This window comes from Sesamum indicum, linkage group LG1, assembly GCF_026168435.1.
Source record: "Sesamum indicum cultivar Baizhima isolate 11 linkage group LG1, ASM2616843v1, whole genome shotgun sequence".
Lineage (NCBI taxonomy): Eukaryota > Viridiplantae > Streptophyta > Magnoliopsida > Lamiales > Pedaliaceae > Sesamum > Sesamum indicum.
Genome location: NC_142657.1, coordinates 5,709,055 through 5,781,143, shown reverse-complemented (window position 1 = coordinate 5,781,143; position 72,089 = coordinate 5,709,055). Strand labels below are relative to the sequence as shown.

The 72,089-nt window shown below is 37.9% G+C and overlaps 2 protein-coding genes and 1 long non-coding RNA gene across 3 annotated transcripts; all 3 read right to left on the bottom strand.

Moving 5' to 3' along the window:
• Positions 1-26,454: 26,454 nt before the first annotated feature.
• LOC148789378 (uncharacterized) lies at positions 26,455-27,117 on the bottom strand. The gene has a single exon (XM_088882726.1). The coding sequence runs from the start codon at positions 27,115-27,117 to the stop codon at positions 26,455-26,457; it is 663 nt and encodes a 220-aa protein (XP_088738852.1).
• A 2,600-nt stretch (positions 27,118-29,717) lies between these two features.
• LOC148789377 (uncharacterized) lies at positions 29,718-30,071 on the bottom strand. The gene has a single exon (XM_088882724.1). It carries the CDS (start codon positions 30,069-30,071, stop codon positions 29,718-29,720), a length of 354 nt encoding a protein of 117 aa, XP_088738850.1.
• A 40,533-nt stretch (positions 30,072-70,604) lies between these two features.
• LOC148789376 (uncharacterized) lies at positions 70,605-72,004 on the bottom strand. Its single transcript, XR_016067798.1, has 2 exons — positions 71,595-72,004; positions 70,605-70,838 (listed from the first exon to the last, which is right to left on the bottom strand). It is a non-coding gene; the product is annotated as an uncharacterized LOC148789376 (long non-coding RNA).
• Positions 72,005-72,089: the final 85 nt, after the last annotated feature.

Genomic DNA, 72,089 nt, shown 5'->3' with positions numbered 1-72,089 from the left:
TGCAAAGCTACCCCATACTCTCAAGTACATGTAGGACGCAGGCTTGCCATGCCATATCTCATATGGCGTCTGGGGCACAATCTTAGATGGCGCAATGTTAAATAATTTGGCAGTCGTCTTAAGAGTGTGACCCTAGAAGGAATAGTTTAATTCCATAAAATTCATCATGGATCGAACCATGTCTAACAGGATTCGATTCCTCCTTTTGGCCACACCATTCAGTTGGGGCGTTCCAGGAGGAGTCCATTGAGAGAAAATTCCATTCTCCTTTAAATATCAAACCACATAAATACTCTCCGCCTTGATCCGACTAAAGGGCTTTAATTTTACGGCCAGTTTGATTCTCAACTTCAAGTCTGTACTCCTCAAACCTTCCAAAAGGCTCAAACTTGTACCTCATTAGGTAAACATAATCATACCGTGAATGATCATTGATAATGGTTTGAATTACGAGAATCGTCCTCTAACCGGAGTATGTAATAATCCATAGAAGTCTGTATGGATCAAATTCAAAAGACTGTTAGCAAGCGCACTTTGTCTAACAAAAGGCTTCTTGGTCATTTCCTTTTCAAATAGGATTCACAGGTCGATATGCTATCCAAATCATCTACCTCTAGACTCTTTGAGTCTACCAACTTTCTCATCATATCTTTTGAGATATGGCCTAGCCTTGCGTGCTATACCTGTGCGTTTTCATGATTATCTAATTTTTATTTGTGTTGGATAGTCATAATCCAATTAGACTATTGGAGAATATAAAGACCATTTACCGATGTACCAACCAGATGATAGTTATTATCAATCATCAAATAAAAACTATTTTTACTAATCGTAAATATATAACCGACATTGTCTAAAATAGGAATGGAAACAATATTCTTCATCATGCTCATTACATAATAACAGTCTTTTAATTCTATCTGAATATGATCACTAATTGCTAAGTCGAGAAATCCCACGACTTCCACAGTGACGGTCATCCCATCGCCTAGCCTTAGAACCATCTCATCCTTACTTAGCTTTCTTCTTCTTTCCAACATCTGTAAGTTATTACAGATGTGAGTTCCACAACCGGTATCCAATACCCAAGAAGTGGAATTAGTTATCATATTCACTTCAATTACAAACGTACCTGGGTTTGAGAAGAGTTGTGGGTACTCCCTTTTCCAATGCCCCTTTCCTTGGCAATGATTGAAGGCATCATTTGCCTTCGACTGCTAAGAACCGCCAACCTTCCCTTTCCTTTTGCCCATTCCTATGGGAGTAGTAGGTGCACTCAAAGCGCTAGCAGTAGCTGGGATGGCTTTTCCATTGCCCTTCTTCCTCTTCCAGTGTCCGGCCCTCTTGCCTTTCGCTTTGGAGGTTGAAGCCTCTCCTACCAATACCATCAACGTAGACTTGTGGGTTGTCATCTCGTATTGGACTAGCATATTCATTAACTCATGAATAGACATCTGAAGTCTGTTCATATTGTAGTTAATAATAAATAGGTCTTAAGATGGAGGAAGTGACTGAAAAATCACAACAATGTATGAGTCATTATCAAGCCCAACTTTAAGGTATTCGAGATTCTCCACTAGGAATAATATCTTAACCCCATGACTTTGTACAGACGATTCTTTGGCCATCTTAGTCCCGAAGAATGCTTTTGTGGTTGCATATCTAATATTCTTATCATGAACCGCATAAACTTCCTTCATGCGAAGCATTATCGAGGGAACATCATCTAGCCTATCATATTACTTTTGGATGTCATTGGACATCGAAGCGAATATGATACTGTGGACCTTTTGGTTGTCCTTAAACCACTTCTCAAATGTTCTATGTTATTCAAGCGAGAACCCTTTTGGCAAGGTCGTTGGGAGTGGCTTGTCCAAGAAATAGCCCTAGTTCTCGAAATGTAAGACAATTCTTAGATTTCACAGTCGATCATTGTAGTTCATGCCATTGAATTATTAGTCTCCATTATCATGGTTAAAGAATTCTTAGACATTTTCTAGATAATAGAAAATTAAACAGAAATCAGCAAATGATTGTAATATTATAATTAAGCTTAAAGACTTGGTCTTTAGTCTTTAACTCTCCCACCATTTATGCGAATGTCCATCACTCTCAAATGGGTTTTCGAGAATAGCCTTTCCTAGTGTGCTTGGGATCCACAATATCCCGCTTTTACGATTCACATAGCAAAAGCCTCATGGGAGGTATCCAATACCATTCTCATCCCATGAGATTTCCAGGATCTTTTGCCTCACCTCTTCATATGATTCCGAAGACTCCAAACGAATTACGCTACTCGGTGTTAAGCCCAACCCACCAACCAAATCATACCTCAATTGTTGCCCCCCATGACTCATGAGATAGGAAAACAACGAGCGTATTCCGTTGTTCATAACAATAATGTCGTTTGCCTACTATTGTAAATGTGCCATGACTTGTCAGACCACACTTGGATAGCGGTAGGTTCCTCATGATATTGCTATGGATGGAAGGCTTGGACAGATTGAAATGCCATTTCGATCCAAGTCCATTTATGGGTTTAATATTTATTTAATGTTGGGCTCAACCCAAATCAAATCACACCTCAACTGTTGCCCCCCACGACTCGTGAGACAGGAAAACATTGAGCGTGTTCCTTTGTGATAGAAACACCAAGGGCGTCCAACAAGCAAAAGAAATTCAAAATCCAAGTGACCGAGATTTAACCATTGAAAGTGGGTCAATAACAAGAGAAAGGTTGAAGAGAATGCAAGAAGTAATTCAAGCCCAATCCAACTTAGTCTTTGCTAATGGTATCAAGTCACAATCGGAGGCCCAACATGTGAGCTTAATTTCATTAATTCAAGCCCAAGGAAGCCCACAATTGAAGCCCAACTCGTCCAAGTGCAACCATGTTGTCAAAGGAGAGCTTTCAAATACATTCAAAGTGCATTTATACACCAATTTTCGGATTCACATGGTCATGCATGGGTTTTACTCGTTTTTGACCAAGAATGCTTAGTTTTTAGTTATTTTTTACCAAGTATTGAATGTACGTCCACCAAGGAGTCATTTGGGGATATGAAAGGTTAATTTGAAAGTGCTTTAGGCCTATAAAAGGCACATACCAACCATGCATGCGGGATACAATCAAATTATTCAAGAATTGGTCTAGTTTATAAAATGCTGAGTGTTCTCTTACTTTGGAGAGTTATACACTTGTTTTAGCTTTGGTGAAACCTTTGCTTTGTCAATCTAGTCTATTAGATTGGTGATTCAAATTCACAAAGCCTCCAATTCTTGCTCGACCCAAGTGTGTCGTTGTGTGGATTGGTTTACTCGTGTTCGTGGTTGGTTGAATGTTCTAAGTAGTAGGTCACGTTCATATAACGTCGTTGACTATTTACATTCCTCAAGTCACGGACCACTTTATCCATTTCTAGCCTACGCCGTAAAGATCGGACCACCCATGGTCGATACCATATCATGTGGTATCAGAGCCTAAGTTGATACGGTAGGCTTTCTTTATTTCGTTTGATTTACCTTGAATCTTTTATCTACCACCACAATCTTTCGTACCCCCCCCCCCCATTGTTATATAAAAACAAACCAAAAAAAAAAACAGCGAAAGGAAAAGCTCAAAAAAAAAGGAAGAGCAGCAAAAAAAAGAAGAAACAAAAAAAAAATGGGGTCATCACTTTACTTTGGTATTATCTTTGTAAGCCAATTGGTCTTGATTTCCCCAGTTATATCGAACTTCTTTAGACCATTCTCTAGCTTCGGGTGAGTGTGAAACATCCACATACACATACTTGATTGAGAAAAGAATTGGCATTTGTGTTTAAGTTACTAGATAAAGCATTGAGTTTCACAGGAGCTTAAATTAGAGAGTGTTGTGTGAAGTGAGACTATCATTGAGGGCCTAAAGTGTGAGCCTATTAAGTGAGGAGTGAAACACGAGGGGAAAAATAAAGAGAGAAAAAAAGAGTGTGTCAAGAATTTGGTGAGGTTCCTATAAAGAAAATATATTTTACTAAATGGCAGAAAATCGAGATAAAGGAGTTGCTCAAGCAAGTGATGACAACAACTCGGGACAAACGATGGAAGGTGGGGTCAATGCATTCCATATGCAAGCCTTAGTGAGCCACTTCGAGAAGTTGCTTGACCGTAAATTAGATGGACTTCATGAAAGATTGGATCAAGTAGAGAATCAAGTATCAGGTCCTAGAGCTACAAATCAAAGACATGCTCTAAATCCTTGTCCTCAACCCCCTATTTATAATGAGTATTTGGAGGATCCAAGCGATGGAGAAGAATATGAGGACATTCGGCCAAGAAAAGTGAATCGGCCAAGAGATAGACCAAGACGACCTAGAGAAGAAGACGGTCGTCTAGGAGGAGTTAAGGTCACCATTCCTTCATTTAAAGGAAAGAGTGATCCCGAAGTGTATTTGGAGTGGGAGATGCGTGTCGAGCAAATCTTTTCATGCCACAACTACTCAAAGAGTAAAAAGGTAAAATTCGCAGCCCTTGAGTTTACTCATTATTCTCTTGTTTGGTGGGATCAAATGCAAAAGGAACGGGTTAGGAATGGTGAACATCCCATCACAACATGGGAAGAGATGAAAGCAATCATGAGGAGAAGGTTTGTTCCATCCTATTATCGTCGTGAGCTTCACAACCATCTCCAACGTTTTACTGAAGGTTCTAACAGTGTTGATGAGTACTACAAAGAGATGGAGATTGCCATGATTCGAACTAACATTATAGAGGACAATGAAGCAACTATGGCTTGTGACATCTCCACAGGCCGCATTCTCCATCGGTATTCTCCTTCGTGGGCCTTCTTCTCCATGGGCTTGCTCAAAATGAAAAATCTCACCAAAAAAGTCCTATACTATTCTCATTTGCAATTGAATAAGAAACCCCGATCATAAGTCGGGGGGAGAGAGATAGCAAGCGTCATTATTCCAAGGCTAAAAACAAGGGGGCAAGAGAAAATAAAATTACATAGGCAAACGGGCCCACCCAACAAAAAATAAAAGACGTGTATGCGGTCTAGGGCACCGTGATCATCCATTCACATTCATACTAGCATATAATGATAATTAATCATACGACACAAGAAAATGAACATCCCAAAAGTATCGCGGTATCCAATATCACGATAAACAATTATATGTAGAAAATAATTAGTTTAAAATTTACAACTCATATGGATGATTAAACCTCGTGCATCCAATGCAAGCAATTAAATCAAATTAATTAAAGCAATTTAGTTCTAGAAAAAATTCAATTTTCTCCAAAATTAAATCAACAATAATTAATATTTTTCAGAAAATATGCAGAAATTGAAAAATCTAATTTTTTGAAAAGATGGCGAAAAACAGCCTAGCTATTGGCCGTCGGCAACAGCAGTAGCGCACCGGTCTCACAGTCGGCCGCTCGTGCGTGGTGACAAGCCCTCTTCCAGCATGCACGCGTGCTCGGTTGCATTGCTTGTTGGCAGCGGGCGCTCGCAGAAACTACCTACGCGCGCTCCGTTGCATTGCTTGAGGGCAGCGGGCACACACACAGACTACCTGCGCGTGCGTTGACTAGGCTTGGGCACAGGCTCTAGCCTACAGGCACTCAGCAGTGACTACTACAGTACCAATTTTTTTTCTTTTTTATTTTTTTTATTTCCACACATTAAATTGAAATTAAAACAAGTATTTTAATAAAAAATTCAATTTTCATAAAATACTTAAATCATCCAAAATTGTAAAAATTAAACAAATAATTTTCTCATATAAACCAAGAATAAGAAAAATTATTTCATGCTTCAAAAGCAATTAAGAACTTGTTGTCATGCTTATTCACGCAATACTATAGTCCCTACATCGATCCGGACTTTGATACCATTTGAAAGGCCCCACGAGGTTCGACTGGATTGGCCCGAGAACACGCAAATGGAATCTATTAAAATCAATTGCGTAAAATAAAATAAAATCGCAATTAAACCATGACTCATGAGATAGTGTAACCTTGGAGTTCCCGGGCATTCATTGTAGTTAATAAAATTAAACGACAATAAAAATTAACGGGGCTATTGGTATAATGAAAAAATGAGAGGAAAAAAAATTGTAAATCAAGAATAATCTTTTCTTGATTTATTTCGAACATCCTTCGTTTATTCGTTCACCCAAGGCCTCAACGTAGAGACCCTCTAAAGTCACGTCAAAACTACAGCGAAACTTGGGATTCCTCAATTCAATTTGCTAGAAAATAATTGAGGAGTAGAATACATCAAGTGTGTACAAGAGGGGGGTTCGACCGAGTGGGATGATTGGGAGGAGAGGAAATTATTTTATTATATTCATTCAGTAGTTATTCCAAATAACTAATACACAAATATATTTATACCTTGAATGGATGTATTAAAATATGTCTAGGTTTATTTAACCGTGCATAGGTAATAATCCGTTATTCCAAATAAAGGATATCTAACATAGCATTTTCCAAAAATGGCTTTGTTAGTCAATAATTTCATTTTCCAATCATTTCCACCAACATAATTATGGGCTTGGGTCGATTTTAATTAATTAAAGTATCAAGCCTGATTAATTAAATCTAATTTAATTAAAGTCCACTTAATTAAGTTCATTATATATTTAATCAAATTAAATATATGAACCCAATAAGCCTTCATAAAATAATAAGTCCAACTTATTAAATAATAACGGCAAGCCCAATATAAATTAATCCAATCAATTTATCATTAGGCTTATCCATCCAATGGATCCCTCTCATATATAACTAATCCAATTACATTAATTCCCAATTAATTCCTCATCCCTTCTGGGTGTTTTGTGTGTGACTCTTTAGGTTCATCTTTCAACTAGACTTAGGCTAGCGTCCAACACAATTATTAATTAAATCTAATTTTATTACTAATTCTTGATCAACCCCTGATCAAGAAAGTCCGTCACCATGGTTGGCCGTCTAGCAACAGTTTTTGGCACTAGAGACTAGGCGAAAATTCATGTGAAGTTTTAAGCTCCCGAGTCTATACAGGTACTCTGTCCTTAGTATAGGGCATGAAATTGGCGGTTGGTTCCCATATTGGACTAGGCGTCTATGCTTAATACTTGAGATCGTGTTGCGCCAAATTGCTGGATGTAGGAACCTCCTCTTCCTATTTGACCAATGACAGTGGCCACAACTTTATAGAGCCTAGATTCATCTCCAAGTGCATAGGAGATACCTCTATCACGTTTTGACAGGGGGCGGATCCTCTTCTTGAAATTTACCGTCCTCGCTACATACTTTGAATTGATTGCACTGCACAAAGCTTCTGATGATCATGTTTGACACACGATCACCTCTCGCATAAATCTAAAATACAGTCATCGTATGCATGTGACTACCATTTCCTCAAGTCTGAGGACGACTCCTATACTATTGGAGCTGGGGACTCAAATAATATCAACCAAGCCTCCAAGGCTTCCATATGATGATGCCCACGAGTCAGTTCAACCGATTCGACACCTAGACAATCGACCCATTAAGACGCATAGACGTCCCACGTCTGTCGACGATGAAACACGACACTCATCAAATTAATACAACTCTTAATCCAAGTCTCCATAGGACACTTCGACGCCCATTCTCGTGGTCCTTGACTTAGAACATTTCAGACCCAACCCTATACAGTTGGTTTCATACCGCCATCCAATGCACAGTCCAACAGTGGGTTTTATTGTAATGTTTGATAGAAACGCAAACATAAATGTAATGAGCACAAAAAATGAAATGTCAATAGCGAATACTTATTTTTCACTGATAATATTACACAAAATCGAGTTATTGTCAGAATAGTTTACAAGCATGCCAATCCAATTGGCTTTCAAATCACCTATTCTAACAGTAGAGAGCTCCCATCCTTCTAGCTCCTCCTTTGAAAGAGGGGACAAGAGTTGCTTGTCCCCAGAAGATAAGACCCCTTTCCTCAAATATGCCATTGTTGAAGTACGGGAAGGAGGGCCCCCCATAGAGCCTGTGCGAGGTTTCTTTGAAGAACTACCAGCTACAGTATCAGGAGAGAAGGAGAAAGAATGACGTTTACCTCTTGAATCATTAAAAGCAGGGGGCCCTTGAAAGATTTTGGAGTCAGGGGCCCCCTCACAAGTTGATTATGAAATTAATGACAACCAAGGTTGTATTCAACAATTACAATAACTAATTTACAGTTTTTCTTGTTTATAAGGGTAAAAATATAATGAAAAATACGGGTTTCTAATATTTGGTGAAGGAAAAATATACATGTAAGATGAAAAGCGAGAAAAAAATCAATGAATTCCATCTGTAGATGCTGGCTAGAAAGGATTGTATCACAAAATAATGCAAAAAATACTTCGAAAGTTAAGGCAACTATAACCCGTAATATTCTTGTATATGCCAAAATCTTACGAAAATCGACTTGCAATATTCGATATTTGAGATGACATTAAACAAAAGAAATCATCTCGGATAAAGACGATTCGACGTTTATTTCGTTCCACATGTTTAAAAGTACCGTAATTTCTAATATGCATGCAAAGCTTCTGCGTGTATCAAAATATTTATGCAAATTTCAGACTCCTAAGTTTTAAAATCAATTTTATTGCACAGAATGTATCCACGAGAAATCATAAATACCCAATAGGATTTGAATTTGGTTGTAAAATTGGCCAACTAATTAATAGTGGTGAACAATTGGTTCTAGGTGAATATATTCTCTTTTGCTCTATGGTTTAATTTCCCATTTGGTAGTAGTGATTAATTTATTAATTATTGTTTTTAAATAATTAAACTCTTTGTTACTCATTAAGAAGCATATTAGCAAAAGGTATTCGAGGTTCAATCCCAAAATACACTAAAGTAAAGGACTTCCTAAAGAAAATTGAAGACCAATATGTGCGTTCTATAAGGCTTTCGCAAGCACTCTAACAAAACGACTGTCTGATATGAAAAACAAGACTCTAAGAGTGTGCATCAACATATATGTAGATGAGGGACATTGCAGCACAGTAGAAGCCTTTAGAAGTTGACATTTCTGAGCCATTTCTTGTTCATCTCATACTCAACTCTCTGCCTATAGAGAGTATTGTCCTTTCAAGATCACTTATAATAGACAGAAGGAAAAATGGTCACTCAATAAATTGTTTACCATGCGTGTTCAAGAAGAAGAGAGATTGAAAAATGAGGATAAAGATGTTATGAATCTTGTGACCTAAAATAAGGATAAAGGAAAAAAGGGCAAGTCTGGTCGTACGAGAAGAAAGCAGGTAATATGGCAAATGAATCTTTTGGTAATAAGATCATTTGTTTCTTCTTTAGTAAAATGGGTCACAAAAAGATAGATTACCCGAAGTATAAGAAATGGATTGAGAAGAAAAGTAATTTAATTTCTTGGATATGTTATGAATCAAATTTTGTTAAAGTTCCTAATGATACGTGATTGATTAATTCTGGATCTACAATCCATATTGCTAATAGCATGCAGGGATTTCTCAGCCTAAGGAAACTAATGAAAAGTGAATAAAGTATCTACTTGGGCAACCAGATGCATTCACAAGTGGAGGTTATTGGAAGTTTTAGACTTGTTTTAAAAAATGGCTATGTTTTAGACCTTGAAACTACATTTTATGTTTCATCTTTCAGTAGAAATTTGGTTTCTATTGCAAAATTAGTTCCTTTAGGTTATGTTTTTAATTTTAGCAAATCAAGCTTTTCTGTTATGACAAACAATGTAATTATTGGAGGTGGTTATTTAGATAATGGTTTATATAAATCTGATCCTGATTCTAATTTTTATTCTACTCACTTAATTTTTATTCTATTTCATGATGTATGAATATCATGGCTAAATAACTAAGTTCATTAAGAAAACTTGTTCAACAAAAATTATTAGAATAGTTATATAAGTATACTTTAAGAGCAATACTACTAGATAAAAATGGCTCTGATACCACAATGTAGGAAAATTACATAGAATATTTCCTCCGGCTATGCTTGTCCAAGGTTTATTGTTGCTTGACTGCTCTTGAGATAGAGAATCTTTTACACCACTTGTTTGTTCTTCACCCATTTTTCAAGAGAGTCTTCTAACTTAAGAAAACCTTATGCTTGTACTTTATATGATGGATATATCCTTTATAATCTCACGCACACACATATATGTATATATACACATCTCTAAGCTACTGTCCTTTCATATTACTTTATCTTTATTACTTTGTCCCATCAAAAGGACCTTTAAGTTGCCCCACTATATGATAAATTAATTCTATCATTCATAACAAAAGTGTGTTGAGTCTTTGTTGATTAGTGGCTCTCTATTCGTTCTTTGTTTTGGGTGGTGTACTTATATTTTGCTTAGTTTCGTTGAGGGTCTTTATTAATTTCAGAAGTGGTTGAATAGAATACTTTTATAAAAATCTTAAAAAAATTATCATTATATATAAAAATTAATATATTGGATCAATATATATTTTGTCAGTTAACCTAATCCCTCATACTTAATAAATTAGCTGGGTGAAAGATTTTAGGAACATATAATAAATAGTTTTTTAAACTTTAAAATATATAATAAATATATTTTTAAAATAAATACATAAATATATTATGTTATAGTTTTACTTATATGTATAAATTATTCTATAAATATATATAGTATAATAAACTCAATTCTATTCACTTTTAAATATAAATAACTTAATTTAAAAACTACTGAATTTTTTCAATTTTATATTTATATTTTTAAAGTTATATCGATTAAAAATAAATTTAATTTTTATTGAATTGAACCGATTATTTAATTCAATATTCACTTTATATCAAAACTTCAATAAATTGAAATCTCGATTCAATTCAATTAAATTCAGTTAATATATTAATGGATTTCTCAATTTAATTCAGTTAATAATTGTTGATTTAGGAGTCCAAAATTACTCATTCCGGACAATACTGATACTTTATGCAACAAAAATAAGTGGTGAACTGAAGATTGATTTTTGTTAAGAATCGAAGAATTACACCCCGCACCCCCAATGGCGTCTGGACAACCTCGAAACGTGATGAGAGTTCAATCGATTGGAATTAACCCATGGCATCTTCTTCAAATCCAGTTCATCAGAAGGACAAGGGCAAAGCACCAATATCGCACTTTCAACCAACAGCCAGTTTGCTTAATGTAGCACTGATATTGACCAGTTAATTTATATGTTTCATGTCCTTCATTGTTGAACATTTTTATGGGAAATTGAAGGTGTGTTTGGCGGATTGAACATGACTTCCAAGGTTTACGTCTCGAGAGTAAGTTGCTTCTTTGTGGTTTGTCGACAACGGGTTGAATTTTGTATTTAGCCTTCGAAATGCTTTGTTTCGTAGCCGGGAAATAGTTGGGTTAAACTGGAAAATAGTTGTATTTAGCCTTCCAAGTTTTCAGGATTGATTGTTCTACTAAAGATTTTTGTGATATGAGTATATTGCATGATCCATATTTGATTAGTTTTGTGGCAATCAGCCATTTATCTGCAAATTGACTCTATCTTCTATTTTTGAGCTCAAAGTTATAAAAAAAATTGAGATGTAAATGTTTTACTCTCACAAGGCTTTAATGTAATTTGTGCTATAGGAAACAAGCCATACGAGTCTTTTCATCTGCGCCGATCCTTAAGACATATGGGTTCTCTACTCTTGAGACTACTAATGGAATATGCATTATCCTTGATGGCCTCATAAACAATCCACTCTCTCGAAAATTGGTTTTCATCTGATGTAAGTTCTCAAGCACGCTTCTCATGCCTTTTTAAGCATGCTTTTCTCATTCACTGATGGGATAAATAACTATCTTTCCTTTATTGTTATTTGAATCTAAGTCTAGATTGTTTTCTTTCAATTGGCTAAAGAGTGAAGCTATTTTCCTCTAAACCTTATCGCAATGTAATCATGCACAAGAGCTTTTATATGCTTAACAAGTGGGGAAAACCTATTCAACAGAAAATTTGCAGAAAAGTCCTATCATTATATTTGGAATTATTTTATCGTAGTTGGAAAGTTGTGTTTTAGATGGTGTGATAGATGTTTAGTATATATATTGTCGAATGTCATGAATATTTGTTTAGATTTGTGTTGGGAACTAGTTTAAATCGGCTAGTGGTGTCAGTCTAAGTTGTTAATGATTTGAAAATATAAATATAAATGTGTAAAGATATTTATAAAAACACAATATATGGAATGCATATATGTGCTGTACTACTGATTAGAAGTTTTTATAATATTTTTGAGGAAGAGGTTCTGAAAGGTGGAAAATGTTTGAAAAAATGTAGGAAATGTTTGGTTTTATTTTTATTATTTCCAAAACCAATTGAAAATGAAAGTGTCTAGCTTGCAATTCCATAGAAATTATCTTCGGAGATGTGCTCATATGTAATCCACCATAGAAATGATTTTTCTGTATATTATCCTATTATGTAAAGATTTTTACTCCATGAACATAATTGAACATTGTTTTGATCTTGGATTTTTGGTGAGAAAACTAATTATTTCCATTTACTTTCAAAACTAAGTTATGTCGTAACGGTTCTTTTTTCTCCTATAAGATGTCATCACGGTCCTGTTTTTCTAGTTTTCTCCAATTTTCATATGGGACAACCTCTAACTCCTATTTAGCATGCTATTACAAATGCAAAATAGAATTTGATTCAAAGTTTTTGCTAATATGTCAATTGTAACAACTTAGAGTCAGACATCTCTCTGTATGATTTTGCCATTTTACTAGGTTGCTCCTCAGTTTTAACATTTATGCTTATTGAGTGTATTTCAACCTTCTTAAGTTTATGAAATAATTGTATACCATTACTATGGATTTAGTGTAAAACGATTACTTGATGAAAAGGGTTTTGTTGGTTTTTCAAAATGAAGAAATTGGTTTGAGTTTTATGAGTGTAAATACGAAATGAAGAAAGTATTGTCTGAATGAGAAATCCTTTCATTAGGACATAAATTTGTGAGCTTTGAGCAGATATAATACAACATTATCAGGTTAGAAGTCTTTGCTGGATTTTTAATGCAAAGTAATAAAGTAGAAACTACTTTAAATCCTAATATTATAAATTTGAAGTTGCTTAAGTTGACGAACCTGGATGTGGCAAAAGGATTACGAATAGGTTGGCTGTTATGCACACAATAAGTTGTCTTAATATTTGAAGTAAGACAGCTATCATTCTTCATGATAAACTTAAGTTCTGGTTTGACTAGTTCCTTCTAATAATTGTTCATTAAAGGAGATGCTTACATGACTGATATTAAGGTTGATAGCATAACAAACAATTGGACACATAGTGTTTCGTTAGATTCAGTTTGGAGAATCTACTGCACTCAACAATCACCTCGCCAATAACTTGGTGTATCTTACCTTTCATTTAAATGCGGTACAGGTATAAGGAAGAATTTCAAATGCAAAGATGAATGTGAATTCAGGAAGTATTTTGCTACCAGTTATAGCCAGTGTAGGACTGCTGATATGTTAGATGCTAAAAGCTCAACATGGAATTAAAGGTTGAAGCCCATTCTCTCCATCTGTGAGTGTGTCGAGTCATACTTCTCATTATGTTGACATGCTGGAACACAATTCTAACTTCTTAACATTCTTATTTTGAATGGCATTTCTTTTAACGAGTTGAGCATTAGTTGAATAATATTTATACGATTAGTGGTATGTTTCTTTACTTGAACAGGTATGCAACCATTTAAATTGTGGCTTTTCATTATACTGGAAGGAGTATAACGAGAACTTCTTGCATAGGGAATCTCCCTCTAGTGAAGTTAAACTTCTTAAGAAGAGCAAGAAAGCTAAATCTTTACGTGATCCATTGCCCCAAAATCTGACAGTGAAATTAGTGACGCAGAGAATATAAATATGACCTAAATTGCCTCTGAGCTTCTTCAAAAGGAATCGTATTTTGCTGGACGCATTGTTGAAGATCACATGGCCAATGACATACCTCTAACTTGTGTGAAAAATACCATGCAATCAATGACAGGCTGATTTTCCAGACGAAATGTTAAAATTTCAGCTGTTAATAAGAAGAATGATGATTCCCAATGTCCTGATAATGGAGGAATCCTGTCTGCATGTCATTTTTACAATAGGAGCAGGAGCAAACCGACTGATAATCTGAAGGTGCACAGAAAAGACTCCACAAAAGCCAATTTTGGCAATAGTATCAGCTTGCCAGAGGAAATTCTAACTCATACTGAGGATAGAGGTACACCTTCAACGAGCAATTTGAAAATGAATGAAGAATAGCAAAGCATCAGCTAGAATATCAGGAGGTGAGTTCAGTTTAAATTCTGTTTTATCCATGGGTTCTGAAAAAGTAGATCTAGTGTCTGGATATTGTGAACCAGGGGGCAGAAGTAACTGTTATTCTGAGGTTAGCGGATTCTGGTTCTATGAAAGATGTGCTCGAGGAAATCTCTCAGACTTCAAGCCAAGATAAAGACCTGAGAGAGATTAAAATTGAAGGCAAGACACAGAAGGCAAAAAATAAAGCAACAACTTCACCTAGAATGTGTCACGTTCTTGCTGAAAATTAGGTGGGAAAATGAAGAAGAAAAACGAGAGAGAAGAGAATGCAGAAAACTTCATAAAATTTCATTAAAAATTGAAAATGCTTCTTCCCCAGTACATATACAACCAACGGATCCTTTCATTAATTGAAATTACAATTCTTAAAAAACTATTCCTAGAATTGGAAGGACCAAGCTCGCGCCTCCGTTCTCTGGTTGTTTCCTTCTACAGCAATTTGAGTTCCAGCAGCTCAGATGTTGTCACTCACGCTTCCACCAGCAGCTGCCACATGTTCCTCTTCAATTCCTCAGCAGCTTCCAGAACGGCATCGCATTCTGCCAAAATGTCTAATTCTCTAGCTCGCCCTAATTTCACATAAACGGCGTCGTCTTTGCTCTGAATTCCCAATTCCCCTTTTAATTCAGGTTGGCCCTTGATCGAATGGCTCTGTTTATTCCTCTTCATCCAACGGTCACTTAAAAAAGTCGCAAACATTCCGTTCTCTTTTTTTTCTTCCTTGCCCCCAAGGACCAAAATATGGAAAACGAGCTGCCATGGAGTAATAATCTTCCCAGGTGGCCTGTTCTGGAGAAGAATGTGACCAGTGGATAAGAACCTGAGGTACCCCAACATTATTCCTAGGAATGACCCTCCTTGCTAGGATAGCCAGTGGGTAAACCTTGTAAACTTCATCCTCCATTTCAGGTAGATTTACAGATGGGATGTATTTGGAGCCTATCTTCTTCTTCATAAGGGAAACATGGAAAACCGGATAAATTTTTGATTCAGGAGGTAGAGCAAGTTTGTAGGCAACCTTCCCCACTTTCTCAATCAATGGATAAGGCCCAAAGTATCTCACAGATAATTTCATGTTCTTCCTTAATGCTACTGAAGCTTGCCTCTAAGGTTGTAGCTTAAGGAAAACCTCATCACAGATGCTAAACTCTCTCTCTGTTCTCTTCTTATCCACATACATTTTCATCCTTTGCTGAGCCTGTTGAAGGTTCTCCTTCAACAATTGAAGGACTTTAACCCTGTTCCTCATCAGTTCTTCAACATCTGAGTTGTGACTTTGCAAATAAGGGCCAATTGGGAGTTGGTTTGGAGGATAGCCATATAGAGCCTCAAAAGGAGTAGCTTTAAGTCCAGAGTGAAAATTGGTGTTGTACCAGAATTCAGCAAGAGGTATCCACTGAGACCACCTTTTGGGATGTTGATTACACATGCACCTAAGATATGTTTCCAAGCATTAATTCACCCTCTTTGTTTGGCTATCTGTTTGAGGGTGATAAGCAGATGACATGTCCAAAGATACTCCAGTTAAACTGAATAATTCCTTCCAGAAGTGGCTTGTGAAAATTTTATCACTGTCAGTCACAATACTAACAGGCAATCCATGCAATTTATAAACATGTTCAAAGAATATCTTTGCAATACTAACTTCAGTGTAAGGGTGGTTGAGAGCAAAATAATGGGAGTATTTAGTCAATCTATCAACTATAACCAAGATGACTTCCTTCCCATTAGATTTAGGCAGCCCCTCTATGAAATCCATAGAAATGCAAGACCAAGCTTGCTCAGGTATTTGCAGTGGTTGTAATAATCCAGGATAGGCCTTGTTTTCACTTTTAGCTTATTGACATGTCTCACATTCCTTGACCCAAGTGTTGACTTCCTCCTTAACAGTTGGCCAAAAGAACAATAGTTGCAGCCTCTGCAATGTCCCTATGATCCTAGAATGTCCCCCTAGAGTAGAATCATGCATGGTTTTGATGATTCTCTCTCTCAATTCTCCTTGACTGCCAACACATATTTTGCTTTCTTTCTTCAGAATTCCAGAGTGATAACTGTATTCAGGGTGAGATTGGGCATCTAAAACCTTGAATGATGGAATTGGAAATAAACATCTCCTTCATAGCTCTCTTGTAATTCCTGTATCCACAAGGGTAGCTGAGTGAAAATGGCACAGCTTTTAGCTTCTACTGAATCATACTCCACCCTGGAAAGGGCATCAGCTACCCTATTCTCATTGCCCTTTTTGTATTGCACCTCATAACTTAGCCCTAATAACTTAGATACCCATCTCTGTTGGAGTACTGAATCTACCCTTTGATCAAGTATACGCTTTAGGGTCTTTTGATCAGTTTTAATGATGAAGTGATGCCCTTGAAGGTAATGCTTCCATTTAGTGACAACTAATAGCAAGGCTAGAAACTCCTTCTCATAGCTGGACAACCCAAGGTTCTTGGGTGCCAAGGCCTTACTCAAGTAAGCTATAGGCTTGCCTTCTTGCATGAGCACAACATCAATTCCCTTCCCACTTGCATCTGTCTCTACCACAAAAAGCTTAGTGAAGTTAGGTAAAGCAAGTACAGGAGCAGTGGACATTACCTCCTTCAAGTGCTTGAGTGCTTCTTCAGCTTCCTCATTCCATAGAAATCAATCCTTCTTTAGATGTGAGGTTAAGGGCTTGCTTAGAAGGCCATATCCCTTGATAAATTTTCTGTAATATCCTGTCAATCCCACGAAACCTCTGAAGGCCTTTAGAGTGGTTGGAGTAGGCCATTCCCTCATGCATTGTACCTTCTTTGGATCAGTAGCAACCCGCTTCTCTGAAATAATGTGCTCCAAGTATTCTATTTGCAGTTGTGCAGAAGAACATTTACTTTTCTTGGCATAAAGCTTATGTTCCCTCAATAACTCTTAAACCTTTCTCAAATGCAACAAGTGATCATTCCATTCTTTGTTGTGAAAAAGATATCATCAAATAAAACCAGTATAATCTTTTTGAGAAATGGTCCAAATACCTGATTCATCAATGCCTGGAAAGTGGCTGGAACATTACATAGTCCAAAGGGCATGACTAAGAACTCATAGTGACCACTGTGAGTAATGAAGTTGGTTTTAGAAATGTCCTCTTGTCTCATTCTAATCTGAAAGTATCCTAACCTCAGGTAAATTTTTGTGAAGTACCTTGCACCATGCAATTCATCCAATAATTCATCTATTACAGGTATGGGGAATTTATGCTTAATGGTAAGTTTGTTGAGGTATTTGTAGTCCACACACAACCTCCACCCTCAATCTTTTTTCTTAACAAGCAAAACAGGTGAAGCAAATGAGCTTTGGCTTGCCCTGATAATTCCACTCCTTATCATGTCTTGCACAATGTTCTCAATCTCTGTCTTCTGGCCATAAGCATATCTGTATGGTGGTTGTTATCTTGGGATAGCATCAGGCATAAGATCATTCTTATGCTCTATGGACCTCTCAGGTGGAAAGGATTGGGGTTCTTGAAACACATTTTCAAACCTCTGTAGTAACCCTATGATTAATGGATTCTCCATTTCTTGGTTACCATTGCTGTGAGCAAAAAACAGTTGGTTCACCAGATCATGAGTCCTTCTTCCTAATAATCCACTTAAGGGCTCTGCTAGTGAAGTTCGCAACTCAGCCTTCCCTGTCAGTGCCCTCAAAACAATCTCTTTTCCTCTGTGAGGCACAGTGATTGTTCCTTTATTGTAATCCAGCTTGTTTGGATTGTGAGATTTCAACCAGTCACATCCCAGCACAAAATCACAGCCTCCTAGCTTAAGAGTTTTGATGGGGTAAGAAAATTGGGACTCCTGCATCTCCCACTAAAGCATTGGACACAGTATTTTACTTATAAGTCTGTAACCATCAGCTACACTTACCCTCATGGGTGTTGTTTCTTTGGTTTCTAAGTTTAGGGCCTTCACTACCTTTTCATCCAGGAAGCTATGGGTGCTTCCGTTGTCTACTAGTATATGAATTTCCCTACCATTTATCTGCCCTTTAATCCTCAATGTTCCATTCCCTATGCTTTCACACATAGCATGCAGTGATATGGTCACATCTTCCTCTTCCATTTCTTCAGTTGGAGTGTCTAACTGCCCTGTGTCCTCTTCATAAGCTTTAACTTCTTCCTCATTCATCAGGACATAAGAATACCTCACCTTACATTTGTGTCCAGGTACAAAAACCTTATCACAGTTATAACATAGGTTTTTTTCTCTTCTTGCTCTCATTTCAGCTTCAGTGAACAGCCTCCTTGGTTGACTATTTTCATTTCTAGCCTTGTAAGCAGGTTTGTAAGAGGGCTTGTAAGAGGAGCCTTACTTGTAGGTCTATAAGCATTTCTGATGGGGGGTGCTCTTCAATGTTGTTGTGTCTTTTTAATGATGGCATCCACAACTATCTCCTGTTTTCTGGCAAACATTATGGCTTGATTGAAGGTTACAGTCCTCAATGTAGCCACATACCCCTTTATCTCTTCCTTCAGGCCACTGATGAATTTCTTCATGAAAAACTCCTCACTCAATTGCTTGTTAAAAATCAGCATCTGTGCCTCCAATTCCTCAAATTTCTCTAGATAGGCATTTACACTTGCATCCTGGTGAAGTTTATTGAATTCAGTCACTACCTTCTCATAAGCTAGATCTTCAGATCTCTCCAGAACATTTACAATAAGTTCTTGCCAAGTTGGTTCCCCTCTTTTCTCCACAAGGCCTTGATACCATAGTTCTGCTCTGCCTTGCATATGTATTGAGGCCAAAGCTGTCTTTTGCCCCTCAGGAATTGGTATCATTTGAAAATAATGAGTGCATCTTCTAATCCAGGCTTTGGCTTCTTCTCCATTGTAAAGTGGGAATTCCATTTTGTGAATAGAACTGTAACCTGCTTCAACTAAGTTGGTGTTTTCTCCACCTATAGTGTGTTGTGGAGCCACCCTAGAAGAGGATCCCCTATCCACAGTTGCAGTCAATCCTTCCCCAAGGATGGACTTGTTTTTGTTGTAGTTTTGAAGCTGCTAAACCACACTCTGAAGTTGTTGCTACACAATGAAAAGTGTGTGTTCAATTTTCACTACAGCTGCATTTAGTCCTTCTTGTGCCTCTGTTAGCTGTTCTAAACAGGCATTAGTGTGTTCCTCACCAACCTGCCTCTTTGCTTTTTCATCAATTAACATAATATCAGTTTTTTTTGAAAGCTTCCTGTAGTTCTTTCAACCTAGTGCGATCTGCCATTTTTTAAGTCCAAGGATCGAATGGCTCTGAGGCCAAATTGTCACGTTCTTGCAGAAAATTAGGTGGAAAAATGAAGAAGAAACACGAGAGAGAAGAGAGTGCAAAAAACTTCATAAAATTTCATTAAAAACTGAAAATGGTTCTTCCCCAGTGCATATACAACCAACAGATCCTTTCATTAATTGATATTACAATTCTCAAAAAACTATTCCTAGAATTGTAAGGACCAAGATCGAGCCTCCCTTCTTTGGTTGTTTCCTCCTGCAGCAATCTGAGTTCCAGCAGCTCAGATGTTGTCACCCACGCTTGCACCAGCAGCTGCCACGTGTCCCTCTTTCAATTCCTAAGCAGCTTCCAAAACGGCGTCGCATATGCCAAAATTCCCAATTCTCTAGCTCGCCCTAATTTCGCAGAAACGACGTCGTCTTTGCTCTCAATTCCCAATTCCCCTTTTAATTCAGGTCGCCCCTTGATTGAACGGCTCTGTTTATCCCTCTTTATCCAACGGTCACTTAAAGAAGTCGCATTTCCCATTAAAGTCGTGACAGAATGCTTGCTGCAGCAGAGAACCAGAAGGATAATTTAATCACTGAAAATAATCGTTTATCTGTAATGACAAACTCTTCAGGGATAAGGACTAGAAGAAAATTGGTATGGTAATCATTTCATCAATGCTGTCTATTTTGTAACATCCCCTTTAATTACAGTGCTGACAATGTTCGAATTATTTATTCTGATTAATGACTTTTAGTCTATTCAATGCTTGAGTTTCCACCTACATTGAAATGGACACAGAGCTAATCACTTTGTTCACCGACCGAGAGGGATGGGAGAAAAATATTATTTTAGGAACAATTTCAGATCATAGCTTTTTTATTACTAAATAGATTTGGCTAGTTTCATTAATTGTAATCCTTCTGTTATTGGATTTCCTCATAAAATAATAAAAGAGAAGGCAACTGATTTGATGGGTTTACAACGATTTGCGGCTAAGTAGCAGTCATATGGTATGCAAAGTGCATGAACGGATGCTTATCAGCTGTGAAAGGAACTCAGGATTGCCATTCCTTTGGAGTTGGAAGTTAGAATATTTCTATAATTATAACTAACCCATAGTATCGTATAATTATATTTAGGAGTAAATTGTATAACACTTTGTGTATTTTGATGAATAGAGTGAAATCTTTTTATATTATTTAAAATACAGAAAAAAAATTCTCTTTTTTAAAAATCAATAGAGAGTGTTTGATATATATTTTAATTAATTAAGAATAATTAAAGATAATTATAATAATTATTGTACTTAAATTAATGTATATATATCTTAGTTAATTTAAGAATAATTGTAGATAGTTATAATAATTATTATATTTAAATTAATTTATAACTTATAATTATTATAATTGCTGAATATTTATATTCATGTAGATATCTAAATTTAAAAAATAAAATTTAGTATATTGGCTTTGTAATGAAATTTATTTATTTTTTATGTTGTGATATTTAATATAAGCATATTTAAGAATAAAAAAATTATATTTTTAGAAGAGAGAAAGTGCAAAACAAATAAATAAATAAAAAGTCAATTTGACTATTGTAATTTTACATACAATATAGGAGAATGTTAGTTAGTTAAAGAGAAAAATACGCAAAAGATCAAATTCAAACGCACTTCAGGCATGTTCACTTTCAAATAAAAGGCGGGTCTTTTCTAGATTTATTAAAATATAGGAGATTTTTTTAACTTATATTTAAAATATAGGAGGTTTTTAGTTATTTGAAAAAAATATAGGGGGTCATCTTGCTCGAAATCAGCTACCTGGAATGAGCGACCTCACTACAGTTGACTAACCCCACAAAGACCAAGTATTTGGGATCTTGAGAATAAGACAAGTAAAATGAGCTTGTCAGGCACGTCCCTGACAACGACCTTCGGAAGCTCAAGTTAGGTTGATCGAGGAAAAAGTATGCGATTAGGCAGGTAGATCGAATGAATCCGGCATTAATTACCTCGAAATGTGGCGTTTGGGGGTATTTATAAAACATAGCAGGGTACTGTTAAGGGGGCCACGTGGCCTTATCCCGCTTGCTTGCGTCTACGATCGGACGGCTACCGTTGTTCGGGTCTTGAAGCGGGCAGCTGGGTCCGGATCGGGTCTATTCGGACCCGCCCAGTAAAAAAAAATGTGGATCCAGGACAAAAGACCGAAATACCCTTAATGAAGGGTGTTTTGGGCATTTTCTCTCTATACCTATCATTTTCTCTCTATACCTATCACTCAGGGGATGCATCCACGTGTTAAAATCTTACCGCTCTGTCAGAGGCGCGATTCCTAGAGCCCTTTCGCCTATATATAAGCTACCCATTCAAATGACAGGGCTTACCCCACACTCAAGCTTCTGCGATCAAATACCCAGAATTCGATTTCGATTTCGACCAGCAGCTTCTCGAGCCATCCTACTCTTAAGGTATGATGTCTTCCAGCTTTAGTTTCAATTCTAGCTCTGGTTCCGAGTCTGGCTCGAGGTCGCCTGTGACCTAGCCAAACTCGGCTGAGGTCCTTGTATCTTAAGAGTAGGATGAGTTTGTAATCCCCAAGAAGTCTCAAAAAACCCTAGATGAGCAAGCTGGCCTTTCTACTTTAGAAAAGTTTCAGGACAGGATGGCAAGAAATCCTTGGGAGGCAATAGTTAGCACTGTTAAGACGCCCGTACACAAGATTAGGGAGCATTATTTCATCCCTCAAGATTATGAAATTTTGATACCAAAATCTTTCGATCGCATGCATCGACCTCCATCAGGTTTTTGTGCGTTTTCCACTAAGCACTTTGACGCTGGTTTGAGGCTGCCCCTGTCCTCTTCTATAACTGCCATCCTGTATAGGTTAGGGCTTTTACCTATGCAGCTATCTCCCAACTCCATAAGCCACATTATTTCATTCATTATAGTCATGAAGTTTCTGCATTTAGAACCCAGTTTTGATAACTTTTGGTCTTTGTACTCCTTCACCACTTCCAAGCGATCAGGTGATAGGGGTTTTTCTACCTTCCTGCCAAACTTGAGCGTAGATACGTAGAGCCTTTGAAGTCCAATGTTGGTCCCCGGCGTGAGAAATATATTTTTATTCGACCTCCGCCTGGCGGGTTTGGCCTTTCAGAGTAGAATGGAATAAGTACAAACCCTCACCAAAAACCAGTTGAGGGAGCCTGGAAGGCGACCAAATAAACAGCCTTACGGCTTATAAATTCGACCCCAAGAAGCTTTTAACCGAGAAGGTTTTGCGGCTCGCATGTCTCTTTCCAGCACCCCTCTATATCACAGAGACCTTAGGTGATTTTCTTCTTTAAACATTGACGCATCTCTTTCATGGTCGAATAATTGACTAACAGTTGTTCTTGATTTGCAGACGAAGTAGTCATGAACTCGCGATTGGCCCTGCGACTGAAGACGATTCAAAACAAGACTAGGGGGCAACTGATCGCTCCTCCTGTCGACACTTCTGCCACAGCGACAATGTCTCCATCCCCCGTACGCGCCTTGGCCCCTACTGGTCCTTCTAAAGCCGAGCAGAGCCCCTTACCACACGAGCCAATCCACATCGATAGCGAGGGGACTCCTGTTAATGAATATAATTCTCAAGACTTGGACTTGCATCTGGACGACGACAAACGCGACGGTCAGGATGCTGCAGATCGGGGTCAAGGTGATTAAGGCGGTCAGGGCGGCGAGGGAACGAGCTCGAAGGGTTCGAAGAAGAGGAAAAGACACCATAAGCGCAAGGGTAAGAGCCCTGCTGAGCCTTCCACCTCGACGAAGTCCTCGCAGTCCGTCCTTCCAGGTCTAAATCGTAGGCCAAAGTCGCAGAGCAGGATGGCTAGGGAAGCTGCTGAGAAAACCGACCAAGAGTAGGAACGCTAGCGCTATCTGCGGCTAGAGAGGTTCTCGGCCTACTGGGAGCAAACTAGGAAGAACTGTGGGGTGATCGCCACCCCGCGTCCGAGCTGATAGGTGATCGGATGGTCCCCCGTTGGAACATTTCTACTAATAGCTTGGTTCTTCACACTGAACCTGGGCAAGACTCTTGGGACCAGTTCGATGCCTGCATCCCCCCTTGCGATCAGGCTTCCCTATTGGTGAATGCTCCCACTCGAATCGAGGAGCATGGAGCTCACACTATCATGCAGGTAATGACCTCGAGTATTTTTTATTCAGTACCTCAAACATTCCCTTCTAACATATTCACCTTGTCCTTTAGATGGCCACCTTCTTTAGGAGCCTGTCCATGAAATGTGCGAGCTACCGTCGGAACCAGATAGCAGCTGATGCAAAGGTTGGGGAGCTCATGGCTCAGCTCGCCGAGAGGGACAGGAGGGATCATGCCCATGAGGAGGAGATGCAAACCCTGATCGAAGAAGTCCAAAAATTAAAGGGTCAGCTCACTGCCATGGAGGACGCGTTCTCGGATGGCCGGAAGGAGGGGTTCGAGGCTGGGCTAGCCGAGGGCCAAAAGGAGGGTTTTTAGACCGGCCATACATAAGGGCTCGAAGAAGGCTGGGCCGGTCGCATCACCGTGGAGGAGCATCATCAAGCCCTCGCTAGCTCCCTGTGTTCCTGTACCGAGAGATTTTTTGAAGTCTGGCACGTTCAGAATAGTTGGCGAAGTCAAGGCTGCCGCCTTCTTCAATAAGGGCTACAAGACATGTGTGGCCCAACTCGAGATATTGGGTGGCTTCACAGATTCCTTCGATCGCAATCGCATGGATATCAGCTTGGATAGGAAGCTACAGCCATACCCTGACGAGCCTACTCCTGAAAATGATGAGTTCTCCACCTTGCTGGACGAGATAAAGCCGGATCCTTAGTGGCTAGCCTCCAGCATTTTTTTTCTTTTTTTCAGTGGGGTCAAAAATCGAACATTGTGATTACTTTGTACTAACCCCTAAATACAATAGTTCTGTAACCACACATTTTGTCAATGAGAACACTTTTCAGATCGTTTTATCTCTTCGCATACCTTTTAATTCTGACTACGTGTTGAACACTTGCTGAATGCTTATTCTTTTCGATTGTTGTTTTAGTGTGCGTCTTTTTCAGATCGCATTTAATGGATGCCTCTATTTCAGTTGGCATGTTGAATGCGTCTTTTTCAGATCGCATTTATTGGATGACCATTTTTTAGTTGGCATGTTGAATGTGTCTTTTTCAGATCGCATTTATTGGGTGCCTCTTTTTCAGTTGGCATTTTGAATGCGTCTTTTTCAGATTGCATTTATTGGACGCGTCTTTTTCAGATTGCATTTATTGGACGCGTCTTTTTCAGTTGGCGTGTCGGGTTTTTATGAGATCCAAGACAGTGAACGTAAAAAGTGCTCATGATTTTCGAATTGACGTAATTTATTAGGAGAAAATGGACTTTTTCAGTCTCCTACAAGGAGACGAGAGTTTGTACAAAATAGTTGACCTTTCCCAGGCACAAAAATAGAGACCATTGGCTCTGCCCACAGAGGAAATTCGACCTTCCTTACCTTTTCAGTTCGTTGGCCTTTCGCAGGCGCTTAAGATCTTCCAAAACTTGACGGCCTTTCGCAGGCTCCTTAAATATGCCATCCTCCAACAGTTGATGGCCTTTCGCAGGCTCCTTAAATATGCGATCCTCCAACAGTTGATAGCCTTACGCAGGCTCCTTAAATATGCAATCCTCCAACAATTGATGGCCTTTCGCAGGCTCCTTAAATATGCGATCTCCTTAGTCATGCATAAAACTTTTTCAAATTCTGGATGTTCCACGGGCGCGGTAAGTTCTGCCGGTGCATATCCTGCAATCTGTACTTACCTTGCTTTCTGATCTCGATGATTTTGTATGGGCCCTCCCAAGAAGGATCGAGCTTACCCACGTGCTTCGAAACCTCCACCTTTTTTAGTACCAAATCGCCCACCTACAGTTGCCTTGATCGGATTTTGCGATCATGGTTTTTCATCATCAATCCCTTATGATACAGGACTTGCGTATGCAGCGTCTCTCTTTTCATCTATCACCGTGAGGTCGAAGCCTCGCTCATTGTTGTTCGACTCAGCGTCATACATCGTGATCCGTTGGGACTCCTCGCCGATATCTGCAGGGATTATTGCTTTCGTGCCATATACCAAACAGAATGGAGTCTCACCTGTTACTGTTCGGGGTGTGGTTCGGTACGCCTACAGGACTCCCGGCAACTCTTCGACCCAAGATCCTTTGTTCCTCAGTCGCGTCTTTAAGTGCTGCAAGATTGTTCAATTCATCACCTCAGTTTGTCCGTTAACTTGAGGGTTCGCGACCCCTATGAAGTGTTGTGTGATCTTGAGCTCCTTGCACCATTCCGTGATCTTTTTCCCCTAAACTGAGTTCCATTGTCAGAAATTAAGATTCTAGGTTTGTCGAAACTGCATATGATGTTCTTCCAAATGAAAGTGATGACTTCCTTCTCTGAAATCCTGGCTACGACTTCTGTTTCGACCCATTTGGAGAAGTACTCCACTGCTACAATTATAAACTTCTTCTGAGATTGAGCAGGAGGGAACTGTCCCACAATGTCTATCCCCCATTGATCAAAAGGACACGCTATTTTGATCGGTTCGATAGGGGGTCGCTGGCTGATGAATCAAAGACGCGTATCTCTGGCAGCTCTCGCACCTCTTTACCAACTCCTTCGTGTCCTTAACCATGGTTGGCCAAAAGTACCCTTGGCGCATCACTTTCTGTGCCAGCGACCTAGCACCTGAGTGGTTCCCGCAACTTCTTTCGTGGATCTCTTGCATAACATAATCCGCCCTTTCCTTATCCAAGCACTTCAACATTGGGTCCTCAATCGTTTTCGTTTACACAATTGACCGAAAATCAGGGTGAAACGTGCTGCTAAAAGTATCACTCTTTTAGCCTTAATTGGATCCTCAGGCAAGACTCCTTTCTCAAGATATTTGATGATCTCATCTCTCCACGAATCAACCTCGACCACTGCCTGGATCTCCATGTTTTCCGCGATAACTGATCGATCCCGTACTAGAGCGGTCACCTTGCGATCTTTTATCCCCGACATCGCAGCTCCAAACTTAGACAGCACGTCTGCCTTATCGTTCTCTGCCTTGGGTACTTGCGAGACAGGACATTTATCATACTTACCCATCCATCTCTTGACGATCTCCCTGTATGATGTCATTGTTTTTTCCCTTCTCTCATACGTACCCTCTATCTGTAGCACGACCAGCTGAGAATCAGTGAAGACTTCCAAATCCCTAGCTCCTGCTTCGTACGTGAGCTCCAGTCCCAAAATTAGCGCTTCATACGCGGTTTCATTGTTAGTGATAGGGAAAGACAACCGAGCTGCATCCTCGATTTCAACTTCCTTGGGTCCTTGTATTAATATCCGGGCGTCCCCATTGTTAGCATTTGACGATCGATCTATGTGCAACATCCACTTGCAATTCTGCTCCCCTGGGTCGCTAGTCAAATCCATCACGAAATCAGCCAACACTTATGCTTTTTGGGCTGTTCGGGGTTGGTAATCAATGTCATATTGCCCTAACTCTACCACCCATTTGATTAATCTCCCCGAGGCCTCCGGTCGAGACATTACATGTTTCATCGGATGGTTTGTCAGCACAACTACTTTGTGTGATTAAAAATATGGTCGCAATTTGCGCGCTGTGACGACCAGTGCAAGTGACAATTTTTCCATCTCTGAGTATCTCGAGTCTGCCCCCTATAACATCTTGCTAACGTAATATATTGGGCTTTGGTTTTTTTCTTCCTCCCGCACCAACACCGAACTAACCGCTTTGTCTGAAACCGCCAGGTATAGAAATAGCACCTTTCCTTCCTTTGGATTCACGAGTAGAGGGGGCTTTACCAAGTAGTTCTTCAAATCTTGCAGGGCCCTTTCACACTCTTCAGTCCATTTGAAATTTTTTGTTTTTCGCAAGACATTAAAGAAAGGGAAGCTCTTATCTGCGGATCGAGAAATGAATCTATTCAAAGAAGCAATCTTACCCGTTAGCTTCTGCACCTCCTTGATCGTGGTTGGTGATCGCAAGTTCATCATGGCCTGGATCTTCTCCGGATTAGCTTCAATCCCGCGTTCGTTGACCATGTATCCTAGAAATTTGCCCCCGCTACTCCGAATGTGCATTTATCTGGGTTCAATTTCATCCCATACGATCTCATAATATCGAAAGCTCGTCCAAGATGTTCAAGGTGATCCTGCGATCTTCTACTCTTTATGAGCATATCGTCGACGTACACCTCCATGGTCTTGCCAATAAGCTCTTGAAACATCCTGTTCACCAACCGTTGGTAAGTGGCACCTGCATTCTTTAAACTAAAGGGCATAACATAGCAGTAAATTTGAGTAATAAAAGATGTCTTCTCACGATCTTCTTTGCCCATGTAAATTTGATGGTATCCATCATAGAAAAACATTTTAAAACCTACAGTTGAGTCGACCATGACATCAATCCTAGCTAAGGGGTAACGATCCTTAGGTCATGCCTTATTCAAATCAGTAAAGTCTGTGCACATCCTCCATTTTCCTGATGCCTTTGGGACAAGAACCACATTAGAAAGCCATTCGGTATATTGAACTTCAGAAACATATCCGGCCTTTAGTAACTTTGCCACCTCCTGCTCGATTATTCTGTTCTTATCACCTCTGAACGACCTCTTCTTCTGCTGCACCGGTCGCGCCATTGGATCGACGTTCAGTCTGTGCACGATCACCTCCGGGTTGATGCCTTTGAAATCTGAAGGGCTCCAGGCGAACATGTCCATGTTCTTCCTAAGAAAGTCCACCATCGTCGTTTCCATCTCTCCCATGTTCGCTCCGATCCTCGTGGTCCTTCCTTGCTCGCTTTCTACGAGCTGCACGGCCTTGTATTCATCACTGGGTTTCAAATGCTCAGCCTTGTACGGCCGCGGCTCGGCATCTTCTTTCACCTTCATCTTTTTATGCCCGGACTCCCCTTTTAGTGACAGGTTGTAGCACTTTCGAGCCTCTCTCTGATCGCAAGCCAATTCTCCTACTCCATTCTCCGTGGGGAACTTCATCTTCATATGATATGTGGAGATGACTGCCTCGAACACGTTCAAACCAGGCCTTCCCAAAATCACATTGTAAGCTAATGGAGTATCAACTACTAAAAACTTTACCATGAGAGTTTTTCTCTTAGGTTCCTTCCCCATGGATACAGGTAATTCGATCATTCCAAGCGATGCTACCTCACTTCCTCCAAATCCGACAAGAGGAGTCTTCACTAGCTCAAGGCAGGCGTTTTCTAATCCCATCTGGTCAATCACGCTCTTAAATATGATATCCGTTGAACATCCACTATCAACTAGTACTTTGTGCACAGTGAAATTTGATATGTGTAGTTTAACGACCATCGGGTCGTTCATTGCTTCATCAGCTGTTAGCCCATCAGAACTACCGAATGAGATGGCTTCCTCCTCTTCCACCTTTAACACAAATTCCCTTTCTCGACTCGATGCCAAGACTCTTGCACATCTCTTCCTGGTTCTCTGCGAGTCTCCTGCACTTGAACCCCCTGCAATCGTATATATAACCCCTTTGGTTGGCTCATTGCTTCGGTTCACCGAAGTTTTGTCTGCTTTGGCAGGATCGGGATTGCTATCTCTACTTCTTGACCTACTCCTCGATCTATCCTTGTGGGTTTTGCATCCGCTAGTGACTTGAATGCGAAAATATCCCTATCGTACCAACCTTTCTATCTCTTCTTTCAACTGGAAGCATTCTTCCGTGTTGTGCCCCCTTTCAAGATGGAACCTGCACTTATTAGAGAATTTCTTAGAGGAGGTGTACCTGGTATGCCTTGGCCATTTCAACACATCTGCATTCTCTACCATCATCAAGGCTCTCTCGCGCGTCATGAACAACGGAGTGTAGTTATGATATTTAGCTTGGTACTTTGGCTCCCTCGGCCCGTCATTCTTAGTTTTATTTCCCCCGCATCCTTTAACATCATGCGTCCTCTTATACATCTTTTCACACTCCCTCCGTTCCGAATCCTTCATGACGTTCATTTCTTCTTCGTCGATATACTTCTAAGCCAAAGCCATCAGCTGCTCCACATTAATTGGGGGATCGCGTGCGAGCGCCCAAGTGAACGAGCCTTTCTTCAATCCATGGATCAAAATGTTGACCATCATATAAATACGAAGATCCTGTACTTCCAACGTCTCATTATTAAACCTCCCCATAAAGCTCTTCAAGGTTTCTCCTTCTCCTTGACGTATATTAAAGAAGTGAGTAGCAGACCTCTTCTGTTTCTTCTTACTAGCAAAGTGGAAAGAGAATTTCTGAATAAGTTGCTCGTACGAAGCAATACTTCCATGAGGTAAGCTGGTGAACCACTCTTGTGCTTTTCCTGCAAGAGTAGTAGCAAACAATTTAGCCATAATGGGGCCTGACTACCCATACAAATTCATCACCATTTCAAACTTTGCAACATGTTCGTAAGGATCTTTGGTTCCATCGTATCTTCGTAAATCGGGCACTCTGAACCCTGGTTCCACTACCTCGACCAATATGTCATTACTGAAAGGAGAGTTTTTGTTGTGAGCCACGATTTCGACACGCTTCTTTAGTTCATCAATCTGTTTGCCCAGGAGATCTATCTGTTTTCCCACGCTTTCGACCTCCGCCCGGGATATTACTGCCTCCCTCCCTTTAGCCCGGGCATGACTGCTGGAACCAGCCTCCGACGTTGCTGGCCTCCTACTACGACGCTCCGGCTCGCTTGGCTCCCTAAACTCTCTCCTTAGTTCTCTGCTTTCGAATAATTGCCTCCTCGATGTTTCCCTTTGGACTGGGGTTGAAGTTCTCCTCTCATACTCTACAATGGCTTTCTTACTTGCTTCTTCGATCATTCGCTGTAACTCGTCTTTAGTCAAGTGCAACATCGATCCTCCTCTCCTCGGTGTTTCCTCATCTCCGTTATTTCTCCTCGAAAAACCCTCCATAGTGACAGGTGATTCTCAGATGTTTCCTATAGAAGGCGCCCACTGATCTTACTCGAAATCAACGACCTGGAATGAGCGACATCACTACTGTTGACTAACCCCACCAAGACGAAGTATTTGGGATCCTGATAAGACGGGTAAAATGAGCTCGTCGGGCACGTCCCGGACAACGACCCTCCGACGCTCAAGTTAGGTTGATCGAGGAAAAAGTATGCGATTAAGCAGGTAGATCGAATGAATCCAGCATTAATTACCTCGAAATGTGGTGTCTGGGGGTATTTATAAAACATAGCGGGGTACTGTTGAGGGGGCCACGCGGCCTTATCCCACTAGCTTGCGTCTACGATCGGACGGCTACCATTGTTTGGGTCTTGAAGCGGGCAGCTGGGTCCGGATCAGGTCTATTCGGACCCGCCCGGTAAAAAGAAACGTGGATCCAGGTCAAAAGACCGAAATACCCTTAATGAAGGGTGTTTTGGGTATTTTCTCTATATAACTATCAGGGGGATAAATGATGTTTAGCCAAATAAAATTGAAACCTCACTATGCTACTCCCATTATGGAACAACGTGTGCTTTTAATACATGGAATGAATATATATGATTTAGATATCGACATATATATGATACATATATATGATACTTGTAACTTATCACTATAAATAGGTCATTGTGAAAATGGAAATAATCATTTTTTTTTCCAAGAATGATTGCTCAAATAAGAGATTATAGGGAGGAAAGGAAGAAGATGCATAGCCAAGACTCATATTCGCAAAGATCATGATCTATGAAATTGCAAAACAGGCTTAGGATGTTTTGAAACAAGAGTATCAAGAAAATGTCGGGAGAAAATAAATGCAAGTTTTGAACCTGAAAAGGGAATTCGAGATGTGAAGGATGAACGAGTCAGAGCCACTAAAGGACACAAAGATAGGTTGTTAAAGCATAAGAAGCAAGAGTAGCAGAAAATCAGTAGCTACAAGACCAACTCTTCATGTTACAAGTCATGCAACAAATAATTTTACAGGGACTTGGCGATAGTGGTTTTACAAACCACTTGAACCCTGAATTGAGTAATTTCAGGGAGTTAGTTCAGTCTTATAAATCAAAAGTGAAGATTGGGAACGGAGATTTGGTTGATGTCAAAGGCGTTGGGAAAGGCTAATGTAACTTGTCTTGTCCCACATAGGTAGCATAAACTCCTTTTTTCTTATATATATTGAGCCAATTTATTATCTTTAAAATGAGAAGTGTTGGTAGGTGAAATTTGGTAAAATTACCACATGTGCGCTCGTACTTGTTTTGGTCCTGGTCGGGCTGGGCACGTGAGGTTATATCCTTTTTCAGGAAAATTACATTGAAATCACTCATTCTTCTCGGTTTTGGATTCTTAAGAAGACCAAGTCATGGAGGTTGAGGAAAATCCTCCTCACTTGGCCGATTTTTTGTCCTATTGCATTTTTTTCTCAACCAATTGAGCTGACTCTTCTATAAATAGCCTCACTTCTGATTCACAATTTTTTCGAGCTCTCCTTTACTGTTTCTCGAGCACTCCTCGGCTCTTACTTGTCCTCCTCCTCCTCTTTTATGACTTTAGTTCGTTCGTACTTCCAAACTCTCTACTACGAGTGCGCGTGTTAGAAGGTTATAGTTGTGTTAACATTGGGGAGCGAACGGTTTACACTATCTACACCGCAGTAGCTCCGAAGATTCGCTTTGAAGGCAGTGGTTTGTCCACGGCACAACTTCTATTTTTTCCAATAGTTGAAAGCAAAATTATTATAGAGTAAAACCTCTATAAATTAATAACCTTGGGACCATGAAATTTTATTAATTTAGAGAGATATTAATATATCGATAAACTAATATTTTATTAATTAAAAGAGACTTTTAAAATTCAACAAATTTAGTACATATGTATTGAAAATAAATGAATTCATATATATTTCATTGATTATATTCATGCATCAATCAATTCTTTGTAACTAATTAAATATATTCATGTATAATATCAATTCATTTATACAATTAACTATTATATTCATGGACGCATGTATCAATTTATTGGAATTACTTAAACATACATGTTTACATTAATTCGTCGCGCTTAAATAACTATTATAGCCAATTAAATATATTCATGCATGATGAATGAAACATATACTATATAAATCTCAATATGGAAATAAAATAATTCATGACACCCAACCATGTCTTCTCATCTAGGAGGTATGGAAAAATCATTTATGAATGATCAAATGCATAAAACATTAAAAACTTCATATTTAATATTTATATTTGCAATATTTATGAATTATTAATTTAGAGTTTAACAGGACCTAATATTTATAAAGGGTTTTTTTTTGAAAAATTATTGTCTTATTATCTTATCGAATTTGATTATTTTTTACAAAGGCCCAAGTTGGGATCGGAAGATTTTGTTATTTTAGAAAGTTTATTAATTTATAGAGTATTAATTTATAGAGGTTTTACTGTAATGGTTGTTCCTGTTACTAAAACACTGCCTAATCTCTCCAGACTAGAGCTACTTGACAAGACCAACTATAAACGAATGTCACAGAAGTTGCTCATATTTTTTGAACAATTGGATGTGGACTACGTACATTTCCAGAATTCACCGGAAACCCCAACATAGATCTCCACGCTTTCCATAACTCCAACAACAATCTCCGTAGTTGGGACGATCGCAAAATTCGAAGATAAGGCAAAATAGAAATACGACAGAGACAATAAAACAGTGAGAGGTCACCTGCTTAATCATATGATAATTCTATGTCCGACTTGTTTGTCAACTATAGGAGTGCTAAAGAAATCTGGACTACAATGTAGGCAAGATAGGAGGTCACGACGCTGAAAGAAAAAAGTATGTCATCGGTAAATGGCTCCAATTTCAAATGATTGATGAGAAGCCTATAATGGACAAAATCCACGAATACGAGAACCTAGTAGCAGAAGTCCCAAGCGAGGGCATGAAACTATGTGAGATTTTACAAGCCAATTGGAGTGAATATCGAAACCATTTGAAGCACAAGAAAAGGGATGTAACCCTCCAAGAATTGGTCGGCCATATGAGAACGAAAAAAGCGAATCGTTTGAAAGATAAGGAAACTTCGCTCTCTTCTCTTTTAGTTAAAGCTAACCTAGTTGAATTTGCTGGTTCTAAAAATAGGTTTCACCAGAATCAAGAGAAAAAATTTCAAAAGAACAATCAACACAAGTCACTCAAAGTACCTGAAGGTAAGATCCAAAAGAACAAAATATTGTGCTATTGCTGCGGGAAACTAGGATATAAAGCATACCAGTGCTACCAAATAAAGGATCAACATAAGGGAAACTCAAAACTAGCCACTCAATGTACTCCGCAAGTAAAACCTAGCCAAAAATCACGAGATCAATGCTGCGGTAGTTGTAGAGGCCAACCTAGTGGAGAACAAAGATGCTTGGATAATAAACACTGGTGCATCCAGGAATTTCTGCTCCATCAAATGCCTATTTCATGAACTTTTTGATGCAATAGACGGCGAGTGTGTCTTCATGGAAAACTTTACAACCTCCGGATTCTCGGGTAAAGGAAAGATATTCCTTAAACTTACTTACAGCAAAACACTAGCTTTGAATAATGTATTATATGTGCCTTCTTTATGCAGAAATCTGGTTTCTGGTAGTTTGTTGAATAAAGTTGGCTTGAAAATTGTGTTAGAATCTGATAAGGTAATAATCACTAAAAATAATGACTTTGTAGGAAAGAGATACTTATCTGATGGCTTATTTGTCCTAAACACTGTTCTGATTGCTATTATTAAAATTCTTATATTTCTGCTTATTTGATGGAAGCTATTGACATTTGGCATAGTAGGACATGTGAACTATTCCTCTATTAAAAGGTTGAAAATTATGAATCTTATAAATATTTCTGACACAAATGGATGCTCTTAATTGTGGAGTCTATATAGAGGCAAAGTTTGTAAAGAAACCTTTTAAACCTGTCATATCTAGAATGACTTAATTACTCGAGTTAATTCACTCGGATCTAGCTGATTCCAAAAACACATTAAGAAAGGGTGGTAAAAAATATTATATCTCTTTCATTGATGATTTTTCTAGATATATTAAGATTTATCTATTAAACAAAAGATGAGGCTGCTGAAGTATTTTTGAAACTCAAAGCTGAAGTTGAAAATCAATTAGATAACAAGATTAAAAGACTTGGATCTGACAAGGGTGGAGAATACAACACTAAATTCTTGAAGGAATTATGCGAGATTAATGGAATAATCCATGACATTAAGTGCACCTTATACACCTCAACAAAATGGCATAGCTGAACAGAAAAATAGAACTCTGAAAAAAATGATGAATACTATGCTTCTAAGCTCAGGTATGCCAGATAATATATGGGGGAAACAGTTTATCTGCATACTATATCCTTTATATAGTCCTATATTAAAAATTGATTAAAACCCCTTATGATTAATGGAAAGGGTTTGCTCCTAACTTTAAACTGTTAAGGTGTGGGATTGTCTAGCTAAAGTGGCATATCAAGAATTTAAGAAAATAAACATAGGACCTAAAACCTTTGACTGTGTGTTTATTGGGTACACCCAAAATGGTACCGCATATAGATTCAGGTGTTTAAATGATAACTCTTTTTGTGAATCAAATGCTGAATTCTTTGAACTAGTTTTTCCATTTATTAAAACTATTAGAACAGATATAGCCTCTACAAGCAACAAACCTTTTGTGACTTCCTCTAATTCTGTTGTGAATGAACCTAAAAGAAGTAAAAGACAAAAAATGGAACATAGTTTTAACCAGACTTTCTAATTGTTTTCCTTACGGAAGACCAAGAAAGTTTAAATGAGACTTTGTTTCAAGGTTTCTAGTTGAAGATGATTCGAAGACACATATGGAAGCAATAACCTCCATAGACTGTAGTTTCTGGAAAGAAGCCATTAGAAACGAACTAGATTCTATCATGTTAAATCATACTTGGGATTTAGTGGATTTGCCTATAGGAAATAAGCCTATAAAATGCAAATGGGTTTTCAAGAAGAAAATGAAACCAGATGGGTCAATAGACAAATTTAAGGCGCGCTTAGTGGTTGTGGGTTATACTCAAAAGAAAGATATAGACTATTTTGACACATTCTCACATGTGATAAAGATTGCAACCACTAGAACTCTAGTTTCACTACTGGCTATTCTTCGCTTAATAATCCATCAAGTGGATGTAAAAACAGCCATTCTAAATGGTAACTTGAAAGAAGAAATATATATGGAACAACCAGAAGAGTATTTGGTACCCAATCAAGAAAATAAAGTATATAAACTCATAAAATCACTATATGGACTACAATGAGCACCCAAGCAATGGTATGAAAAGTTTGATCATACTTTTAAAACTAATGGATACAAGACAAATGTATCACTATAGGTCGATGATATGCTAATTTTTGGCACCAACATTGAAATAATTCAGGAAACTAAAAGATTCTTATCAGCACAGTTTGACTGAAAGATCTAGGAGAAGCTGATACAATCCTAGGCGTTAAAATTAGAAAAACTGAAAATGGGTTCTCTCTTTGTCCGTCACACTATATAGTGAAAATCTTGGACAGGTTCGATGCTCAAGAAGAGGTACCAGTCAAAACACCTTATGACCCGAGCATATGTATCAAAACGAATAAAGGTGATAGTGTGTTTTAAGCTGAGTATGCAAAAATTATAGGGAGTGCCATGTTTCTCATTAACTACACTAAACCTGACATAGCTTACGCCGTGAGTAGACTAAGTCGTTATACCCATAATCTCAATAATGAACACTGGATGTCGCTTGTTGAGATATCTAAAGGGTACCATAAATTTGAGTTTGCACTTTAATAAATTTCCTGCAGTGTTAGAAGAATTTTGTGATGCGAATTGGGTTACCGATAATGGTGACATAAGCTCAACTAGGGGATATGTTTTTACTTTGGGTGGGGAGCTATTTCTTGAAAATCTGCAAAACAAACTTGTATAGCTCGCTCTATTATTAAATCTGAATTTATAATTTTTGAATTACCAGGTCAAGAAGCAGAGTAGTTAAGAAACTTATTGGGAGATGTGCCCTTGTGGGGGTCAACTTTGCCAATGTCCCTACGCTATAATTCCCAAGCTGCTATTGGAATTGTCAAGAACTATGCTTACAACGGCAAAAGGAGATATATTCGCATCAGACATGAAACAATAAAGAACTCTTGAACAATGAGATAATCTCCTTGGATTATGTGAGGTCCGAGAGGAACTTGGCAGATCCTCTCATGAAAGGGCTTACCAAGAGAATTATCTTTGAGTTTTCAAGAGCAATGGGGCTAAAACCCTTTGATTGATGGAATACAGTAATGACCATATAAATCTATAACCTTGTGTTTGGGTGGTCCTAACAAGGACTTGATAGATAACCCTAACTTTGTTCAGGACGATAGCCTTATAGCTTAGTTGTTCAGTGGTTTATAGACTTGATGAAGCTATTTAGATAAGTGTGAAGGTGAGCCACCTTCTACGAAAGAAAAATGAAAGTTTTTTCTATAGCACTCATAAGAACCCAAGGTATTAGCGCAAGGCCATTAATTGCGATTGGAACTTTTATGGCAAAACAACAAGCACCAAGGAATTTATACTTGATTGTAGAGGTCTCAATCTGAGCTATCGAAAGTTCAAAATTATATCATTTTCGTTAGTCAGTTTGATTGCCTCAGTTGACTTTGCTCAGCAAATCATATTCTTCATCTACATTAGTCATTTGTGGGGGATTGTTGGTAATGATTAATATAACTTGTCTTGTCCCACATAGGTAGTGTAAACTCCTTTTTTCCTATATATATTGAGCCAACTTATTATCTTTGGAATGAGAAGTCTGGGTAGGTGGATTTTGATAGAATTACCTTACGCTCGTCTCGTCCCTAACAGGGTTGGGCTGGGCAAGCTCGGTTATATCCTTTTTTGGAAAAATTACATTGAAATCACTCACTCTTCTCGGTTTTGGACTCTTAAGAAGACCAAGTCATAGAGGTTGAGGAAAATCCTCCTCACTTGGCCGATTTTTTGCCTTGCTGATAAGATTTCTATTGCGTTTTTGTCTCAACCAACCGAGTTGGATCTTCTATAAATAGCCTCACTTCGATTCATTTAAACGCACAATTTTTTTTAACTCCATTACTGTTTCTCGAGCACTCCTCCACTCTCTCTCCCGTCCTCCTCTTCTTTTTTGACTTTAGTTAGTTCGTTATTCCAAGCTCTCTACCACGAGTGCGCGTGTTAGAAGATTATAGTTCTGTTAACCTTGGGGAGCGAACAGTTTACGCTATCTGACCGTGGTATCATCAAAATTTCGCTTTCAAGGCAGTAATTTGTCTACGGCACAACTTCTATTTTTTCCAACAAATGGCATGCGAGTTGTTGCTATTCAGACTCCAATAGGTATAAAGTATTTCTTAGATGTATTTTTGTGCCTGGAATTAACCAAAGCTTGTTAAGTGTGGGTCAAGTGCTAGAGAAGGATTATTCTTCACATTTTCAAATGAACTCATGCATCATTGATAATAATGCTAGTTGTGAGTTGATGATAGTAAAATAAGAGATAAAAGCTTTCCACTTAGTTGGAAAGAGACTAATTCGCATGCCCAAACATTGTTTTTTAGGAACCTATACTATGGCGCTAAAGGTTTGGCCATTATCTTTATGTTGCACTCAAACACCTACATTTCAAATGCTTAATGCAAGACATACCTCTCATTTGTGATGAGAAAAGTGTGAGTAGATTGCCATTTCATATCAACAAGACGTGGAGAGCTTCTTAAAGGTTGCAATTGATCCCTACTGATATGTGTGGACCAATGAAGACACCGTCGCTGAACCAAAACTGGTATTTCATCTTATTGATATATGATTACACAAGGATGTTTTAATGAAATGAAAGTTAGAAGTTGCTGGTGTGTTCCAAAATTTCAACAGCATTGGTAGGAAATCAAGCAAATTGCAACATCAAAGTGATAAGATCGGATAATGGAATTGAATATACATCAGACTAGTTTGACAGGTTCTGTGTTGAAGCTAGAATTGAACACCAATTGACTGTGACTTACTCAACCAAAAGGAGTGAGTGAGAAGAAGAATAGAATTGTTACAGAGATGGCAAGGTGTTTGCTCATGAAAAGAAGATATTAAGTGTTTTTGGGCAAAAGCTGTTAACACGACTGTGTATTTGTTGAATGTACTTTCAACTACGGTTGTGAAGAATAAAACTCCATTTGAGGCCTGGAATGGAGTTATACCAACTGTGGAGCACCTCAAAGTATTTGGGATTTTGTGCTATATTCACGTACCAGATATGAGACAAGTTAGTCTAAAAGCTAAGATGATAATCTTCATGGAATATAGCTCTACCTCCAAACGCTATAGTGTTTTCAATTTGAAAACCAAAAAATTAGTGATTAGCGGGGACATCACATTTGATGAAGCAACATTATATAAGTAGGACAAGAATGAGATAGGACCAGCAAATATTGATCCAATTGAAGTAACTACAAAGAAGTAGAGGATGAAGTTGGTGTTAATAACTTCGATGATGTATCGGTAAGAGGAACAAGATCACTAAATGAAATCAACGAGAGATGGGATGTAGCAATATTAGAGCCTACATGTTATGATGAAGCTACTAAAGGAAAAGGGTGGAGAATTGCAATGGCGGAGGAAATGAAAAAATGATAAACAAAAATTAAACTTCAGTGCTGGTAGATAAGCCAAAAAAATCAAAGATAATTGGTGTTAAATAGGTTTTCAAAGTTGAGTATAACCCAAATGGCTCCATAGGTAACCTCAAAGATTGGTTGTAAAAGGCTTATTTTCAAGAGTATGGTTGATTTCTATGACACATTTGCTCTAGTGGCTAGGCATGATGCTATAAGACTCCTAGTAGCTTTAGCAACAAAGATGGGTTGGGAAATTCATCATGTTGATAGAAATTCAGCTTTTCTAAATGGTATGTTCAAGAAGACATTTATGTTTAGCAACCAGAACAAGTTAAAGTTTCAGGTTGTGAAGATAAAGTTGACGCTGTGCAAAGCGTTGTACAATCTAAAACAAACTCCAAAAGCTTGGTATAGTAGAATTGATGCCTATTTGCTGCAACAAGGATTTAGAAGAAGTGAAACGGAAACTACTCTATATGTGAAGAACATTCAAGAAGAAGATCAACTTATTGTCTTTTCGTATGTAGATGTTAGTTAGAGGTGGTAATTCAAGAATCTTGGAGCTGTTCATAAGGAAAATGAATAGAGAATTTGAAATGACCGATTTGGGTGAGGTGAAATATTTCTTAGGGATGAAAATTCACTAATGTGAGGCTGGAATCCTCATCTCCCAGCAAAAATATGCTTTGAAAATTTTGAAGAAGTTTCGTATGGAAAGCTCAAAAACCTATTGCAACTCCACTAGTTGTGAATGATAAGTTATCGAATAACGAAGTTGGCAGCAAAATAGGTGCTTCACTTATAGAAGTTTAATCAACAGCCCACTCTACTTGTGTGCTTAAAGGATAGACTTAATGTTCTGCACTCTCCAAGTAAAAATCATCTTGGTGCAGTCAAAAGAATTTTAAGATACACAAATAAGGCACGCTTGACTACAGTTTCTGGCTTCTTAAGAAAGAAAGTAAAGAATTCCAAGGATATGTGAATAGTGATCGAGCAGGAATAGATGATTTCAAAAGCATATCTAGTTATGCTTTCTCATTTGGAAGTGAAGTTATTTCGTGGGATTCAAGAAAGCAAGGTGGTCGCCCAATCCTCAGCGGAAGCTAAGTACATTTCTGCTGCAGCAGCTGCAAAAGAAGCAATTTGGTTCAAGAAATTGCTGATAAATTTTGGGCAAAATCAAGAAGATGCTACTATGATTTGGGTTGACAACAAGTCAGTCGTTTCTATTGCAAAGAACCCTAGGCAACATAGAAGAACCAAAGACATTAATAAGAAGTTTCATGCAATTAGAGAAGTAAAAAAGAATGGAGAAGTCACTATGGTGTATTCTTACTTTGAAGATCAGATGACTAGCATATTAACTAAAACTCTTTCTAAACCCAAGTTCGAAGAGCTAAGATCACAAAACCGTTTTCCTTCATGCTACAAGCTTATTTCTAACGTGACCAATTGCACTTCAAGCCTCACATAACTAATCCAGTCCCCCGATAGCCTACTGCGGAATAGTCACCCCATGGAGCTTACAGTGAGCCCACACCAGCCTTGCGAAAGTGTAGGTAAATAGCGTGTACGAAGCATCCTCTTGTTCTTGGAAACGACAAACACAACTTTTGTCTCCTGTAATCCCTCTGTAACGTAAATTTACACCTGTTGGTAGTGCTCTTTAGGCGCATCTCTAGCAAACATCCTTACTTTAGGAAGCATTCTACATTTCCATAAGAACGTTCAATCCTCCCCTTCCCTTGACGATGAAGCTACGAACGCTTGGCTAATAGCCAAGTCATATGCATTATGAACCGTGGGGTGACCCTTCCTCTCAAACTGCCAAACCATCTCAGCACAGGAGGGATTCTCGTTCAGGACTATTGGTAAGATGCACTCTATATCATTTCAGTCGATTTACTCTCCTAGACTTACACTTGGTTTTGAAGAAAAAAACCAAGCCGAAACTATAGAGCTTAATTTGCTCCAATAGAGTGTGAACTGTCCAAAGGGTCCCAACCCTTGACAGTTCCATGCTAGAATTTTCATGGCGTCCGGGGAGGGAGGGAGGGAGGAGGGGGGGGTGGGGGGTGGGTGCGTGGTAGTCTCTGCCGATATCGATTCTGATTTTTCTCCAACTGACTCAAGCCGTTGTTTAGGGGCGTGTAATGCTTCCAGTTTTGGCTCAATGATTCGGACGCCTACTGACCTCCTGTTTATGGTGTCCACATGAATTCTATTCAGTCTCCCTCGCTTACCCTCGGCCATACCTTCCTCTCGTCCTCGTTGCTGCGAACTGGAGCGGGATAGTGACAAAAGCCATTTTGGATAGGTATTAGACGAAACCTCAGAGTGATGTTGAACTGCATCTCATCATCAAGCACCTCGAGATCGTGGGTCATGGGACCTATTTTCTTTGCCAGCTACCTTTGGTCGACTTCATTTTCCATTGTCCTATCCTCCTGCTATCTCCAGTAGCCTGACCCCCTTGATGGCTGCTAGTTAAGCTAAAGTCATCGAAGATAGCTGTTCCTTGTTTAGTACTTGCTTCACATTACGGCTGGTTTCCTGCCATGCTTGAATTTGTATGCGGCTTGGCCTGTCAACAGTTTCGTGGAGGCATAGATGCTCTCAACCATGGGCCGTATGGCGTATCTACTCCCAAATCCATGAAGCCCTTGTCAAATCGAGTCTTATAATACTTCGCCATGTGGCCAAACTTCCTCCATAGGTAGCAAAATTTCGGGAGTCGTTCGTACATGAAGTGAACTATATAAGCTTGTCCACCGTCATAGTTTGAATTTTCGGCGCCTTTTTCAGTGGATTGTTCATGTTGATTGCAACCCAAATACGTAGCGACAACCCTATGCTCTTCCCATCTCGTCCATCACCATATTCCAATAAATCCCCAGCCAATCGACCTATGTGCATCGCAATACCTAGGTTCTTCCAGTTGAGCGATCGTTCGTGAATGTGAACGTAGAAATCGCACCAATTAAGATCCACACTCAAGGGGTTGTCTTTCGGGCCTATTCCGTTTAAGATCAAGATTTTCTTCTCGAAACTCCACGAGCAGCCCTCTGAGGCCCTCTGTTTGTCTATCACATGGAAGAAGCGCATGAGGATCCTACACTCCGCAACTGCTTGAACTCCATGCCCCCCCACAGGAAGAATCATACTTTTAATTGACACTAGAGAGCATCATTTTGAGTTATCGGACATAGCATACGTCCAACTAAAACCAGTTTAATCGTTCCATCATCTGCCTTCCATAGTCCAATTGAAATAATTCCCCATCAGCTTCGTCTCCCGTAAGGCAAAGGGCCTGCTTCATCCTTCTACACCGAATCGCAATTATTTACAAAATAATATTAAAATTTATTAATTCTTAATTAAGCTTGTTTTGCATAGAGATTAAATCTATAGATATGGTACCATAATTTATTATTATCTAAAATTAGAATATAGTGAAAAATGCATACCACCCTGCTGTGATATACGAAATGTGCAAAATATCCCATTGTGGAAAAAAAATATCAAATTACCCCCTATATTTTGAAAAATGAAGTAATTTACTCCCCCTGATCCTGAAAGTAACCTGCACGCGCTTTATGTGCAATTTTAATGGATTTTTAAAAAATAAAATATTATTTTATATTTAAATATAATATATAATAATAATATTATTATATATAATATCTATATATAATATTAATAATAGATATTTTTATTTTAAAAAATAAAATAAAATGAAAAACACAAAACCCCCTCCCAGCCCTTTCTTCCCCGTCGCCTGCCCCCACTTCCCCCCACCAATCGCCCGCTCTAGTCCACCCCCCTTCCATATAGCTGGCGCCGGCACCCCCAACCTCCCCACTTTTCCTCGACCACCTTTCCTGTCTCTGCTCCACCCCCAACTTTTCCCCTTGCCCATCGCCAGCCCCCCTCCACCTTCCCCCCTTCCCCATTGCCCCCCGCCCCCCCAACCTTCCCCCCTCCTCGTCCCCGGCCCTACCTTCTCTCTTCCCCATCATTGGCCACCCACCTTCTCCCTCCCCCGTCGTTTGCGTCGCCTTCCTCTATTCATCTCTGCCTCTCTCTCTCTCTCTATGTATATATATATAATTTTAATTAATAAAAATATATCATAAATATATTTTTAATTAAATTTTATGGAATTTATATATATTATAATTATATGCTTTTAATCTAGATCATTAATAAGATTTAGTATAATGTGGACCATTGATCTTGTTAATTAAATTTAAGCCATAGATTCAGTCAGATTCAATGACTATTAATATGGATGTAAAAGTAATTTTATATTTAAAAATAAAAAATAAAATAGCTAAAAATAGCGCGTGAGGGGAATTTGCTTTATTATGAACAACATAAGGAGGTAATTTGCTATTATTTTTTTTTTCACAGGGTGTAATTTGTTCATTTCGTATAACACGAGGAGGTACTTTTCATTTAACCCTTTAAAGTATATGATATATTGATTAATAATTATAATATATAATTAACTTTGATTATAAAGTTGATATAGTATTTAATATTGAGTTAAATATATAAAAAATTTAAAAATATAAAATATAAGAACAATAAAAATAGAAAATAAATTCCTAATACCATGATTGTTTTTTTCCATAAATTTGTTTTTTCTTTTCATCACACATTACAATTATTTTTTATATGCTTACGAGTATCACGTGTGGAGACTAACTGCTAATATATATAAAAGTGCATATACTATCCTCTTCACACAGAATACCTGAAAACGAATTGGGGTCCAACTCCAATCAACATAATTTTTCCACACATGCCATTGACTTGGAAGGTTGCAGAAAACAACCACCGACGTGGCGAAGTTTGAATTTGTTCACATTTTCACATTTCTACTACCACCACAAACTCAGAAAAACACACACGCATACACTGATATTCAAATGTATTTAGTGCTCAACAAAGAAATCATGAAGTAGAGCTTGCGATAGTGAGCAGAATTTATGAAATTATCCGACCACGATAAGTTGATGCAGAAAGCAATGGAAGCAGAAGGATTTTAAGAACTCATAAGATCGAAAACATCTTATTTCATATTTTTATAAAATTTTCAAAATAAAAAATTAACATATAATTTTCAAAAACTTATAAACTCTCAAATACTTTATAAAATATTTTGAAAAACTTATAAATTTAGTCAAACATAAATAACGTGCAATCAAAGAAAAAGTCAAACATAGCTAGAATTTGTGAAATTGTCAAACCACGACAAGGCGATACAGAAAGCACTCGAAGGCAAAAGGAAGCATTTCATCTTCTGGTTTCCCTCCACAAGCATTATCATCCAAGTAATGGAGCTTGCTTCATCCAGGTAATGCTCTCTCTCTCTCTCTCTCTTTCATTTGGTAGTTTTAAGTTTTAATAAGATAAATAATTTACTTGGTGATCAATTCACTGCTGATTTTAGCATCGAATTAGTTATTGATTTTACTAGAAATTTTGGTAAAGAAAATATTTGTTAATACAATTTTGGGGGGAACTTTTCAATTTTTCAATTTGCCAAAGCCAACTACAAAGTTTTGCAACATCAAAATTTCTTTCTAATTATAGCAAGGAAATATTTGGTTCCTAATGTTAATTTTGAAATTACAAGAACTTAAAATTCTTATGCTTTGTTAAATGCATTTGTAAATTATCAATAAAATTTACTCTAACCTTTCTATTTTTTCTAGTTATTAGCATAATCAATTGTACTATTAGTAACAAAAGAATGTAACAATTGATGATATTGAGATCATAAATTGTAAATTTTATTATGTCGCTACAATGATTTTTGTAATTTTAGTAGTTGGAATATTTATGTAAAAATTAGTACTAAGAATAATTAGTAATACAAAACCCCCGAATCTTGGGCCTTATGCAGGCCTATGATGTCAAAGTCTTGGACAACAATATTCGGCTCAGATTATAAATCTTGGGCTGATTAATTTGTCCTATAATGACCCAAATAGTTGTGTAGCCTATGCATCTAAAATGCTTTGTACTTTTTTTTTTTTTTTTTACATTTGGATGACTTACTCATTCCAATTTTAATAACTCATTTAAGAGTGGGGGACTGTATTAATAATATTAAATTATTTATACTATATATATACCATGCTCTAATATATCCAGCTTCATTATAAGTACCTTAAATATTATTTTTAAAGGGAAAAATGTAATTTATCCCCCTATAATATGTTAAATTAGCAAAAAAAAATTGTGATAAAGAAAATAGCAAATTACCCTCTATGTTTTTTAAACAGAGCAAATTATCCATTATCTAAACCAATGATCGGGGGGTAATTTCTTTTATTTTTTGAAACATAGAGGGATAATTAGTTAATATTTTTTGCACAGGTGGTATTTGCTCATTTCATATGTTATAGAAAAATAAATTGTATTTAAACTAAATTACTATGCAGTCCATATGTGATATTTAAGGACAATGTCACGTGATACTTTTCACATAATATTTTTCTAGCAAAACAATGGACAAAAAAAAATGGAAAAGTGCAAATTTTATAAAATTAAAATAGTAAATTAATACAAAAAAAAAGTTAATGATACAATACAGAAATGGGCATGGATTGAATGGCCATATGTAATTTACTTTCGTTCATGTTTTATATATCAGGAGAACAGGTGGGGAAGATCCATAAAGAGGAAGCAGTGTGCAGATTCTGTTTTAAAAACATATTTCAATATGAAAATATTTATATGACAAAATGCAACTGCAAAATCATCGCCTTGACCCATGAAAACTGCAAAATGGAGCGCCGGCTGTCCAGAGAAGAAGAGAACTTCAAATGCGAATACTGTGAACAAGATATCCAGAATGTACCCGTGACATTATCAAGGGAAGATAAAGAAAAACCAGAGAAACCAAGTTCGACTTCTAAAAGGTAACATATGGAAAATTCTTGTTCGAATCAGATTTGGTCAAATCAAATTAATAGTAGAGCACACACACGTTCTATGATTCTTCACTTTTTCTAAACTGTACACCAATCACACGGCAACTATATTGCACTTGTCATATAATTAATTTAAGTTTAGTCGAGTCGGGTCCAGGCTAGAATTTTTCCATATATAGGTGACTTTAATGTATTTCAAATGGGGTAAATTGCATCTATTGACATGTGATATGAAAAATAAGCATATAGCTTCCTTATAAAAATAAAATAACAATTTACCCTTTTTGATGTTTAAAGGTACAAAATAACCCCTTCACTCGAGCACTGTTGTGCAATCGCATATTTTTCTCTTTTTTTCTCTTTAAATCTTTGTTTCGCAACCATTGGATCTTGCCGAAGGGGGCGTTTTGCACATTTTTTATTTTTTGAAAAAGATTAAATTGATGATTCTTTTTGCACAAATGGGTGACTTGCCTACTTTCTATATCACATGTCGATAAATTGCAATTCGCCATTTCCAAAGACATCCCATATGTAGTTTGTAGGTGCTTTTGATTTTGGTGTACATGATCTTTCCATGAATGTAGGCGTACGTGGAATTGCTTTGGGTTTTGCTGTAAGGCATAAACAACAACGATGGTGGAAGTTTCCATGTTGTTGCTCTTAGAGGTGATTTGGTGGTTCCTTCAAAGTCTATTTACTTTGCGCATTGTTTCTGGCTTGTAATTTGAATGATTTCTTTCTCTCGTTTCTTTTTGGTCTAATTCTCTGTACATGTGCAATAAGTTTGTGTGTCGTGTGCTCGTTGAGTTGCTGTAATTGGTGATATTGCAGGCAAATAACATTTTGGGTATCTTCAATTGTGATTTTGTTTAATTATATAGAGTGGCACAACCAATGATGAGGTCTTAAGTTCTGCCCTAGAAACATATAATCTCTAATCCATGGACATGGATATGGCGATATAGACATAACGATACAAAAAACATAATAATATTAGGACACAAAATCGCATGGACACTGATGGGGATTAAGACAATTACTATGAAACATGGCGAAATGCCTTCAAAGCAGGCATTATTTACAGGTATAACCCAAAGATCCGTGCCCCTTCATGCGACCCGCGACCCAACCCAAAAGACCCGCTACTAGAGGCCGTCGATTTACATGATGTCACATGAGCTAGGATGAGTATACGTGGCATAACGAAAATGGACCTTTCGGACATGTAAGTGAACCTACCCAATTTTTTTAAATACCCGTATTCAGTATATTTATGGGAAGACATTTATGACACTAAAAATCCATATTAGATTACTTTGAGTTTGCTTAAGTTCGCATTAAGATCATTTCCTCTATCTCGAATATCTTCATTGACTTGGCATTGAAGGGTGTAGGGTATAACCCTCCAGTGGTACTCTTCTTTCACAAAGAATCCTATCAACTATTACAACCAGTATGGAGTATATACTCCTTAGAATTTACAGCCCAAATAGAAATTTACAAAAATGAAATATACAACAAAAAGGAAAGATGAAAAATCACTGTTTGAAAATGGCTTAGGTATTAAGCCAGATCCAAAAACGAAAGAGGGACTCGGTCACCAAAAAGTACCGTTCCCAAGAACCCGAAAGCCCTCACAAACCACGGTTGCTCCTCACTAAAAACCCACCCTAGAAACACGGGTCACACAGACCCTAGAGGTCACCGAGAAGACCAAAAAACACACACACAGTAAACTCACAGAGATATCAGAGTGAAGAACGGAGAAAACAGATTTCAGTATTGCGCACTCGAAGAGGGAGATGAAACCCCCAATTTATACGAATCTCAAGTAACGGCCGAGGGGGTGTAACTGTTGGGCGGTTTCCTTGAAGCCATTAAATTGGCTTCGGAAACCGGCCGAACGGAGGTGGTTCTAACCGTCATAAGGAGGCGGAAGAAGGGAGAGGAGAGAAGAGTCGGCGGATGAGAGAGAGGAGTGAGGGTTCTCACCGATTAGGGTTAAGGAGTGATATTTAAGTGAGCTGCCCGGGTCGGGTAACCAATTAGGGTCGGGTAGGTGGGTAGAGGGCCTCCAATAGTGGATTGTGGGCTTGTCGGGTTTGGGCTCCGGGGTTTTGGGCCATTATACTTAACATACCCCACCGTGGACCAAATGCCCAATGGGTAGGTTAGGGGTGTTGGATCTGGTCTTTTTCATCATTGCCAAAAACAAAGTACTCCGTGGATGTACCTGCAAAATAGAACTACAGACAGAACACTTTCAGTCAGGATTTAGGTGAAGTAATTTTAAGCACTTACTGAATTTCTCCGAGGGTAAGCATTTGGTACCCATATCTGCAGGATTTTCTTCAGAACTGATTTTTTCCAGTTTTATAACATCTCTTCCTACGATATCTCTAATAAAATGGTACCTAACATCTATATGCTTTGTTCTATCATGGAATACAGGGTTCTTACACAGTTGAATAGAGGATTGACTATCAGAAAAGATTACAAGTTTTTCTTTTAAAAACCCAATTTCTTTTATAAGCCCGTCAACCCATAAGGCTTCTTTAAAGGCTTCTGTAGTTGCAATATATTCTGCTTCAGTAGTTGACAATGCAACAATATGTTGTAATTGTGACTTCCAACTAATGCATGAACCACAAAAAGTAAACACGTATGAAGATGTAGATTTTCGACTATCTCTATCATTCGCATAATTTGAATCTACATAACCAATAAGACGAGCATCATCAGAATATCTAGAGAAAGAAATACCAATATTATCAGACCCACGTAAGTATCTATGTAATTATTTCAAAGCTTCCCAATGAGGGGGACCGGGGTCGGACAGGAAAAGACTAAGACAGCTAATGGAATAGGCGACGTCAGGTCTAGTACATACCATTAGTAACATAATAGAGCCAATCAGATTAGAGTAAGGAATTTTATCCATTCTTTGCCTTTCAGAAATAGTTTTGGGAGATTGCTCTTTGCTAAGTTGAAAATGAGCTGCCAGGGGCACAGCGGTAGGTTTAGCATTTTCCATTGAAAATTTTCTAAGAACATTTAAAAGGTATGATCTTTGATTTAGAAAAATGGAAAACTGTTTTCTATCCCTATCAATACTCATACCAAGAATTTGTTTGGCATTGCCAAGATCTTTCATTTCAAAAGCTTTACATAAATCCTTTTGTAAAGTAGATATAAGAAGTGAGCTAGGACTAGCAATTAATATATCATCCACATATAGTACTAAGAAAATTGGTGAATCATGCACATGCTTAAAATAAAGACAATGGTCATACTGACTTCTAGTGAATTGTAAAGATAACATAAACTCACCGAATTTTTTGTTACATTGACGAGGAGATTGCTTCAGTCCATAGAGAGAGTTTTTCAACAAACACACATAGTCAGGCTTAGATAAATCAGTAAAGCCAAGAGGGTGATTCATATAAATGCTTTCATCCAAATCACCATGCAAAAAGGCAGTTTTAACGTCCATTTGTTTTAATTCCCAGTTATAATGTGCAGTGAGAGCAAGTATTATGCGGACTGTAGTGTACTTAACTACTGGTGAGAAAATTTCATTATAGTCTATGCCTTCTTTCTGTGTGAATCCCTTAGCAACTAATCTAGCCTTATATTTGATAGGATTTTCTTGTTTTATCTTGAATAACCATTTGCAATCAACAATAGTAGCATCTTTTGGTTTAGGGACAAGAATCCATGTTTTATTATCTTTTAAGGATTTCATTTCCTCTTTCATAGCACTAAGCCACTTTCCGGATTTTAAGGCTTCTTCGACACTAGAGGGTTCTATAGATTCGGTGTTGAAACTCGTATGAAAATCCTAAGTTTAGTCGGTATTCTAGATTGTCTTCTATCTCTATCTCTAGTGAGTTGATAATTTTCTAGAGGGTTCTGAATTTCTGGGGTTTCTACTTCTTGATTGTTCCCTAATTGTTCGTTATTATCTAATTGTGCCTCATTGTTTCCTAGTTCCTCCCCTTCTTGGTTATCCTCTAATTCTACTTTATTAAAAGTTGAGTCTTTTTCTAAGGGTTGTGTTTTCTCTAAATATGGCATTTCATTCTCATTAAAGATAACATTTCTACTTATTAAGACTTTAAAACCTGATTTACTCCTAACCCAAAGTGTATAGCCTTTAATGCCCTCAGGATAACCAATAAAAACACATTTAATAGATTTTGGATCAAGTTTATCAGAATCTTGGAGAACAAAGACAGCACAACCAAATACACGTAAGGATGATAATAAATCAGGTAATTTTTCATACCACATAAAATCAGGAGTTTTTCCAAGCAATGGCACAGAAGGAGACATGTTGATAAGATGAGCAGCAGTTAAGACAACTTCCCCCCAAAAAGTTTTAGGTAACCCAGAGCTAATCAATAAACATCTGACTTTATCAAGTAGTGTACGATTCATACGTTCAGCAATTCCATTTTGTTGAGGGGTATAGGGATTAGTTTTGTGCCTTTTTATACCAAATTCTTCACACATATCAGAAAAAATCTTGTTGCAGAATTCAAGCCCATTATCAGTCCTAAGTGATTTTAACTTTTTTCCTGTTTGATTCTCAACAAAAATTTTCCATTTCTTGAATTTTTCAAAAACTTCAGATTTATGTTTTATCAGAAAGACAAACACTTTACAAGAAAAATTATCAATAATAGACAGGAAATAACGATTTCCACCATGGGTGGGTATATTACTAGGTCCCCAAACATCAGCATGCACATAGTCTAAAATACATGGAGACATAGACGAATTGGGGGATGGGGATGCAGGGAAATGAACTCTATGTTGTTTGCCCATGACACATTCATCACAGAATTCTATTATGTCAATTCTATCATTTAAAACACCATCTCTTTTTAGAAAATCAAGGCCTTTTTGGCTAATATGGCCTAATCTCTTATGCCACAAAGTGGTTAAATCACAATCAGAAACTGATGCAGCAAGATTGTCATAGGATGCAGTACATATGTAAAGATTTCGTTTTCGTTCAGCTTTGAAAACAACTAATGAGCCTTTCATAATTTTCATGAGGCCTTTGCCCCATCTACCTTCTAAACCATTTTGTTCTAATGCAGCACATGATATGAGATTATGACTTAAGTCAGGAACGTATCTGACATTTTTCAAAATAATTTTATAATCTTCAAAACACAGTGAAATGTCACCTAGACCCTTAATCTCACATTTTTTCTCATTTGCCATTGAAACAAAACCAATGTGCTCATATTTCAAATTTGTGAAAATTTCTTTGAAAGGACTCATATGAAATGTACAACCAGAATCTATAAGCCACTCATGCATATCAAATGTATTCACAGAATTTACTTCATAGACAACAAACACTTCACCATTAGACTCAATAGACACATTATTGATTTGTTCTTTATCATCATAGTTTCTATTCTCACGTCTAGGTTTTCTGCAGTCTTTAATATAATGACCTTTAGTACCACAATTATAACAACGTCTATCTTTGACTTTATTATCCCTAAGGTTTGTTCTCTTGGTCTTGACTTACTCCTATAAGTTTTATTTCTACTTCTGCTTCTGCTGTTATACCGAGAATTAGGATTGCTAAACTTCGTCCTACCCCTAACAGAATTGATTTCATATTGGTTCTGGCTTGGTTTATTAATCTTAAGGTCTAGTTCTTTACTCTTTAGTCCATTTACTACAGTTTCTATATTAACACTGTCCCTACCGTATTTGATGGCAGCCTTAACATCAGAATATGATTCAGGAATAGCATTTAACAACACAATGAGAGAATATTCATCAATGTATTTGTCACCAGTGAGTTTAATATCCTGAATTAGCTTAGTAAAATCATCAAGATTTTCATCGATATTCTTGGACAGATCAAGTTTATATCTAAAGAATTTTTCTAATAAAAACAGTTTATTAGGAAGAGAGATTTCAGTATACAATTCTTCAAGTTTATCCCATAAAGCTTTTGAAGATTCTTCAGTATGCAAATTCATCATTTTCTTGTTTCTTTTCTTCAGAAATATTTTCCACATATTTGCCATCAATGGCTTTAAAAACTTTTTGTTGAATAAGCATGTCTTTCATTTTTTGTTGCCATATAGAAAAGTCAGTTTTTCCATCAAAGGGTTGAAGACTGTAACCCGCCATTTTAAAAGAGTTTTAACAAAAAAAATTGTCCGAGTTTGGTAATCAAAGCAAAAAAAAAAAATCCCAGAACAACAGATACAAAAAACAGTTACTACCAAGTACTCAGAAAAACAAGGTTACAGAAAACAGTGTAAATTTCAGAAAAACATACACCAATCCCAGATATCACGTAAATATAACAGTAACAGAAATATACACCCAGACAATATACTGATATGCAGAAAACAGAGAAATAGGTCGCAAAACAGTTATCACAGATACTCGGGGAATAAACAGAGAAGTAACAAAAGTAATAACAGCAGTTAATATAGCAGTAAAAGCAGAATCGAGGCTCACCAGCCTAAGTCCCGTCTAGATACCCGACGACCTCAAGGGTCCGGCTAAGAGGGATATTAGGGGGCTACACCACGGTAAACAGGAATATAAACAGTAATAATAAAAGCAGTAATATGAACGGAAAAATAAACGGAACAGAGAACCAGAGGAGGGGTTTATCGGAAGTTACCACCTCCACGGATCTGCACGGATCAGATTTAGGCTCTCATACCACTGTAGGGTATAACCCTCCAGTGGTAGTCTTCTTTCATAAAGAATCCTATCAACTATTACAACCCGTATGGAGTATATACTCCTTAGAATTTACAGCCCGAATAGAAATTTACAGAAATGAAATATACAACAAAAAGAAAAGATGAAAAATCACTGTTTGAAAATGGCTCAGGTATTAAGCTAGATCCAAAAACGAAAGAGGGGCTCGGTCACCAAAAAGTACCGTTCCCAAGAACCCGAAAGCCCTCAGAAACCACGGTTGCTCCTCACCAAAAACCCACCCTAGAAACACGGGTCACACAGACCGTAGAGGTCACCTAGAAGACCGAAAAACACACACACAGTAAACTCACAGAGATATCAGAGTGAAGAATTGAGAAAACAGATTTCAGTATTGCGCACTCGAAGAGGGAGATGAAACCCCCAATTTATACGAATCTCAAGTAACGGCCGATGGGGTGTAACTGTTGGGCGGTTTCCTTGAAGCCATTAAGTTGGCTTCGGAAACCGGCCGAACAGAGGTGGTTCTAACTGTCATAAGGAGGCGGAAGAAGGGAGAGGAGAGAAGAGTCGGCGGATGAGAGAGATGAGTGAGGGTTCTAACCGATTAGGGTTAAGGAGTGATATTTAAGTGAGCTGCCTGGGTCGGGTAACCAGTTAGGGTCGGGTAGGTGAGGAGAGGGCCTCCAAGAGTGGATTGTGGGCTTGTCGGGTTTGGGCTTCGGGGTTTTGGGCTATTATACTTAACAAAGGGTTTTAGTTGGGAACCTCCCAACAAGCCTAACGATCTGCTCTCTTTTCTCAAGTCCCAGAGGGGAACATACTCCTACGGAAGAATGAACATAGAAAGAGCAAGGGGAGCAAACCCCAATGAGGCAAGAGGAAAAGGTAGCACATTTAACGTGCGAGGAATTACAACGTATGATTGAGGCAACCAGTAGAATATGAGAGAAGAACGACTTCATCTACTGTTCGAGATCGTAAGAAAGCAGTTGTTTAAAGGTAAGGGAAGACGATAGCGGATGATCCTAAGGAGATGACAAGTCAAGCGGAGCACAATAAAGAGCAAGGACCTAAGAAAAGCCATGAGAAGGAAGTATCAGATACGAGATCTAGCAAGAGAGGAAAACTAAGAGAGCCAGCCATCTCACGAGCAGAGGTGGAAGATGTTGGAAGACAAATAGAAACACTGGGTCAATAGATAGATGAATTAAACAGACAAGGAGAGTTGGTGGCGTAGAATAGGAATTCGCTGTTGGCTAACAAAGATCTCACTAAAGTAGTCGATTCGAGCTTCAAGTTACCAGACCTGCCTAAGTACAACGGAACCAAGGACCCTCGAGAGCATGTGTGTGCATTTGAACTTGTAATTAATTTGTATGGTCAAACTGACTCTATAAATGCCAAATTATTTGTAACAACTTTGACAGGAAAAGTATAGGAATGGTTCATCAATTTCTTGAGTGGAACCGTATATTCTTATAGCTAATTGATATAGAAGTTCACCTTCCATTTTGTTTTCAAAAGAAAGAGAAAGAGTTCAACGAGCTTTCTTTTCATCATTTGACAAAGGGAGGATGAATCCTTAAAGAGCTTTATAGGGTGGTTTCATAAAGAGACATTAGAGGTTCATGATTTAAGAATAGATATGATGGTGAGTATATTAATACATGGCTTGAAGAAAGGATCTTTCACATTAGTTTTAGCTTGGGATCCTCCAGAGGATGAGGAACAATTAATGCAATTAGCTTAAAAAATACATAAACGAAGAGGAGATGAATGCAATAAAAGACGGATAGGGGAAAAGAGAGATGGAATCACTGAGAGAAAAGGAAGTGCCTTATCAGCCAAAGTATCACAAATATACGCCATTGAGTACTAGTAGAGCAAAAGCTATGATGATGGTAGAAAAGGTAAACTTGTTGCAGTGGCGAAAAAGGACAAGAGGAACACCAGCAAAAAGATACTCGAACAAGTCTTGCAGGTTCCACAGGGACAAAGGGCATAATACAGAGGATTGTTATCAGTTGAAAGATGAGATAGAGAGGCTAGTAAGATAAGGAAATTTTAGGGAGTATGTCTTAAAGGAATCAAAGGAAGGAGAGAGAGAAAGAACAAAGGAATGGAGGGATGAGGGAAGAAGTTGGTCCTGAAGTAAAGAGAAGCTTAGGAGAGGGAAAGATGCAAGGTAGGAGGAGCAGTGTGACAATGCCCCTATAAAAGGTGTAATACATACAATAGCAGGCAGCCCTACGGATGGAGACTCGGGAAGAGAGAGGAAAGGTATCCTAAATACTTAGAGACAGATAGTAGGAGTTTTCAAATTCTAACTGTAGAGAAAGAAGACAAGATCATTTTTGGGAAAGGAGATTTAGACACAGAGGGGGGGTTCACAGAATGATCCCATCGTTATCAGGATGGATATAGCAAATTTCGTGGTTCACAAAGTTTTAGTTGATAATGTGAGCTTTGCAGATTTCTTGTTTATGGATTTGCTGAGAAAGATGGAGATTGGGGTAGCTAGCTTGTGACCTGTAAATACCCCGTTAACAAGATTTGGAGGTAGCGAAGTAATACCTTTAGGGATGATTGATTTACCACTTTCGACGGGAATGGAGCCTAAGAGAAAAACAATTGTGGTGAAGTTCTTGGTGGTAGACACACATTTTGCATACAATATAATTCTGGGATGTCCAGGTAAACTTGTTTAAAGTAGTAGTGTCGACATTTCATTTAAAAATGAAATTCCCAACTACACATGGAATATGGGAAGTAAAATGCGATAAGAAGGAGGCAAGGAGATGCTACAGTCTTTCGATAAAGAAGGGAAATAAAAGTAAAGGGGACGCTCATAAGTAGCCTGGTACAATGCAGTAGAATAGGCCGAAGGAAAATAAAAATATGAGAATGGAACGCATAGAACTAGCAGAAGAACACAAGAAAATAGATTTGTTCCTGGGGGAGCCGAGTAAAACAAAAAGAATAGGGTCATGTATGAGCTCGCAGATAGAGATAATGATGACTGATTTTTTGAGAAAGATTATGTATATGTTTGTGTGAGCCCCTCGAATTTCAAAGAAGTAGACCTAGAGGTAATTTTGTATAGATTGAATGTAGGCCCACAAGCCAAGCCTATGAAACAAAAGAAGAGGCTGTTCGGAGTAGAAAGCAATAAAATAATTAAGGAGAAAGTAAATAAGTTGTTGAAAGTAGGCTATGTGGCCGAATTACAATGTACAAAATGGTTATCTAATGTGGTAGTGGTTCCACAGGCAGCATGAAAATGGCGGATCTGCACGATTTTCACAAACCTAAACAAAGCATGCCCAATGGATCCTTACCCACTACCTCGGATTGACTTACCAGTAGACTCTACTGCTTTTTGTGCTCTATTCGGCATGATGGATGCATAATAGGAATATCACCAAATGTTCATGGCTGAAGAGGATAGAAATAAGACTTATTTTATTAATGAAAAAAGCATATATTGTTATAATGTGATTCCATTTAATTTAAAGAATGCAGGTGCCACGTATTAGAGATTAGTTAATAGGATGTTTAAAGACCTCATTGGAAAATCCATGTAAGTTTATGTAGATGGCATGTTGATAAAGAGCAACAAGGAGGAAGAGCACCTGTCGCACTTGCAAGCAGAATTTGGGATCATAACGAGATATGACATGAAGTTAAACCAACTAAATGCACATTTGGAGTCAGTGGAGGAAATTTATTAGGTATATGGTGAATGGAAAAGGAATCAAAGCCAATCCATAAAAGATAGAAGCTATAATGCAAATAGAAATCTTCATTTCTTCAGAACACTAAGGAAGGTAAAGGACTTCCTAGACAGCAGAGTGTGAGAGCTTTCAGCTATCTCAAGCAATACCTGACTACCCCACAACTCTAGCAAATCACAAGGTTGGGGAAACTTTATACTTATACTTGGCAGTGAGTTCTGTCTTAGTGAGAGAAGAAGCGAGGCAGTGGAGCCAAGTTTAGTATGTTAGCAGGATGCTACAGGGCGATGAGATGAAGTATAGCCAAATCCAGAAGTTGGCCCTGATATTAGTAACAAGAAGAAGGAAACTCCAACCTTACTTCTAGTCGAATAAAATCGTGGTGTTGACCAACCATCCTCTAAGGCAGATTGTACCTGCGGCGGTAGAGTTGGGAGAATTTGAAATTAAATATCAATCCAAAACGGCTGTGAAAGCCCAGGACTTTGCTAACTTTGTTGTTGAGTTAGCAGGTGAACAAGAGGAACAAAGAATGGAGGAAGGATGGATGCTACATGTAGATGGATCCTTGATCTTAGGTGCTGGCGAAGCACGAATTTTACTACAAGGACCAGGTGGTGTGGAGATCGAGGTCGCCACTAGGCTCGATTTTCCCACTACTAATAATAAGGCGTAATATGAGGTCCTTGTTATTGGTTTGAGAATGGTGTTGCACGCAAGAGTAAAGAAGTTATTTGTTTTTTTTTTTTTTGATAAATGTAAATTTCATTAATAAAGAATAATGGTACAGTACAACATGTGGTCAACAAATTATTATTATTATTTTTTTTTGATAAATGTAAATTTCATTAATAAAGAATAATGGTACAGTACAACATGTGCTCATCAAATGGTTTATCCCTCAACCCAAGGGATACGCCATAATCTATACAATGCTCGTGTACTGACTGACGAAGCTAAATCAACGCTAAGAATCCTCTGCCTGACATCATCGACAATTAGGATATTCAAAGTGGCCGGTGTCCGCTCAGTGTGTTCAAATCTCCTCAAGTTTCTCTCCCTCCAAATGTGGTAGACACACGATGCAAGTAGTGTATGGTAAGCGCTACTAATAATATGCTTACCTCTCCATTTCCGTGTCGCCCATTCAATACTGTTGTCCAATCCCTGTTAGGCTAGTGAAAGCGAGTCTGTCTGCGAATCTCAAGAAGACACTGACGACTAAATCTGCATCGAAAGAATAAGTGTGAATGAGATTCCGTAGTTCTCTCATCGCATAATATGCACGGTCCCAGGTGAGAAAGCCATGATTTGTCCGTGGTAGGTAGTTTGCCAAGGATTGCGAGCCATAAGATGAACAAATGCTGAGGGATCTTCAGGGATCCCAAAAGTAGTGAAGACCATCCTACTTTCGGCTCAGGAGGATCAAATAATCGGTAGAGGGCCTAGGTAGTAGGTTGTCCTTCGTCACATCTCCACACCACTCGATCCTCACCTCCAAGAATAAGCGGTAGGTTATGTGTGATCTCCAAACATTCAAAGTCCGTGATGGTAGGCCATTGCCATTCTCTGGCTGAAATCACCGAACTGAGTTTTGCTGATTCTTCAAGTCTAAGATGGCGCGGTCCACGAGGGAACCGCTCAATAAGTGGACCCAAGTGATGCCACAGGTCTTGCCAAATAAAGAATCTACCTCCATTTCCAATCTGGTAATCCACAATAGAGCGAAGATAAGGACGGAGCCTGAGCATTTTCCGCCATCCCCAAGAACCTCCCTGCTCACGGACAGTCCAAACTGATGTATCCCGTAACCGGCCTTGGTAAAGCCATTGAACCCATATGGATGTCCTGTCACACCGGATAACATCACATAATTTCTTGCTCATTAATGCGCGATTCAAGGTAGAGATGTCCTTGAATCCAAGTCCACCTCATCTGCCGGTCGACACACATCTTTCCAGGCAACCTTGGCGTAACCAGAAGACTTCGTACCCTTCCGTAGAAAGTTCCTCAACCTCTTCTCAATTTCATTGATAACTTTCTTAGGTAATATGAAAATGCAGATGCCCAGTATAAACTCAATGTCGAAAGCACGGTTTTGATGATTTGTACCCGCCCAGTATATGATAATGAAATCCATTCCCATCCAGTAATGCGTGCATCAATTTTTGAAATAAGAGGTTGACAGTCAGAGATAGACAGTTTAGAAGAAATTAAGGGGAGACCCAGATACCTCATTGGTAGTTGCCCCTCTTGAAAGCCCAAAATCTCCAACATCTGGGCTTTCAATCCTTGAGCTGAACCGGAGATTATTAAGTGGCTTTTTTGAACATTCAGCCGAAGGCCCGACATCTGCGCAAACCAGTCCAATCCCTCCTTGAAGACTCTAATGGAGTCAAAGTCAGCTCTGCAGAAAAGTAGTAGGTCGTTTGCAGATTCAAACTGGAAAACCTTGGAGCTCTCACACTTCCAATGATAGGTGAATTGCATGTCCTGCTCAATTCGTTGCAGGAATCCCAAATGTAAAGCTTCCATGACGAGAACAAACAGATAAGGAGATAGGGGGTCTCCCTGTCGTAATCCTCTCGCTCGAGTAAAGAACCCATGAGGAATTCCATTTAGACCAATCGAGAATGAGGTAGTCGAGACACACTCCTCAATCCACCTTGTGAACTTAGGTGGGAATCCAAACAACTGCAAAACTATTAACAAGAAGTCCCACTCCACCGTATCATAGGCCTTCCTGATATCCATTTTAAGCGCGTATCTGGGGGGTAGGCGCATCTGATTATAGCCCGAGAATAGTTCCTGAGCTAGCATAATGTTGTCTCCAATGCTTCTTCCCGGGATAAATGCTTTCTGACAGGGACTAATAATCTTCTCTAGTAAAACACTAAGTCTCTGAACAAGTAGTTTCGCAATGATCTTGTATAAAACACTGAAGCATGAAATCGGTCTAAAATTATTAGCTGACATAGGAGTGTGTACCTTTGGTATTAGAGCCAAAATCGTGGAGTTAACCTATTTCAGTAGTTTCCGGTTAAAAACAAATCCAGAATCGCTCTCGTTACTTCTTCCCCCACCATAGGCCAAGCCACCTTGAGAAACCCTAACGAGTAACCATCAGGTCCCAGCGCCTTGTCTTCAGCGATATCAAACACTGCTTGCTTCACATCATCTAGCGAGAATGGTAGGAGTAAGTGGCTAGCTTCCTCATCAGTAATACAGTGCCTTGCCCATGGTCTAAGGTATCGAATATCCACTATCAATCGTTGTCTGGTACCTCCTAAGAGGTTGTGATAGTATGAGACAAACTCTTGGGCGACCTCCCCTTGATCCGTGTGTGTGGTACCATTTTCATCATTGATCTGCAAGATTCTCCTCATTACTCGTCTCTGAGCGATCTTACGAAAGAAAACCTGGGAACATTGGTCTCCGTCTTTCATCCACTGCATCTTACCTCTTTGTTGCAACATGAATTGTTCGAGTTTTGCCGCTTTAGCATAAACGATTCGACAGCAATGTTCCAGGAGTAAGAAGAGCTCATTCTGTCTGTCACAGCTCACCAATAGTTGTGCCTCATCGAGAAAACCTTTGGCTAACTGGACATTCATCGTCAAATCCCCCTTATTCCTCCTCTGTAGTCGGAAGACTGGTTTAAGAGCCTTCAGTTTACGTGTCACGGCATACATAGGTATACCAACAACCTCATGATGCCAAATGTTCTGCACATTAGGGATAAACTCAGGTGATTGGGCTAGATAGTTATCAAATCGAAACATACCTCCATTATGTTGCTGTGTATCCCCATGTAGAACCAGTGGCGAGTGATCAGATGTCCGTGGTGTAAGGCTGTGATAGGATGATGTAGGAAACCTTGCCAGCCAACGATCATTAATAAGTATCCGGTCCAGCCGCTTCCACAAACTTCGCGCGGATGTACTGCAATTATGCCATGTGAACCATTCACCTTGCATTGGAAGTGGAATCAGGCCCGTCTCCAGAATACCTGTATTAAATTCTGTTGTGGCCATCCATATATCTCCTAAAATGCCACATACCTCATTAAGGTCTCGTACTGTATTAAAGTCCCCTCCCACCAACCACGGGGCGTCTGAGCACTACTGAGCAAGTGTCTCCAGTGCAGTCCACAAAATTCGACGGTCAATCACCTCAGATGCACCATAAACAACAGTAACAACAATAGATTCATTGACAGCATTAAATAGTGATACGACAATGCACGAATTGTTCACCCAGGTCAAGAACATGTACATCTATAAAATTCTCATCCCACGCTAGCCATATACGATTTTCAATAGAATTATAGTCAGTAAACCACTTCCATTGAGGTAGCAGATAAGACTGTATATGCATAATATTATTCAGTTGAACACGTGTTTCAAGTATGCCCAAGAGATATAACCTGAATTCTGAGACAAGGTCCTTTAATGCAAGTTGATGGTCTCGTTTATTCAGCCCACGGACATTCCATATGGCAAGGTTCAACATGGGTCATGATTAATGGGGCTGCGTGTGTTAGGACCCCTCGAGGATTCACCTGCATCATCAATTAATTGCAAAGCATCAAAGGCATTATAAATAACCAATGCCTTAACCCTATCATCATGTTTGGCAGTGTTGCGTTCCCTAATCACTTCTCCCTCCTCACGTCTCGGTTTGTCTATCATTGTCGATCTCATCGATTTTCTCTCTTTTCATTGTTTGGTTGTGGTGGAGGAATATTTGTTTTTGCCACATACACAGCTACTGGTGGTTTACTCGGTTTATGTGTTTTGTTCAGCGGATAGTCCTTGGTCATGTGCCCCAAGGTCATACAGTTTGTACATTTTGGAGGGAGCCATTCGTATTCAACATCAACTTTACAAGCTGTTTCCCCTCCATTTTCATCCGGTGTCATGACAACGATATGATTTCTCAACGTTTGTGCCACATCAATCATCACACATACACGAGCGAAATTCAATCTCATGCATGCTCTCGTTATTGCATCCGGGTAGAGAGGTTTACCCACTCCACTAGCTACCGTACTCAATCCATTAGTAGTCCAATATTCCATTGGTAGGTGTCTAAGTTTAATCCCAATAGCTACATACTTATGTTGCAGCTTTCTCAGGGCCATACCTAGTTCCCACTTTTGCAACACTATTGGTTGTCCTTGGAACAACTAAGGTCCCCCTTCGATCACGTCTTCCATATCAATGAGTGTTTTAAATTGGAAGAAAAAAAAATCCATTAGCTGTCGTGGTGACTTCCCTTAGTGCTGGCCATACCGAATGAGTGTATTCCTTTAGATGATGATAATACGATTTTTTTCCCAGAAAATATCCGACAGCTGTAGTTTTCCAACGTTTGGATCCATCCCGTATAGTGTCCAAGGATAGCCGGACAACAATTTCCCCATTTTTCACCGTTGGGGCGATGAAAGATAACGTTTTACGAGGCGAATTATTAAACGCGTGGGCAATTTTATCTTCATCAATCACATTAGGACAAGTATGTAGTGGTATGTTTCCAACGAATAATCCAGTCGGAATAGGGCTAGATTGCTTAGGAAAAATTCTACAATTTTTCACACCATTGATGACATCACATCTGACAACATCAGGGCTTACATCATGGCTGACATCATCAGGGCTTACATCATGGCTGACATCATTAGGGCTTACATCATGGGTGACATCATCAGAGCTTACATCATGGATGACATCATCAGGGCTTACATCATAGATGACATCATCTGTGTGTTCAACCAAGTCAGTTGCTGCGTCACCCACCGGCAAAACAAATGTCGTCGGAGAACTACTCCTCATCGTCGGATTAATCGGCAGAATCTGTGATTTCTCCGGCGAAGAACGCGAATCAGCGAGTACAGTAAACAGCTCCTTCTCCTCCGTTTGTTTTCCAGCCTTATAGTGGCGATGTCCCGGCAGAAGACAACGCCTGGGCGGAGGGAGTTTCACCAGCGCCACTTTCGGCTTCGAAGAGCACTTTCCAAACTTGGTTTCCCAGCGGATCTGGAGGTTTTTTAGGGCATTCATGGCGGTTTCGTCTCCATCAATCACTCTATTAGCAAGTTTCAGAAATTCCTCAATATTAAACTCATTCGCCGATGGAGATCTGACATTTCCGCCATTGACGGCGCTATTTTTAGAGCTTGCGAACCCTAGTTTTGAACTAATCCCCAACGGCTGCAAGAATGCAATTTTATCCGTGGATAAGTCATCTTCACCCGTGACGACGCCTTGGCAGTGCACAGAGGCCGGAAAAACGTCAGTTTCCGGCAAAATTTCAGCGGGCGATGTTTTGGGTTCCATAAACTCTAAAAATGGCTGCGCCATTTTCGCATCTATTTCAGACCTCAAGCTTCGATTTTCTAGTCCAAAAATGTTTCCTCTATCATCCATGAAGCTTTGGCATCCATTTCCGGTCGAAAAGCCGGCGAAATCCATAAGATTTGAGAAATCCGCCCGTCCATCTTCCTCGTGCAGAAACTGTTTTTTGGCCGGAATTTTGCCGTCGCCGTCTCTCTGCCGGCGATCAACACCTTCCTTAGTTGCCACATCATCGGCCGGTCCTTTCTCTTCACCGCCCACTTCGCCGGCCGGAGATTGCATGCGAATAGCTTGAGTGTGTGTTTTTAATGGTGTAATAGTGTGTGTAGTAGGGAGAGAATTTTTAGAGAGAGTTTTTTGTGTCCATTTTTTTGTTCATGTAAAGAGTAAAGCAGGAGTATGACATAGAAAGATTGGAATGATAATCGAAGATAAAGCATCGCTGGAGGAAGGGAGGTGGTGCAATGTGTAGTAGAAAAATAATCATGAAAGAATGAGATAGTACAATATACGTTAAAAGGAATCAAGCCAGAAAACCTGATTGCAGCTAGAAGATTGCAATTTAAGGAGATTACTTTGATGAATGGGGAGTTGTATAGGAGAATTGCAGAGGGCCATTTACTAAAATGCCTAAGTCCGAAAAATGCACGTTACGTCCTTAGGAAAATTCATGAAGGAAGTTGCGGTAATCACTCTAGAGGTAGATCGTTGGCGCAAAAGATAACAAGGCAAGAATATTTCTGGTCAACCATAGTAAAAGACGCACTGGAATTCACAAAAAAATGTGAAAGTTTTCAGAAGCACGTGACTCTGATACATTCACCTGCAGCACCAATGGAACCTATCAGGATCGCATGCCCATTCGAACAATAGGGGATAGATACTTTGGGACCTTTCCCACCAGGCCCCGTATAGAAGAAGTTCATCATAGTAGCAGTGGAATATTTCTCTAAGTAGGTGGAGGCAGAAGCTTTAGCAAAAATCACTGAAAAAGATGTAACTAATTTTATTTGAAAAAATATCATCTGTAGATTCGGAATACCTAGAGTGTTCATCTAGGACAGTGGAACTCAATTTCAAGGCAGGAAAATATGGAATGGTGCAAGGAATTGAAGATCTAACAAAAATTCACGGTTGTTTGAAAACCGTAGGCCAATGTGCAGACAGACGTCATGAATAGAATTTTGTTGCAATACTTTAAAATAGCTTAGAAGGTGCTAAGGGCTCAAGGGTAGAAGAGTTAGTTGGGTGTTATAGGCATACAGGACTACGATTGGAGAAACCCCATTTTGCCTGGTCTATGGAACAACTACAGTGATACCTACAGAAATTAGAGAAGAAATGGCAAGGGTCACCATATAAAACCTTAAGGCAAACGTTAGATAATAGATTTCGACCTCGTAATAATTGAATAAACAAGGGATAGAGCATTTGGAAAAATCTTACACTACGAAAGCTTCATGATGTAAAGCTACAACAACAAAATCAGACCAAGAAACTTTTAGGTAGGTTACTTGGTGCTAAAGAAGGTCGAGGTTTCCAAGCATGTGGGAAAGTTAGATCCCAATTAGGAAGGTCCATATAAAGTAGTTGAAGTAAAAAAGAGGGAACATACCGGCTGCAAGATTTGGAAGGCGATGATTTACCAAGGCTATGGAATTTATATAATTTGAGAAATTCTATGCTTAGTACTGTTTGTTCAATACAAGAATTTTTTGGCAAGAGACTGATCTAAAAAAGATAACTTTTGTATTAATATGAAAAAGATCAATCTTATACATATTCGAAAAAGGATCACCCTCTCTTTGCAGTTCATGATTCACGCATCATGGGAGGTCAAATTCAAGAATTTCTCCCAAGTATACAATGACCCATGAGGTCACATGTTATCAATTCTGTAAAAGAATTTGACCAAAAAGACCCCATGAGGTCGCATGTCATCAATTTTGAGACTTTAAATTCTGGAAAAGAATCTGACCAAGTACAAAATGACTCTGTGAGGTCACATGTTATCAATTCTGAAAAAGGATTTTTAAATTTTGGAAAATCATTTGACAAAGTATAAAATGACCCCATGAGGTTGCATGCCAATTTTGAGACTAAATTCTGAAAAAAGAATCTGAACAAGTATAAAAAGACCCCATGAGATTTCATGCTATCAATTCTGCAAAAGGATTTTCAAATTTTGGAAAAGGATTTGATCAAGTACAAACGACCCCATAGGGTCACATGTTATAACAGATTTTCAAGTTCTAACATAAAATGAGCAAGTGAGGTCACAACCAATTAAAATTAGTCATGACCTCTTCAAGGTCGTAAACTTGTAACGGGACAACATAGTGAATAACTAATATAAACATAAGTATATGACAAAAGGAATTGGGGGCTAGACCTTGTGTATTGGATATGGGTGGAGGAAGGAGAAAGAAAAGGCCCGCTTCGAGATGAACAATTGGAAGTCGGCAAAAACCCTTAGGAGGGCGATGCATTTTGTCAAAAGAACCCAGAAGAATTATCTCAAAATCATTGGGAATATAATACTTCTCCCCAATCGCATTGGGGGACATCATAGCTACATGGATCGCTGCCCATGGATCCCTAGACATCATAGCTACATATTGTTCTAAGGTATTATTAGTCGGATCTACAGTCTCTAAGTTGTTTTCTACCCTAGTTGGAGGAACAATGGAAGGACCTTTATGAGCGATGGGCTGGGGTAATGTCGCGGTTGTCCCAGAAGAATTAAAGCTGGAGCTAGAACCTGAGCTTGAATTAGACATAATAAAATAGGGGAAGGAGATAGCGAAAGATACCTGGAGATACATGAGCGAGATATCAGCAGGTCGCACCTAGGAAGCTATTTGCAAGAATGGGGTAAGAACAAGTCAAATGGAGAGTGCATTTATAGGAAAGGCACGCCAAAATGGACGGTGGGATGAGAAGGATAACAGATAGATCCAAGGGCTTAGGTTGAATGACTATACAAGTTCTCTTACTGGTTTTCACACACTAATAAGAAGTGGGGAAGTAATGATGGGGATTAAGATAATTACTATTAAAAATAATGAAAATGCCCTGAAACAAGCATTATTTACAGGTATAACCTGAAGATCCATCCCCCTTCATGGGTTCGGACCCTCAACTCGACCTAAAAGACTTGCTACTAGAGGTCGTCGATTTACGTGATGTCACGTGAGCTAGGATGCTGACACGTGGCATAACGCAAATGGACCTTTGGACATGCAAGTGGACCCACCCAGATATTATAAATACCCCGTGTTCAGTACATTTATGACACTAAAATCCAGATTAGATCGATTTTGAGTTCACTTAAGTTCTTATTAAGATCGTTTCCTCTATCTCTAATATCTTCTCTAACTTAGGCAGTGGAAGATCGTAGTTAGGGACCTCCTAGTAAGCCTAACGGTCTGCTCTCTTTTCTCAGGTCTCTAACCTTTTTAAGGACATGAGGTAGCTGACAACCTGCGACCCGAATGAAACACGGTGCTATATATAACATGTATATATTTAACATATATTTTCAATTTCTCATAAAATTTAAATATGCAACATGAAAAATATCAAGATAAAATATAAAATAAGCATGTCTTACATCTGAATTTTAACCAAATTTAACTTAAAAATATACATACTTATTTATTTTAAAAGGTATGCAATATAAATTTCTATTAATCCAAAGTAGCTAAATTATTATGACCATCTATCCAATTTTTAGTAATTTCATCCTAAAATTTTTAGTTAAAAGGTTGTTTGCAATAACTTCTGCTTTATTGTGTCATACAGAAAATGGTAAATTTGTTAGTGTGTTTGAAAAAATAAATTAATGCATACAATTTTACAAATAATCTGCACAAGTTGGTAGTGAATTGTTACACGACTCGAATGCGGCATTCTTGTGTCCGAAAATAAAAAATAAAATAAAAGAACATGATGTTGAATACACTCTGGACACGTTTAGGTTTTTTAATACTTTAACAGTTTTCAGTTGTCATAAAAAAAAAAAAAGAGTTTGGAAATTTAGAGTTAATTATACTTAGACTTCCTTTCAAAATGTAATATTACACTTTTCCTCATAAATATTTTGAAATTACACTTACACCTCCTCTGAAAATTCTTTCTTTTCACCCCAGGTCCTTCTGTTAGAGTTAGGTCGAAAAATACTAACACTAAAAAAAGAAATTACATAAATATTTAATTTTGCCCATTATTTGACATATTCTTATATTTTTTCATACTTATAAAAAGATAATTATAATATACATATATATATATATGGAGTGGGGTTAACATCATTATATTTTTTTCTTATACGTATAAAATTATTACAAGGGAATGTTAGATGATGTGTAAAATTAAATTTTTTTTTTCGTCCAAATTCTAACAGAAGTGGATCAGGTATACACGATAAATTTTCAAAGCAGTGTAAATGTAATTTTGAAACTCTTTTGGAACAAAATGTAATTTTATATTTTCAAAGGAGGTCTAAGTGTAATTAACCCAAAAAGTTATGGCTAATATATACTATTTATCATGATCAACCAAAAATCACTGTGAAAAATAAAGTTTTGACTATGGTTAATTAGCTTTTTTCATGGTTTTACTGACTAAACCATTTGTCATGATTTTTAGTTGTAACTAATATTTTGACCTTGTTTACAAAAATAACGGCTAATAGCTGTCAACCATTGTTAAACTCGTTATTTTTTATTTTTAGCCATTGTAATTAAACATAAAAAAAGTCATAAAATGTTTTAAAGAGTTTCATTTAATATTATAATGGTATAGTTGAGTGGAATTAATGTGAAATAAATAATTTATATAGAATTTAAAATCTAAAAATAGAATTTTGTTTTTAACATTCTAAAAGAATATTTATTTTAGATCTGATGAAATAGTATTCATAAATTGTACTTAATTAATAAAAAATATTAGGACACCCAAATTTAAACTGATTGATTCGATCAGCAGTGAACGGTTCGGGGTTCATATTAAAATCATTACCATCAAAATCGGACTGCCATGTGTACTAATGAAAACTGGTCAACTTAATCATTATTTTTTTAAGAAATGCAAAACTCAAACTAAAGAAAAAGATGCCAAAACAAGAGAAAATTTTAGTTCGGACTCAACTTTGCCAAATATAAATCAGTCACATTATTAGTGCAATACACTTACTCTGTAAATGGTGTACAGTTCAAAAAAAGTGACCAATCACACTTGTTCTACGATTAATTTAATTCGTCCAAACTTGATCCAAGTAAAAGAAATATCAAGACAAGTTGGATTTTTCTTCTCTTTTTTTTCTTTTCCCCCAAACTTTTTCTCCAACATTCTTGTACTTGAATTTATTTTATATTGAGACAGTGGTTACTATCTTTGTTAGTTCAAAAAAGAGTCAGCTACCGCTGCTCTCTAAAGCAAACAAAGGCATCAGTCACTCTGGTTTATATAGTATGATTAGAGTTTGTTAGTATTTTTAATTTGGTCCAACTGATCAGATCCAATTTCGATCAAATTTGATTTTCAAAACATTGATAATGTGAGTTGGAAGTAATAAATAACTTCAAGTACAGGAAAAAACTGATCACTAGAAAGCCGACACGAAGAATATTGCACCTGAAAGGAAATAAAATCAAAGCTTCCAGCAGTTCTTCAGGAGTAGAGCTCCAGGTGAGTCCTCTACCAACTATACATCTATCATGTTTTCATTTTGTTACAGACTTTTAATTGCAATTTATTTATTTATACTCTTTATTGAAGATGTGATGCTTAATAGTAATTAATTTTTATGACAAAATATTTATTTATAAAAATATCCTAAATATACTTATTTATTCACAAGTATAATAAAATTATATATATATATTATGGATACATATCAAGTTGTTTTCGACTGTTAACTAATGTGAGCTTATTTCTTGAGATTATATAAAAAAGTATGTGCTTACTATTTTTTTTAGATGAATACATATATATTATTTTTTTATTACACACTCATCATGTTTGTACCAACTGTTATTCTATTTACTTTGACTTTCATTATTGTATGATTTTTTAGGTTAAATAAAATTTTCTCTTATAAAAATATAATGGGCAGAAACCCCAACTAAAGAAAATGAAAGAGCAACCCGTCTTCCTGACCTTTTAAATTAAAATGAGGCAATTTTTCTCTCTTTGCACTTCTCATGCCGAAATGAAAATGTAATGGGCAATTGATTTTTGACACATATAATGTCTGTTATACTCCTACTTACTAATGTAAAAACATAAATATTTAATTACGTACTTTTCATATTTACTATCAAATAATCAATTTTTAGACATATATATATATACATAAAATGATTTTGTTCCAACAAAAAGTTATTAGGAAAAAAATGAATAGGGAGACAGTTGCTTGTTTGTTTATGCTTTCATTTTAATAGGTTTTCTTGTTAAATAACAATATGCTTGGATTAATTAATGAAATGTGTTTTATATTGAATTGCTGTGTCAAATTAATATATTTTCGAATAGAATATATATAAACAACCATGTTTTTAGGTTATCAAACTTTTTATTAAAAGCCCAGGGAGATGGTTTGCCATTTTTATCATTTTAAAAGGAGTATTAACAATCATGATTAATTTTGTCTAACGTAAGTAGGTCTAGGGCGGAAAAATATATTAAACTATTTGATACTCAATGGAAATCAATAGTAAAAGCTCGTTTGCTTCATTGTTAAACTTAACATGCTAAACTTGGACGAAAAAATTTTGTTTGATAGACTTTCAAAGTCTACTTGAACTTGTTTCGACTAATTCAAAAATAATATTAGATACTTAAAAGTATTGAATTTATTCGACTTGACTCATATTTGATTCATCAACTAATCCTCATTCCAACTTAATTATTTATTAGATCATCAATCAAATCAAACTTGAACACAATTTTTTAAGCTCGATAATAATTCAAACAAACTTGGATAAGGATCTGCTGCAGCAGCTGCAAACCAAGCAATTTGGTTGGAGAAACTTCTGATAGATATGGGGCAAAGCCCAAAAGATGCTATTGTGATTTGTGTTGACGACAAAGTTAGACATTGCTATTGCAAAGAACCCTAGGCAGTGTGGAAGAACCAAACACATCAATATGAAGTTTCATGCAATTAGAGAAGCAAAAAAGAATACAGAAGTCAATCTGGTGTATTGTCGCTTTGAAGATCAGATGGCTGATATATTAACTAAAGCTCTTTCTAAAGCAAAGTTCGAAGAGCTAAAATCAAAGCTTAGAGTCCCCAAGAAATTTCTCCAGGAGGAGTGTTGGAGTTTGAGAATTTTCTAATGTAGCACCCCCTTTGCTACAAGGGCTATATCTATCCTAAACGTCATACTTATAGTAATCCCTGTGTTCATACATATACATTTACACATAACCATCTAATTAATTTGCATACGTAATCCCAACACGTCATAATAGTTATTATCAATCCACAATATTATATATATACATATCACACATCACAAAGTGATTCGTCACAGGTAATCCGTACACTTATATTATCTCTGTACAAATAAAATGTGGTTTGTACTCTTAACTGACAAAGAGGAGAAAACTGCATACTGGCCCGACCTGCCTGAGTATAACGCGTAGACCTAGTTTTCAACAGCCAGACACCTCAAAGTCTACTCCTGAAAGAAAATGTCAGCAGAGGGATGAGTCTGCCACTCAGTAAGTAAATAACCAGCCCTATCTATATATGTATATCAAACACAACCAAAACAAGATGAACAGGCAACACGCATGTAATACAATCAATTTAATTCCAACATAATCAGCTTTATTATACCACATGACTATCTCATAATAAGACAACCAACCAAACTCGAATTTTCTCTAGATTGCTTACTAGAAGGTGATATTGTGTTTTTCCGCCAACTCAATCTCACCGTTATATAAATTTAAGTGAACCCCCTTGACAGCCGGCTCATCAATCTCATTTCGCACATAGCATTTTCTTTTTGCAGATAGCTGTTTCATTTCGCACATAGCATTTTCTTTTCGCACATAGCACTTTCTTTTCGCACATAGCACTTTTCATATCGCTTTATAGGCTTTTCAACACATCAAGGGGTATTCACACCACAATTATATTCAATTTCCACCACTCCCTCATTTCCACATATCACCATTCTTGTAAACAGCTAGTAACGTAAAACCATATATCAATACATTCTCATTCTCAGACACTCACAACACATCAAACAACAAACATAATATTTCATTGCATTTCCTCATTCCACATACACAATACCGTCAATCAAATGAAATCATCCATCACTCACATACTTTCAGAGAAATCAATGGCAGCATGAACCACAAATTTATATAACAGTAATAGCACAAATAAAGGGGACATATATAGATAATATTAATTATTTTCTTACCTCGACCTTCCAACGTTTCTTTCTACTCAATTGCTAATTGTCAGTCCTTTCACCTCACCCCCGTATTATATAATGAGTTATACCACATACAATTAATATATCGAGAATATCGTATTTTCTTTTAAATATAATATTAAATATTATTCGTACAATTTCTAATAATTCTTTACTATTGTATTTCTATCGAAATACAAATCTTCATTTTTCCTCTTTATTAACATACCATTTATTAAATATAATTTTCAGAATATTTCTATGAATTTCCTATCAATTTCTCGCTATTATACACTTTAATTGAATAATAATACACATAATTGCGTATTTGGTTAACAATTCCGATTGAATTGTATAAATTAGCTATAGTAATATTTAAATCTAATAAATTTAATAATCTAATTGACCAACGATATCATTTTTATATCCAATTTAATATTTAATTTGACACTATTTTAAATAGCCAAACTCATAAAATATTCCGATTAAATAATACATCAC

Coding starts and splice junctions, on each gene's coding strand:
- LOC148789378 (XM_088882726.1), bottom strand. CDS start 27,117: ATGGATTTGACTAGCGACCCAGGGGAGCAGAATTGCAAGTGGATGTTG.
- LOC148789377 (XM_088882724.1), bottom strand. CDS start 30,071: ATGGCTAAATTGTTTGCTACTACTCTTGCAGGAAAAGCACAAGAGTGG.